Source organism: Triticum aestivum, chromosome 5A, assembly GCF_018294505.1.
Source record: "Triticum aestivum cultivar Chinese Spring chromosome 5A, IWGSC CS RefSeq v2.1, whole genome shotgun sequence".
In the NCBI taxonomy this organism is placed as follows: domain Eukaryota; kingdom Viridiplantae; phylum Streptophyta; class Magnoliopsida; order Poales; family Poaceae; genus Triticum; species Triticum aestivum.
In genome coordinates this window covers 267,134,065-267,206,153 of record NC_057806.1, presented here as the reverse complement: position 1 = coordinate 267,206,153, position 72,089 = coordinate 267,134,065, and positions in this window count along the sequence as shown.

The following is a 72,089-nucleotide window of genomic DNA, read 5'->3' as shown; positions in this document are numbered from 1 at the left end:
TATTTGTTTGAGTATCTTCACGAACCTCATCATTATCTTTTTCATTATCAGAAGGTGAGTGTTCACTACCAGATTGAGTTTCAGCATCAGAGATAGAAACTTCATTATCATTATCAGGAGGTTTTTCTACTTCAGGTTCACTAGAGGCATGCAAAGTCCTATCATTTTTCTTCTTATTTTTATTTTTAGAAGGACTATGTGCATTGGTGTTAACCCTTTGAGAGTCTTGTTCAATTCTTTTTGGGTGTCCTGAGGATAAAGTGGTTCCTGAGTCATCCTACCTCCTCTAGTCATTACTCTAACAGCATGATCATTGATATTATTATTCATCTCATCTAACCACTCTCTTTGAGATTAAGCAACTTGTTCTAACTGAGTTTGAACCATAGAAGAATTCTTCCCCACACCTCTAACATCATTTGAGATTCTAAATAACAAGTCACTCAAGCGAGCTGTCGGCCTTCTGGGAACGATGGTCCCCAGACTTGCTTGCCTGCGGCCCGTGGCGTGGCTCCACCAGTGGCCCTGTACGGCCCATCTTAACCAGTAAACATCCAGGACCCTCGCGAGGGGGCAAGCCTCACCAGGGCCTCTATATATAGGACTAGCCACCACCATAGAAGGAGAGGAGCTCATCCAGATCATCCCGAGCCACACAAGCTCTCCGAGCACAAGAACACCTCTCCTTAGGAGGCCGTTCTTCCCTTGTAACTGTTCACCCTTAGCCCAAGAGGCAATCCACCACATCTCACTGGAGTAGGGTATTACACCACAACAGTGGCCCGAACCAGTATAAATCTTGAGCCTCTCATTCTTTGGGTTCATTGAGCTAGGCCGTGAGATTGGGGAGTGTGCGAGCTGGAGAGGGGGAGAGATCTTTGTGCGCACCCCAGTGTTCGAATCTCAAGGGTTTTGTCGGAACCCAAAATCCGACATTTGGCGCGCTAGGTAGGGGTGTGTCAGAGCTTCTCTTCCTTTAGTTGGTCCGCCGACACTCCGTGGTTCCGATGTCCGGAGACCCGAGGACCAATGTCCACCGCTAGGCGGCATGGCTGGCCCGGGCAGCGCCGTTCGCCCAAGAAGACCTCAACCCTGCGCCCCAGGCGGCACGCACGCCGCCGAACGCTGCGGGGTGCGGGCGGCGCGGTCAGACGCCATCCACCCTTACTCCACGACAAGCGCGGGAGCTGCAAGGGCCTCAAGCCACGCTGCGGCCACAGCGCCGCACACCCGACCGGAACAAGCGAACATGAGGGCCGCGCTCAACATGGCTCGGGAACTGCTGAGTTGCCGGATGATGGAGAGCGGCCGGTATACCTTGTTGGAGCGCGTCGCTGAGCTACTGGACGCTGCGGCCTTAGGAGCGCCGCCCTTCTACTCCCTACTTACGCCTCAGGCCGCAGCTGGATCGCACGGTGGGCCTCACCGCCCTCGCGTGCCCCTGGTGCGCCAGGAGGCTTCATCGACACCAGCGTGATCGGCAACACCGGACGCCCAATCGCACCCCCGCCACCTCCGATGAGCGCGGGCACGAGCGTTGCCACCCGCGGCCCCAGCGGAGTATCGCACTACCATCCACAGGGCGGCGCGCTGGGCCTGGCAACGTGGAGGATGGGGCACTTCGGCAAGGTCTTCGGGGCGACACACCGGGAGGCCTACGTGCCCCGCATGATGGACCAGGAGTATGCGCTGGACGACGACCCTGGCTCGTTCCTTGAGCCAAGCTGGAAGTAGGAGGCGCTAGAAGCCGAGGCCTTCTAGGAGCCCCCCGGGAGCCTCGCTAACCAAGCTAGCGACAACAGCCACAGGGTACCACTAATCTCTCAGGAGCAAGCTTATGCTAACCATCGGTCGCGGGAGGATCAGGTCACAACGGCGGATGGCGGCCCCAGCTCAACAGCCTCCCTCCCTCCAGGTCGGGCGCATTTGGGGCTATCGGGGAGGAGTCGGGAGCAAGGCCCCTCCCCACATCGCGCGAAGCAAGGCATCCCCCGGAGGTAGGCCCTCTGCCGGGGAGGTGCCGCCGAGCCTACCCCTGGCAGAGGACTCGTGGTCGCCCAGGGCGCCGCTGGTGTCCCCTTTGCCCCTTGGCTTCGTCCTGGTTTCCGATCGCACCAACGATGGTCGAGGGCGGCGCAAGGCGGGGCCCTCGTCTAGCGATATGAAGTAAGGCTCGTGCCTGTGAAGATCTCCGCTCGTGACACTCTCACGTAATAATGAGTGGGACTGTACATGCCGCGGAGTCTCAGGAGTGCCGCCGTCGGGCCTTGAGGTCTCCCTCCCACGACTACTGGCAACACTTAGCTCCGCGCTGGTGAGAAGACAAGAAGACTAGACTAGGTGCCGCACATGGTGAGGGAGTCTTGGATTAGGGGTCCTCGGACAGCCGGACTATATACTTTGGCCGGACTATTGGACTATGAAGATACAAGATTGAAGACTTCGTCCCGTGTCCGGATGGGACTCTCCTTTGTGTGGAAGGCAAGCTTGGTGATTCAGATATGTAGATCTCCTCCCTTGTGACCGACTCTGTGTAACCCTAGCCCCTCTAGTGTCTATATAAACCGGAGGGTTTTAGTCCGTAGGACAACAACAATCATACCATAGGCTAGCTTCTAGGGTTTAGCCTCTTTGATCTCGTGGTAGATCAACTCTTGTGATACTCATATCATCAAGATCAATCAAGCAGGAAGTAGGGTATTACCTCCATCAAGAGGGCCCGAACCTTGGTAAACATTGTGTCCCCCGCCTCCTGTTACCATCCGCCTTAGATGCACAGTTTGGGACCCCCTACCCGAGATCTGCCGGTTTTGACACCGACATTGGTGCTTTCATTGAGATTTCCACTGTGCCATCACGGTAAGGCCTGATGGCTCGCCTTGTTGTCAGGGACAACGTTACCTCTGGGGGAGCCCTGGCTGTAGGCCAAACTCTCCGATTAGGCGGCTTCGTCGTGACCGCCCCATCGGCCGTCGCACCGACGATGACTTCTCGGGTCATCAAAAACAGCCTCCACGTCGGCTTGGGATTCACCGAGCAGATGGATCCAATAGAGCTCTCTTCTTTGAATGAGCTCTTGGATCACATCGCTGCCTTGGGAGTCGCTACGGACTCTGATCAGATCGGGCTTAAACCCGACGAAAGGGAGATTAACTCTCCACCGGTTACCCATCAGATAGCGGTGGTGGAGGAGCGATGCAGCGATTCGTCCTCTATTTTGAGGACAAACTATGTCCGGATTCCCGAGCTCTCCGAGCCGTCTACCCGTCTACGGGAGGACATGGCCCAAGCTTCGGACCTCGAATCAAACAGCGGGCTAGTACCGTTGGGCAACGCCCCAGAGCCCAAACTACCAATCTCGGAAACTCCTTTGGGTCTCAGACCGGGCCAGGGTTTGGACTTAAATCTACCCACCCACCCTCACATAAGTGATCTTTCCCATACTAGACAAGAGCCCCAAGAGAAAGTACATCACTATTGGGCCAGATCCCTCCTTGCAATAAGCAAGGCGAAGGACTGTCGCGAGGAAGACGCAATTTCATTCTTTTGCAAAACTTGCACGGACAAGGGGATCCTCAACGCCATAAGTCGCCATGATATAACACACTTCGGTGACTTGGCATCCATAGTACAGATGTATTGTGCGATAGAAAGCACTTGGAAATCCCAAACACAATTCTGGGATCCTCCCGCTCTAACTAAACCCTCTGTCCGAACTAAAAGGGTGTACTCTCGTAAGTCACCCAATCCAATTACAAAGAAGCGAAAACCCACTACAGGGCGCGGAACCGTATTGGAGGGATGGCTCAATGGGCCATGCAAAATTCATAGTACATCGGATACCATGCCAACACACAGCCTTAGAGCATGTTGGATACTCCGGCAGGTGGCCAGGACCGGCGAGGACCTCCTCATCAATAATACCGCAGAGCACCCTCCTGCGGAGAATAACAATACAGTACTGACAGTCTTCGAGACTTTCGCCTCAAACAATAGGCGCAAGCGGGCACTTCGCAGCCTCGCCGAAGTTTGCCACGTTGCAACGATAAATTCGTGGAACGACACAGCCATAACCTTCAATGCCAGTGACGAACCTCAATTCCGCACAGCCCGAGCTCCAGCCACTTTTGTCCTTAGTCCAATTGTGGATGGCTTCCAGCTTACTAAAGTACTCATGGACGATGACATCGGATTAAACCTCATCTATGAGGAGACTCTTCGAAAAATGGAAATAGACATGAGCCGCATTGAGCAAAGCAGCACGACCTTCAGAGGAATCATCCCTAGTCGGGAGGCACGATGTGCGGGAAAATCACACTAGATGTGGTATTCGGCACGCCGGAGAATTACAGGTCCGAAGAAATCACATTCCAAGTGGCCCCATTTAGTAGCGGATACCACGCCCTTTTAGGGCGAGAGGCATTCACGATCTTGCAAGCTATACCCCATTACGGGTACATGAAACTCAAGATGCCCAGGCCCAATGGAATCATCACTCTAGCTAGTGATCCGGACATAGCACTCCGCGCCGAAAACAAAACCGCTGCACTGGCTCTCGAAGCGTTATCCGAAGCCCTCGTGGCCGAAGAACTAACTGCGCTGCACTCTACAGTGGATAGGGACGGCCTGATACTCGACAAAAGACCCAAGTCCACCTCTTTTAAACCAGTGGACAAAGTAGTCAAATTCCAGGTCCACCCAACAGACCCTTCAAAAACAGCATCCATCGGGGCACAGCAGAACCCCACAACAGACACCGCACTGCGGGAGTTCTTACGCGAGAATTGGGACATCTTCGCCTGGCATCCTTCAGATATGCCAGGCATCCCATGGAGGCTGGCCGAGCATAGCCTAAAAGTTCTAAAGGGATACAAGCCGGTCAAGCAAACTCTTCGGCGTTTCTCCGAACCCAAGTGACAAGCCATGGGAGAAGAACTAGCCAAGTTACTCGAGGCCGAATTCATTACGGAAATAAAACATCCGGACTGGCTAGCAAACCTGGTGATGGTACCAAAGAAGGACAAATCCTGGCGCCTATGTGTCGATTTTATGGACCTTAACAAGGCTTGCCCCAAGGACCCCTTCCCCCTCCCCCGCTTCGATCAAATTATCGATGCTACCGCGGAACATGACTCATTGTGTTTCCTCGATGCATACTCCAGATACCATCAAATCAAGATGGCGGAGCCCGATCAAGCCGCAATGGCATTCATTACTCCATACGGCCCCTTCTGTTTCAACACCATGCCTTTCGGGCTCAAAAACACCGGTGCGACCTATCAACGCATGATTTAGACATGCCTAGAAGCACAAATCGGCAAAATAGTGGAGGCATACATAGACGATGTGGTAATTAAAACCAGACACGTTGAATCTTTGATAGATGACTTGAGGCTCACGTTCGACAATCTTCGAGCATATGACATTAAGCTCAATCCAGAAAAATGTGTTTTCGGCGTACCCGCCGGAAAGCTCTTGGGCTTCATCGTTTCCAACAGAGGAATTGAAGCGAATCTGGCAAAAATCCTAGCTCTGTCATAGTTGGCTATCCCAACAAACCTCAAGCAAATCCAGAAATTAACTGGATGCGTGGCTGCCTTAAGCCGCTTTATCTCTCGATTGGGAGAAAAGGCATTACCTCTTTATCACCTTCTTCGGCACACCGAACACTTTGAGTGGACGGACGCGGCTACGGCCGGATTGGAAGAAATAAAAGCTGCCTTGGCCAGTAGCCCAATCTTGGCCGCGCCAAATATCGGCGAACCAATGCTGTTATATATAGCGGCAACACACCAGGTTGTAAGCGCAGTGCTCGTCGTCGAACGAGAAACGGACGGACATAAGTTCCCGCTTCAAAAGCCGGTATACTATGTATCTACTATCCTCACTCCATGCAAATCCCGGTACCCACATTATCAAAAGATAGCATACGCGGTCTTCATGGCATCCCGAAAACTACAACACTACTTTCAAGAGTGTTCAATTACGGTGGCCTCTGAGGTTCCACTCAACGACATTATAAACAACCGCGATGCCACGGGCCGGATTGCTAAATGGGCTATTGAGCTCCTCCTGTTCGACATATCATATAAACCACGGCGAGCTATTAAGTCACAAGTACTAGCCGATTTCGTCGCTAAATGGACAGAAGTCGAACTCCCTAAAGAATACGATGCGTACTCCAAATGGATCATGCACTTCGACGGCTCTAAAATGCTGGCAGGCCTGGGGGCAGGCGGCGTCCTGACATCCCAACCAGAGATACAGTCCAATACGTACTCCAAATATTATACACGGACTCCAACAACGCAGCCGAGTATGAGGCCCTATTGCATGGTCTCCGGATGGCAGTCTCCATGGGCATTCAACGCCTAGAGGTGCGTGGGGATTCGAACCTCGCAATATCCCAGATAAATGGAGATTTTGATGCCAAGGACCCAAAAATGGCAGCTTATCGCAATGTCATCCTCAAAATGTCAGCTCGATTCGAGGGGCTCGAATTCCACCATGTGGTCCGAGAAAACAATCAAGCGGCGGATATCCTCGCCCGAATCGGCGCTAAGTGCGACCCTGTCCCACCTAATATTTTCCTGGAAAGGCTGTTTAAGCCATCCGTGGTGTGGGAAGGGGAGACCGGCAACAAAAGTATAGATCCGGCCACAACACCAGCCCCCGAACACTCTGACGTAATCGGAGGCTCCGCCACTGAGATAATACCTTCGGCCCTCGTGATTATGGCTGTCATCGCCCCGTGGACCAAAACGAGGCACGTTGTATTTTGCGGCGGTCTAAAGCCTACAAGGTCCACGAGGGAGAGCTTTATAAGAAAAGTGCTACCGGAGTACTACAAAGGTGCATCTCCGAGGAGTAAGGACGGCAACTTTTGGCAGAAATTCATGCTGGACTCGGCGGCCATCACGCCGCAGCTCGGGCCCTTGTAAGTAAGGCCTTCCGTACAGGTTTCTACGGGCTGACAGCTCGATCAGACGCACAGGACCTCGGTCAACATTGCGTCAGTTGCCAGCTCTTTGCAAACCAAAGCCATATGCTACCTACCGCTCTCCAAACAATCCCCATTACTTGACCCTTTGCGGTCTGGGGGCTTGATATGGTCGGACCCCTTAAAGGAGGAAGCCATAAGAAAAAGTACCTATTGGTCATGGTGGATAAATTCACCGAATGAATAGAGGCCAAACCAGTTAAAACGGCCGAATCCGGACCAGTGATAGATTTCATATCCGGGGTTGTACACCGCTATGGTGTCCCCCACAGTATCATTACCTATAATGGCTCGAACTTTACAGCCGATGAGGTAAAAACTTGGTGCAGCAAAATGGGCATTAAGCTCGATTATGAATCCCTCTATCACCCTCAAACTAACGGTCAAGTCAAACAAGAAAATGGTCTTATAGTGAGCGGCATTAAACCCGGACTAGTGCGGTCCTTGAAGGAATCAGATACGCACTGGGTCGAGGAACTCGACTCGGTACTATGGGGGCTGCGGACCACGCCAAATCGCACTACCGGATACACACCTTTTTTTATGGTGTACTGCGCAGAGGCGGTCCTGCCCTGCGACATCATTCATGACTCACCTCGTGTGCGCATGTATGAAGAGGAAGAAGCCGAGCTAGATCGGCAGGACAGTTTGGACGCCCTAGAGGAGGAGCGTGACGTGGCAAAAGCTCGATCCGCATTCTATCAACAATAGGCTCGACGATATCAAAGCAGAGAAGTACGGGCCAAAACTTATAATGTTGGCAAACTCGTTCTACGGCTACTAGAGAAGAAAAAGAACAAGCTCAAACCCAAATGGGAAGGTCCCTTCATCATTGACAAAGTTCTGACCGGTGGAGCGTACCGTGTGCAGGATGCGTTGGACAATCGACTCGAGCCAAACTCATGGAACGCGGCTAGACTCCGAAGGTTCTACGCCTAGCGTCGGACTCTGTGTTCGTCTCCTTACCTCCGTCATTTTTTATATATATGTTATCTATATTTTTCTGTCTTTCTTCCTTTTCTTCGCGGCCTTCAAAGGTTAAACTGTGTCTTGATTGCACAATTTGTGCGCGCTAAGCACGCTCATTATACCTAGGGGGCTTCTTATACAGAAGCTGAATATAATTATGGTCCGGACTCTATCCCTGCCGCACATGTGTTATTTTTACACATGCACCTTTTCTGTGCCATTATATGCATCGATATGACTTAAGTTTTGGCCAAGTTGGGTTGCCTGGCTCTTGTGTTTATGCCCTATATTCCCGTTAATTCGGCTAGGTCATAAGGGGAGCACCTTTGCGATTGTTACTGCCGGGTCAGTCGGACGTGTACCTCAGACTAGGTGAAGCCGAAAGCTAGAGTTCTTAAGGGAATATTCGGTTGGCGAACAAAGGATGAATTTTTTACTTATTAGAATACATACACCCAGATGTTTATATCATGCGTCTCTTGTCGCAGTTCGGACATGCACATTAATGCATGCGTACCCAGGGAAAGGAACCCTTAACAGAACTATTCTCCCTGGAAGATGCTTCTTACTATCCATGTAATATAACATAACTAGTTGGGTACTTGTCTGTTCAAGCACTTATGACCCCTACGTCTGGTTTCCACGCGTACCCCAGTTTTTTACATAACTGAGCGGGTATTCGGATATACTCCGGACTGTCGGGTCCGGAGGTCGAAGCGAAAAGGTCCGCCATGACAAATGATTTACAATCTGGCTAGGGACAATATATGTCACTCGAAGTAAAAAGTCACTTAGACTGACTAAATTCTTCTTCCATACCATCCAATAGGCTGTCTAGCCTACAATACTATTGGGAATACTTTGCGGCTAATTTCACCTGGTCATACACCAAGATGACGGGGATCTCTTTACCGTCAGGCCCTACAGGTCCGACCTCGGCCATATGGTTCAGGTCAACCTTGGTATATCGAGTCTTCACCATGGCCCAGGCTTCCCTTGCACCTTGTCAGCAGGCAGATATCTTCCATAATCGGAAGCGCCGCCGCGCTCCCTTGAGTATCTCTACAAGCTCTCACATGCCTCCTGGCAGGGAGACGGACCGCCACAAGGCCTGGGCAAAGTCCTGCATCACCTACCGAACTTGTTCGTGCAGTTGTGAGAGCTCTGGAAGAAGATCTCCTGCAGACCCAGGCCTCTCCGGGACGACCCGTCAGCATACCTACAGATATAGCTCTGTTAGCTGGTTTCTTCGCTGAACTCTATAGGAGTTCGCTCAAGCACTTACTGAAAATGCCGCATCTAAGCCTTTTATTCTCCTTTACGGAGTCAGCCAGTTGGGCCCGAACATCCTTCAGTTCAACATCCAGCCGGGTATTGGCATCTTGGAGATCGCTTTTCTCCTACCTTACTTGTGTAAGCACGCGCTCACCAGCCTTCAGCTGTCGTTGAGCATGTTGCTCCTCCGGATTCACTCCGGGATCTTCTGCAGAATCTATTGATTAGATTAGCATGCAAGCCAAATGTTAACTGGTACATCTCATTCTTTTTGATAGGAACAAGGGTTACCAGATGGGGCCTTCTGGGACTCCTCCATTTTGGCAACTGCGGCCCGTAGCTGGGCTTTGCACTCCTCCAGCTCTTGAGACAACTGGGTATTCTTCTGAGTAAGAACCTATGCAAATAATGATCCTTAAATCAGTTATTCCAACTGTTTCAAGTCTCAGGGGCTAGTGGTATATATATAATTATCAGGTTTTCTTACCCGTATATCCTTTACATACTGGTATGTGGCTCTGGCAAGACCATTTTGAGCAGCTTGGATGTACGCGTCCCCCGAGTTGAAGGCATCAAACATCTCTTCAGAAAAACCGGGGTCGCGGAGTACGGCCCGACGACGCCTGTGCTTCATGGCACTCTCCACTTTGGAATTTGTGGCCGACAGCCTATCCGCATCCTCTGTAGGAGGAATATCCGGCATTGTTCCCATGTTAGCATCTGCCTCCAAGTCCGGCTCTGGAGGCCGACTGGTCGAGGCATGGACGGCAGGCTCTCCCGATACGGTCCGGCGAGCGTTTTTCCTGGTTTTAACCACGGACGTTATTATATTTTAAAGACAATAACCACGGAGCAGGGTTCTTTTTCATACCTCTGAGACGGCATCTCAGTCCTGACCGCCTTACTTTTAAGCCTACCCGGTTTCGGTGCCCCTTGTTGAGTCACTGCGGGTTCAGCATGGCGTCCCGAGGGCCTTCCCTGCAAGGCACCATACGTGTGTGGTGGGTGAAGTGTGAAAAAGGGGATCCTTCTCGGAAGTTGGGACTCCGGTTTTACTTACATGCGATGCAAGGAGCAATCCAGGATAATCGGCGGTGATGGCCACCAAGGCACCGTCGGAGCTTAACTGATAAAACGTCCCATCGATGAGCTCCATGAATATGTCCGGATCTTCTTCGAGTCTGGGATCGAGGACCCGATCAGGGTCCTCTGGCTGTGGAGATGGGCTGTGAATCTCCCTCATAGCTTTTCATATTTCCTACTATGAAATAGCAAGGTAAATATTTATGACAAAGAAAGCGGGAAGGTTTGGAGTAAAATGCAGCAGCTCACCCAGTTTGGGGGGTTGTACATGGAGAATCCATCCCGTGGCTTAATACGGATGAACTCCTCTTCCTCTCCCTTATATAAATCGGACAATATTTTCGCCAGAGCGGAGGCGGAGTCCAGACCTTTTCGGCCGCAGCAGGTGGCATCGTCTTCTCCATTGAAGTGTCACATGCGTTGTCCTTGATATTGAAGTGGCTGCACCCCCCGCATTATACATACTGACATAACCTCGATTATTGTCAGTCCTGATTGGGCAGTGTCTTTATTCGGCTCATCAGGTAAAGGACCTCTATGTTATCTTCCTCCTGGGGGCTCCGAGGGCACCAGCTACGGCGTTTCTTTAAAGGGGTGTTGTTGAACTCAGGAAGGCTCATCCGAATAGGGTCCGGGAGGGGAACGTCCTCCACATAAAACCACTCCGAGGACCAGTCTTCGGATGTCTTCTTTGGAGTACCAGACAGGTATCCGGTCCCGGCGGTGCGCCATATTTCGGCTCCGCCCACTTGAAATATTGACCTCTTCTGTGTACGGGGCACGAGGCAGAATAGCCTCTGCCATAGCTCGAAATGAGCTTCGCAGCCCAGGAATAGCTCGCAAAGGGCAACATAGCCTGTGATGTGTAATATGGAGGCGGGAGTAAAATTATGCAGTTGGAGGCCATAGAACTGCAGGAGCCCTTGGAGGAATGGATGGATTGGAAATCCGAGTCCCCTCAATAAATAAGGGACGAGGCATACCCGCTCCCCCGTGGATGGGTTGGGGAAGCTTTCCGCTTGCTCCCCGCCATTATAAGTGGCTAGTCCGGCTCGGACGGGGACCATGTACGCAGGAGGGAGAAACCCCTGGGTCTGCAACTCCACTAGTTGGCTATGGGGAATAGGAAACTTCTCCCAACTACCTGGCTTAGGGCTACGGGGCGAGAGGAGGAGCTACAGTGGCCGACCATGATGGGATGGATTTTTCCGTGCATGCTCTGATGGATACTCGCTGTGGGAAGGTGGTGTGATCTGGATTCATATACCTGGTTAGGGTGGTAAATGTAAAAATACCCCGACCTCTCGCTTTCGCTCGACACGTGGAAGATAGCCATTATTATGGCACAGAATTCGAGGAGTGCAATACTCATGGGAGCTCGGACACAACTCGCTACGACAAGTACTCAGGACTTGGAGGAGAACCCGCCTTGCAATGCCGAAGACAATCTGCGCGCCGGACTTGTCGTGATTGAAGCCTGGTTCAGGGGCTACTGAGGGAGTCCTAGATTAGGGGGTCCTCGGACAGCCGGACTATATACTTTGGCCGGACTATTGGACTATGAAGATACAAGATTGAAGACTTTGTCCCGTGTCCGGATGGGACTCTCCTTTGCGTGGAAGGCAAGCTTGGCGATTCGGATATGTAGATCTCCTCCCTTGTAACCGACTCTGTGTAACCCTAGCCCCTTCGGTGTCTATATAAACCGAAGGGTTTTAGTCCGTAGGACAACAAGAATCATACCATAGGCTAGGTTCTAGGGTTTAGCCTCTTCGATCTCTTGGTAGATCAACTCTTGTAATACTCATATCATCAAGATCAATCAAGCAGGAAGTAGGGTATTACCTCCATCGAGAGGGCCCGAACCTGGGTAAACATTGTGTCCCCCGCCTCCTGTTACCATCAGCCTCAGACGCACAGTTCGGGACCCCCTACCCGAGATCCGTCGGTTTTGACACCGACAGCGGCCATTTGCCTTTGACCTCTTTTTCTGTAGCCCTCTTCTGGCTTTGGATTTAAGTTTGAAGTTCAATTTTCATCTATATGCGCGGGGGGGGGGGGGGGTTCCTTTTCTAATTCATTCAATTTCTTGCAATCCGTTTCTTTGCCTTGGTTCGGAGTTCGCACCCGCTGCCTCCCCCTCATGAGCCCCTCGCGAGCGGGGGCTGGGCGCGGCACACGCACACTGCGTGCACGCACTTCCATGGCTAGCGCTCGCTTCTCGCGAGGACCTCTCGGGAGTATCGGCAGGCCCCTCAGAAGCTCACGACCTCGCAAGCCGGTCGGGAACTGGCCCTGACTAAGGTAAAACTGCAACGGTAAGTTCGCCGTAGGACTCACGGGCTCGTAAAAACACATTTCAGGCTTGGCCCGAGAAATAGAGGAGATAATCTGTTTACATGAGGGGCTCCCCCTCCCAAAGTGCTCTTACAACTTTCAGGGCCATGCCCAAGTTTGCACTTACAGGGTCATCAACGAGGAAGCACGAGCTCAATCAGACATATCGCTCACCGCGTCCTCCGGGTCGCCCTCAGACGTGTCGCTGGCGTCGTCGTCATCATCGCCGGCATCAGTGCCACCATTGCCGGCATCGCCTGCACCATCGTCGACCACGTCTCCTTCATCAGCAGCGACCACCACCGCGTCATCCTCGAAGGTGAAGGCCCTGACTAGAGAGTCCACATTGTCCTCCACCCAGCGCGCCAGGCCGCCCCGAATGGCCTCGGGCACAGGGGCAATGGCGGCGTCGAAGTCGAAGTTGGGGTAGGTGTTCTGGCGGTGGCTGAAGACGCGGGAAAACGCGCGTTTGAGCAGGCCGCGGCTCCTCTCCTAAACAAGCACGTGAGCCCTCTTGGATCGGTTCTCCAGGCGTGTCACCACGTTGGTGAAGAAAAGGAGGTGACTGGCATAGTCGTTCGAGTGGGGATGAGGTGCCTCTTTGTCGTAGATGGCGCCCAGCTGTAACAGCCTGGATTTTTGCCCTTTCCTTTTTCCTTTGATTTTCTGGGATTCCCTATATTGATTTGCTTTTCCATGGCTATGAGGGTCTGAAACTTGGGAAGATCATGTCTTCCTATGTTTTCTAGTGGCTTGTCACCCTCATCATCATCTCAAGATCATCTCATTTCCATCCTTGACCTAACCCAAAATTCTTTTGTTGGTAATATTCCTTTCCTGATAAAGGAATAACCCTTTAAACCCTAGGTTGTGAAGCAACCTATATTTCTGTCACTCCTAAAATTCCCAAATAATTCTCATAAATTGTTTGGGTCATATCTTCCTCAAATATGGCAAAATATTTCATTACTCTGTTAAAAAATAATCCTCCAATGATTCGTTTCCTATTCTATCCTGAATGGCACTTTGCAAAGGAAGTGCTATTTATCTTTGCCCATTTGACCCCAAACTTCTTGGACACCTTTTCCTGTCCATCTCATTCGCTCATGCTAAAAATTCAACTCAATTTTCCTCGTAAATATTTTTCAGCAATTTTCCAAAGTTTCTGTCCAGGAAGGAACTTTGTGAAGGAGCTATATTCTAGGCATATCCAAATGAGTTGCAATTTGTTAGAGTACGTAATGGGCCTAATGGGCCAGTTAGTCTTAGGGTTAATTAGAGATAAGAGTCGCTTTCTTAGGGGTCAAGTAAGCCTTGCTTGGGAGTCAAGTAAACCTCTCTATATAAAGAGAGGAGATGTATCAATCTAATGAAGCAAGAATTAAGAAGGAAATCCCTTCCCTCTTGCCCAGCCGTGGAGCTGTAAGGTGGGGAAGCGCTTGCGGAACTCCTGGAGGCGATCAACCAGCGTCAAACACCTTCTCGACAGCTAGGGCGGCCAGGTCGGCAGTGACGGTGTCCTCCGGAATGTAGTCTGCAACCTCCAGGTAGAAGAGTCGCGGGTAGGCATGGCCAGGCATGTAGGGCTTGTCGCAGTAGAAGCATAACCCTTGGCGACGACGCTCGAGCAGTTCGGCTGATGTGAGCCAGTGGAACTGCCACGCCGCGGTCGTGACGAGGGGTGTCGTAGAAGTCTGCGCAGGCCGACCCTGCGCGGAATCCGGCCCGGGTAGCAACCCGGCGGTCCGGGATGGTGATTCCTGCTGGATGGCCACCGCGCGGCGCTCGAACGCGCGGGCGTAGTACATGGCCGTCTGAAGGTCTTGTGGCCCCTTCATCTCGACGTCCATGCGGATGTGGTCGGGAAGGCCGCCGATGAAGAGCTCCGCCCACTGTAAGGCCGTCACACCAGGCGCGTGGCATGCTAGTGCCTGGAAGCGGTCGACGAAATCTTGCACCGTGGAAGTGAACGGTAGGCGGCCCAACTCGGCCAAGCGGCTCCCGCGTACCGTTGGTCCGAATCGAAGAAGACATAGCTCGCAGAAGCGATCCCACGATGGCATGCCTCCCTCGTCCTGCTCGAGGGCGTAGTACCATGTCTAGTCGGCCCCGCGGAGATGGTAGGAAGCCAGCCAAGTGCGCTCCGACGCGGGCGTGCGCTGTCCACGGAAGAACTGGTCACACTGGTTGAGCCAGTTAAGCGGGTCGTCCGAACCGTCGTACGTGGCGAAGTCGATCTTTGCGAACCGGGGCTGCTACTGGTGTGGCGCACCCTGGCCCACTACCTCGGCGGTACGGAGGGCGGATGACGGAGCACGGTCCAGGGTGGAAGGGCCGGCGTTGTCCCTTGTGGCTCCCGATGCCTCGGGCTGCAACTGGAACCCTGACGGTGGCCGGGCCTCCGTGGAAGCTGACGGCGGCCCGTGGAGCTAGCCAAGAAGTGGCGACGATGACAAAGGGAAACGGACCTCCTGGATCGGAAGGCCGCTCGGCGCGGACCGGCCCAGGCTAGGGTTGGGCGGGGGCGGTGGTGGAACTTGCACCGTTGCCGCCGGGAGGGATGGCGCGGTGAGGGACGCCGCGGGCGGCGGGGCCCAGGTCGGCCACTGCGGTCCCTGGGTGGTGGCGGGCGGCGTGGTTGGCACCGCGAACGGCGTCGACCACTTTGGCCAAGGCGGCGTCGAAGCCGCCGGTGGGGAAAGCGCCGGGTAGCCACCGGTGGTGGCCGCCGGTACTGAGTACCATGGCAGCGCCTGCTGGCCCGCGGATGCGGCCGGATGAAGCGGTGGAGGCAGCCCGTACAGGCCCGCCAAGTAGAGGCGGATGCCCTCGACCGCGACGACCAGGTCGTTGAGCACGCCGCCATGGCCTCCAGGGTGAACTGCGGTGGCGCTGGGGAGGCGACGGCGGTGGTTGCTGGAGGGGGGTTTGTGGCTGGCCCTGGCCCGGCGTGGTGCCGGGTGCGGGGGAGATTGGCGCCGATAGGGAGGCCGTGGTGCCTGGCGACGCAGCGGCGGCGTTGGTGGAATTGGTGGCAGCGGCGGTGGGGGAGGCGTTGGGCAGCGGCGGCTGCGGTGGTGGCGGGTTTGGAGGCGGTGAAGACATGGTCGAAACCCGGGTACCTGATACCATGGTGTTAGGAGCTAGGGTTCTGCCCGGTCTTGGCCGTAGGCAGTAGGGGAAGGAGGGGACTGGGCGTGGCGATGAGCGGCCGCGCCGGCAGCTGGGCACCGTCGCGGAAGAGGAGGATGGCGGCGGCAGCGCAAGAGGCAGGGGGCGGCTAGGGTTCTGGCTCCTTTGGGAGCCGGGCAATAGAGATAATCTTCTTATTGCTTAATTCCAAAAAGAGTCTTACAGCCTATATTTATAACCTAGATAACTTGCAGAAGAATTAACCTAAGATAACTTGCATAAGAATTAACCTAAGATAACTTGTGGGCTAAGATTGCCCGGTGGGGCTAGCTAAACCGGCCATAACACTAGGTGTTAGGAGCTAGGGTTCTGCCTGGTCTTGGCCGTAGGCAGTAGGGGAAGGAGGGGGCTGGGCGTGGCGATGAGCGGCCGCGCCGGCGGCTGGTCGCCGTCGCGGAAGAGGAGGATGGCGGCGACAACGCAAGAGGCTGGGGGCGGCTAGGGTTCTGGCTGCTTTGGGAGCCGGGCAATAGAGATAATCTTCTTATTGCTTAATTCCAAAAAGAGTCTTACAGCCTATATTTATAACCTAGATAACTTGCAGAAGAATTAACCTAAGATAACTTGCATAAGAATTAACCTAAGATAACTTGTGGGCTAAGATTGCCCAGTGGGCCTAGCTAAACCGGTCATAACACTTCTCCCCGCCTGCACAAACAGCTCGTCCTCGAGCTGTAAGGTGGGGAAGCACTTGCGGAACTCCTGGAGGCGATCAACCAGCGTCAAACACCTTCTCGACAGCTGGGGCGGCCAGGTCGGCGGTGATGGTGTCCTCCGGAATGTAGTCTGCAACCTCCAGGTAGAAGAGTCGCGGGCAGGCATGGCCGGGCGTGTAGGGCTCGTCGCAGTTGAAGCATAACCCTTGGCGACGACGCTCGAGCAGTTCGGCTGATGTGAGCCGGCGGAACTGCCACGCCGCGGTCGTGACGAGGGTTGTCGTAGAAGTCTGCGCAGGCCGACCCTGCGCGGAATCCGGCCCAGGTAGCAACCCGGCGGTCCGGGACGGTGATTCCTGCTGGATGGCCACCGCGCGACGCTCGAACGCGCGGCCGTAGTACATGGCCGTCTGAAGGTCTTGTGGCCCCTTCATCTCGACGTCCACGCGGATGTGGTTGGGAAGGCCGCCGACGAAGAGCTCCGCCCGCTGTAAGGCCGTCACACCAGGCGCGTGGCATGCTAGTGCCTGGAAGCGGTCGGCGAAAATTGTTATGGCGCTGCTAGAAGGAGGGCGCGAGAGGGCCGGCCGAGGGCCTTTTGCCCACGGCCGGGCAAGATGGAAGGGATTTCCTTCTTAATTCTTGCTTCATTAGATTGATATATCTCCTCTCTTTATATAGAGAGGTTTACTTGACTCCAAAGCAAGGCTTACTTGACCCCTAAGAAAGCGACTCTTATCTCTAATTAACCCTAAGACTAACGGGCCCATTAGGCCCCTTACGTACTCTAACACAATTTTTCAGGGTCTTTCCTATGGTTAAATAATGACTCTCCACCAAATATGAGCTCATATAACTCATCTATGTGAGCGCAGCTCCAAATCTTAGTTTCTGGTCAGATTTTCAGTTTGTGAAGCAAGTATATTTTATCTTGCTCCATTATGGCTGCCAATTTTTCTAGGCCTTCTATTATCCATATAACCTACCTCCACCCATTTTGGGCATGGTTCATCAAGCCATTTTTCCTCTAATTTTTTTTGCAAGATTCTGTTCAGTGAAGATGTTTGTGAAGCAAGTACCACTTTGGCTTATCCATTTGGTATGAAACTTATACAACATCTTTATATGATCTAATCATGAAGCCTTGCCAAATTTAAGATCAAGTTGACACTCCATGTGAGTGCATCATCCAAATCTCATTTCTGACCAGATTTGGCAGTTGCAAAGCAACTCCATTTATCCTTGATCCAAATCTTCTAAAAATTACCAGGGTAAAAGTTCTTTTTACTCTAAACCTCGCAGACAAACTCTATGGCTCCAAAACCCTTCCTGTTGATCACTAGTGCTCTCACAAGTTTACTGCAGTAAACTTCAGAGACTGCTTACCGTTTAACCAGATCACTTTTAACCTAGCTACCACCGCAGTTGCAACCTACCCAGGAAGGCCAAACCCCCAGACATTGTTTGGTTTTTCTTGTGGCACTGTGTGCACCAGTGCGCGCGGTGACCACCGACTTGGCATGCAGTGGGCGCGTCCAGAATGGCTTTTTGCTTGGGCCCCTTCGCTGCTCGGCGTCTCAGCAAGCACGGGCCTGCCCAGCGGGTTCCCCGCGTCGTCGTCATCCTCCCGGAGCCACTTCCCCCTCCGTCAGCCCCTCCGTCAGCTCTCGTCGCCGCGCGCCCACGAGAGACCTGTAGCCGACCGTCTCTATTCGCACCATGGCTTCTTCCTCCTCTTGTCCCCGAGCTCTGCTAGTCCATGTGCATCGTTGTAGCTCTGCTGCACCTCTCTGTCGCCTTCCCCGAGCTCATGAGCGAGCATACGCATCCGCAGCGCCGGCCACGCGTCCGCGGCGACGCCAGCACGGCTCCTCCCTCGCCCGGCTATATATAGCCCTCCCCCGAGCTGTTTGAGCACACCACCAGCCTCACCCCTCCCCTCTAAGCCTCCCCGACCTCTCCACTAAGCTCCAGGAGCTCACCTCTCCGCGTTGGGCAGCCATGGCCGCCGTCGGGCTCTGCTCAAATCCGAGCAGCCCCGAACTCCTCCCCTCCTTCTACCACCACCAATAGAACACCACCACTCCGGCGACCATCCCCATGCCCTTTTCCCCTTGCCGGAGCCGCTATGGCCTCGAGTCCCATCTCGACCCGAAGCCCCCTCCGGCGGAGTGCTTGCTGCTCTCAACCCCGCCCTCCTCGAGGTCCATTCTGCCCTGGAGCGGGTCGGCCTCATGGCCCTGAGCATGTGGGTAGGTCGAGCGCTGCCTACGGTGGCTGGAGTCGCTGACGATCATCGTCGGGGCGGCCGGCCTCGCCTCTGCCTCGGTGCGCGCCAGGAGGAGGAAGGAGGAGCCAGGAGGAGAGAGATGGATAAGGCAGACCCCACCTGTATGCCTCTAAGCCGCCCGACCCCGCCTTGCCTCGCTGGATAAGTGGAGGCGTATTCCCCGGAATACATCTTCCCAGCTGGAAAGAGTAGTTTCGTTCTGTTTCAGCTCAAAATACGTTTCCTCCTTTCTGAAAGCGCATTTCCTCTTTGTTTCAGCCCAAAATGCGTTTTCTTAATCAAAAAGCGTATTTCTAACTTTCCGCTTCTGCCTTGTCCACTCAGGGACTTGTTGGTGATGATATTTTTGCAGAAAAGTCCCTGAACTTCAACCCTCCATATCTTTTTAACCACAACTCCAAATGAGGTGATTGCAAAGCCCACTTCTTCGTCTCGTCGAACCATTCTATTGGTTTCATTTTCACGATGGGTTGACACTGTGAAAATGACCTTTTGCCCTTGCATGTAAACAGCCCCTCCGAGAGAGAACTGTTTCCGGCAAGTCTTTCCGCGGATTCACCACACTTCTTCTCGGTGCCTTCTTCATCCCCAGGCAAGCCACAATACCCACTTGCATGATAGTCATGTAGTAGCCATGGTTTTCAACTTGAATATTTATTAAATGTTTGTTTGCTTAAAATGTGGTTATAGTTGTTTTGGTAATGCTTATGGGTTCATGCTTACTTACTTGCTATGTTGTTATGCACCTGGTTATCATGCCCTGCTAGTTGCTAGTATTACTTTCATATTGCCATGCTTGATAGTAGTACATGTTGGGTTGGTCATGTTCTTCGGTACATGACTAATGTCGGTTACAGAGTACTGTTAATATGTGTTGTTCCTTTGATGTTAGTTGGTTAAGTGTTACTCGGTAATGTTATTGATGAGTTCTTGCATGATATTTATGGTTGATGCTAGTGGTCATGCTAGGTTTCAATGAGTAGTATGTACTTATGATGTTCATGACAGTCGGTATGCCATGCTTAGTTGGATATGATTCATTGTTGATATGGTGGATAGTTATGTGGTCCTCTCATGATTATGTTGATATCATGCTCATGCATTGTAATTGCATCATGTTATTTTATCATGGCTCAACATATTGCATTCAAGTTCAACCAGATTAAATTGAACTTGAACAACTGTTGGCTGAGTCATGGTGCCACCATATTGAAACTGACTAGTGCAACCACGCTTACCTTTATGGGAAGGTCCTAACTAGGTCTATTGTCGTGCCTCTCGCTGGTGCCTCCAACGAGGGAAGGTTATGTGCGCGCGCTACCCTGATCAGGTAGGCGGACATAACCTTGTGTGCCCGTTGTTGTTGAGTATGGATCCTCGTCCCCGTTTGGGACCGTTTCGCCACGACGGTGGCCGTTGGTGCCTTTGGTAGGCACGAGGCCACCCAGGACCTAGCCCAAAGGGGAGTTGGTCGGAGTGGCCGGGAGAGTGTCATGGCAGTAGATCGGTTCTATCGGAACACCGTGTCCGCACGTATGGGAGTGCGAGACCATGGGTTCCGTGGTGTGGGTACAGTGTGGTACCTCTGCAGAGTGTATATTAAATCTATCGATAGTCGCGCCTGCGGATAAGGGCCCAGTTCATGTCAGTCCCACCGTGAGTCAACAATATTAATAATAACTTGATTAATGACAACCCCGGTTCGGTGATGAAATAAGTTGGTTGTGATCGCCGGAAGGATCACTGTTTGAAATAAGTTGGTTGTGATCACCGGAAGGATCACCATTTGATAGAAGTTGGTTGTGATCGCCAGAAGGATCACTGTTTGAGATAAGTTGGTTGTGATCGCCGGAAGGATCACAGTTTGACATGTTGGTCATGGTTGTGATCACCAGAATGATCACCATGGTATCGAGGATACCGAGTTGTTGGATATTCGTGATGTTGTGCGAGAATCGTGGGTCAAGATCAAGCTCCTTGTGGTCATTTACTGATTACTACAGTATTGTTTATACCAAGCTTGATTGGATCCTGAGATAATCGTGTGATGTCCGAGGTTGGTATGTGATGCATGTGCTGGTTACGAGGTAACCCGAGCAGAATAAATGGTGCATGTAGTGTCATCATGTTGCATGCTAATATCATCAGATTTATATGTTCTTGCCATGATCATATTATTCTAGCAGTATTATGTTCATTTTGTTCATGCCATGTTATTCTGATGATCTCATGATAATTCCTGCTTAACCTATAATTTCCATGTTGTTGTTTGTCTTGAATGCTTCTGGTTATTGTGAGCTTGCAAGTACATTCAATGTACTAACTTGGCGTGTCATGCCAGATTGTAGGTCGTGCCTGGATTGCTTGCTTGTTTGGTGTTGTTCTTGTGTTCGCGAGCTAGGATAAACGTTCCAGCCAGAGTCCCTGTGGATTGGAGTCCATCATCGCCGTTCGTTGTTCCGCTGCCAGTAGTTGTTCCGCTGCTTCGAGTTGTTATGCTGTTTGTATAGAGCAACCGTGGTTAGTGTAGTGTCGCCATGCCGATGTTATTCATTATAATATCATAACCCATGTATTCATATTCGTGTTGTAATAGAGAGCTGGTTTGTTCTATACTAAGAAGTGTCGTATTCCAGAAGTCTTCACCTTGATCTCTGGGCTAGAATATGGGGCGTTCCGGTTTTCTCTGAGCCAGGGTGCCACACCAGCATCGTGTTGGCTCTGATCCTGAGGCTTTGGAGCATGGGGGCATGTTCGCGCTCCAGCGTCCGCCGCCAGAGTGCTTCCTAATACGTCATTTTTGCATGATGCTTTTATATCGATATTTATTGCATTATGGGCTGTTATTACAGATTATGTCACAATACTTATGCCTATTCTCTCTTATTTTACAAGGTTTACATAAAGAGGGAGAATGCCGACAGCTTGGATTCTGGGCTGGAAAAGGAGCAAATATTAGAGACCTATTCTGCACAGCTCCAAAAGTCCTGAAACTTCACAGAAGTCAATTTCAGAATATATAAAAAATACTGAGTGCAAGAAGTTCACCAGGGGGGCACACCCTGCCCACGAGGGTGGGGGGCGCGCCCTACCCCCCTTGGGCGCGCCCCCTACCTCGTGGGCCCCCTGGTGGCTCTCTGATGGCCATCTTCTGCTATATGAAGTCTTTAGATGAGGAAAAAAATCATAATCCATCTCCTCGGATGAAACTCCGCCGCCACGAGGCGGAACCTTGGCGGAACCAATCTAGGGCTCTGGCGGAGCTGCTCTGCCGGGGAAACTTCCCTCCGGGATGGGGAAATCATCGCCATCGTCATCACCAACGCTCCTCTCATAGGGAGAGGGCAATCTCCACCAACATCTTCACCAGCACCATATCCTGTCAAAACCCTAGTCCATCTCTTGTATCCAATTGTTGTCTCCAAGTCCGGGATTGGTACTAGTAGGTTGATAGTAGTGTTAATTACTCCTTGTAGTTGATTCTAGTTGGTTTATTTGGTGGAAGATCATATGTTCAGATCCTATATGCATATTAATACACCTCTGATTATGAACATGATTATGCTTTGTGAGTAGTTACGTTTGTTCCTGAGGACATGGGAGAAGTCTTACTATTAGTAGTCATGTGAATTTGGTATTCGTTCGATATTTTAATGAGATGTATGTTGTCTCTCCTCTAGTGGTGTTATGTGAACGTCGACTACATAACACTTCACCATTATTTGGGCCTAGAGGAAGGCATTGGGAAGTAATAAGTAGATGATGGGTTGCTAGAGTGACAGAAGCTTAAACCCTAGTTTATGCGTTGCTTCCTAAGGGGCTGAATTGGATCCATATGTTTCATGCTATGGTTAGGTTTACCTTAATACTTTTGTTGTAGTTGCGGATGCTTGCAATAGAGGTTAAACATAAGTGGGATGCTTGTCCAAGTAAGGACAGCACCCAAGCACCGGTCCACCCACATACCAAATTATCAAAGTACCGAACACGAATCATATGAACGTGATGAAAACTAGCTTGACGATATTCCCATGTGTCCTCGGGAGCACTTTTCTCTATATAAGAGTTTGTCCAGGCTTGTCCTTTGCTACAAAAAGATTGGGCCGCCTTGCTGCACTTTATTTACTTTTGTTACTTGTTGCTTGTTACAAATTATCCTATCACAAAACTATCTGTTACCACTAATTTTAGTACCTGCAGAGAATACCTTGCTGGAAACCACTCATCATTTCCTTCTGCTCCTCGTTGGGTTCGACACTCTTACTTATCGAAAGGACTACGATAGATCCCCTATACTTGTGGGTTATCAAGACTCTTTTCTGGCGCCATTGCCGGGGAGTGAAGCGCCTTTGGTAGGTGGAATTTGGTAAGGAAAAATTTATATAGTGTGCTGAAATTTATTGTCACTTGTTACTATGGAAAGTAATCCTCTGAGGGGCTTGTTCGGGGTATGTTCACCCCGACCAGTAGAGCAAAGAGTTGCTCCTCAACCTACTGAACCTACTTAAAATGAAAATTTCTGCTTTGAAATTCCTTCGGGTATGTTAGAAAAACTGCTTGCTAATCCTTTTGCAGGAGATGGAACAAAGCATCCTGATGAGCACCTAATATATGTGGATGAAGTTTGTGGATTATTTAAGCTTGCAGGTGTACCCGGAGATGTTATTAAAAAGAAGGTCTTCCCTTTATCTTTTAAGGAAGATGCATTGACATGGTATAGGCTATGTGATGATACGGGGTCATGGAACTACAAACGATTGAAATTGGAATTTCATCAGAAGTTTTATCCTATGCATCTTGTTCATCATGATCGCAATTATATATATAATTTTTGGCCTCGCAAAGGAGAAAGCATCTCTCAAGCTTGGGGGAGCCTTAAATCAATTTTATATTCATGCCCCAATCATGAGCTCTCAAGAGAAATGAATATTCAAAATTTATATGCTCGGCTTTCTGATAACAATCGCACCATGCTCGATACTTCTTGTGCTGGCTCTTTTATGACGAAGACTATTGAATTCAAATGGGATTTATTGGAAAGAATTAAATGCAATTCTGAAGATTGGGACCTCGATGAAGGTAAGAAGTTAGGTATGACACCTAAGTTTGATTGTGTTAAATCTTTTATGGATACCGATGTTTTTCGTAAATTTAGCACTAAATATGGACTTGACTCTGAGATAGTAGATTCTTTCTGTGAATCTTTTGCTACTTACGTTGATCTACGCAAGGAGAAGTGGTTTAAATATCATCCTCCCATAGAAGTAAAAGTAGTTGCACCTATTAAAGTTGAAGAAAAGACTATCACTTATAATGATCCTATTGTTCCTACTTCTTATGTTGAGAAACCACCTTTCTCTGTTAGGATAAAGGATCATGATAAAGCTTCAACTGTGGCTCATAAAATCAATATTAAAACTTATACACCTCCTGAGCAAATTAAAGTTGAACCTGATATTGCTATTGTTAAAGATCTCTTGTCTGATAATATTGATGGGCATGTTATTCATTTCCTTGATGAGACTGCTGGAATTGCTAAACCTTGTGCAAAAGATAAAAACAGACCTGTGGTAGGCATGCCTGTTATTTTTGTTAAAATAGGAGATCATTGTTATCATGGCTTATGTGATATGGGTGCTCGTGCTAGTGCAATACCTTATGACTTATACAAAGAAATTATGCATGATATTGCACCTGCTGAGATAGAAGATATTGATGTCACAATTAAACTTGCCAATAGAGATACTATTTCACCAATGGGAATTGTTAGAGATGTTGAAGTCTTGTGTGGGAAAACTAAATATCCTGCTGATTTTCTTGTTCTTGGTTCCCCACAAGGTAGCTTTTGTCCCATTATATTTGGTAGACCCTTCTTAAACACTGTTAATGCTAAGATAGATTGCAAAAAGGATGTTGTTACTATCAGTTTAGATGATATGTCTCATGAATTTAATTTCTCTAAATTTAGTAGACAACACCGTGAAGAAGAATTACCTAATAAGGATGAAATTATTGGCCTTGCTTCTATTGCCGTACCTCCTAGTGATCCTTTAGAATAATATTTGCTAGACCATGAAAATGATATGTTTATGAATGAAAGAAGGGAAATGGATGAATTATTCTTTAAACAAGAACCTATTCTGAAACACAATTTGCCTGTTGAAATCCTAGGGGATCCTCCTCCACCCAAGGGTGATCCCGTGTTTGAGCTTAAACCGTTGCCTGATACTCTTAAATATGCTTATCTTGATGAGAAAAAGATATATCATGTTATTATTAGTGCTAACCTTTCAGAGCATGAGGAAGAGAGATTATTGAAAACTCTGAAGAAGCATCGTGCTGCTATTGGGTATACTCTTGATGATCTTAAGGGCATTAGTCCCACTCTATGTCAACATAAAATAAATTTGGAAGAAGATGCTAAACCAGTTCGTGATCATCAACGACGGCTGAATCCTAAAATGAAAGAAGTGGTAAGAAAGGAAATACTAAAGCTCCTTGAGGCAGGTATAATTTATCCTGTTGCTGATAGTCAGTGGGTAAGTCATGTCCATTGTGTCCCTAAAAAGGGAGGTATTATTGTTGTTCCTAATGATAAAGATGAATTGATTCCTCAAAGAATTATTACAGGTTATAGGATGGTAATTGATTTTCGCAAATTAAATAAGGCCACTAAAAAGGATCATTACCCCTTACCTTTTATCGATCAAATGCTAGAAAGATTATCCAAACACACACATTTTTGCTTTCTAGATGGTTATTCTGGTTTCTCTCAAATACCTGTGTCAGCCAAGGATCAATCAAAGACTACTTTTACTTGTCCTTTTGGTACTTTTGCTTATAGACGTATGCCTTTTGGTTTATGTAATGCACCTGCTACCTTTCAAATATGCATGATGGCTATATTCTCTGAATTTTGTGAAAAGATTTGTGAGGTTTTGATGGATGATTTCTCCGTCTATGGATCTTCTTTTGATGATTGCTTGAGCTACCTTGATCGAGTTTTGCAGAGATGTGAAGAAATTAATCTTGTCTTGAATTGGGAAAAGTGCCACTTTATGGTTAATGAAGGTATTGTCTTGGGGCATAAAGTTTCTGAAAGAGGTATTGAAGTTGATAAAGCCAAGGTTGATGCTATTGAAAAGATGCCATGCCCCAAGGACACCAAAGGTATAAGAAGTTTCCTTAGCCACGCCGGATTTTATAGGAGGTTCATTAAGGACTTCTCAAAAATTTCTCGGCCTCTGACTAATTTATTACAAAAAGATATACCATTTTGTCTTTGATGATGATTGCGTAGAAGCATTTGAAATACTTAAGAAAGCATTGATCTCTGCACCTATTATTCAGCCACCTGATTGGAATTTACCCTTTGAAATTATGTGTGATGCTAGTGATTATGCTGTAGGTGCTATTCTAGGGCAAAGAGTTGATAAGAAATTAAACGTTACTCAATATGCTAGTAAAACCCTAGACAATGCTCAAAGAAATTATGCTACTACTGAAAAAGAATTCTTAGGAGTTGTATTTGCTTGTGATAAGTTCAGACCTTATATTGTTGATTCTAAAATAACTATTCACACTGATCATGCTGCTATTAAATATCTTATGGAAAACAAAGATGCTAAACCTAGACTTATTAGATGGGTTCTCTTGCTACAATAATTTGACTTACATATTGTTGATAGAAAGGGAGCTGAGAACCCCGTTGCAGACAACTTGTCTAGGTTAGAAAATGTGCTTGATGACCCACTACCTATTGATGATAGCTTTCCTGATGAGCAATTAAATGTCATAAATGCTTCTCATACTGCTCCATGGTATGCTGATTATGCTAATTACATTGTTGCCAAATTCATAGCACCTAGTTTCACATACCAACAAAAGAAAAAGTTCTTCTATGATTTGAGACATTACTTTTGGGATGACCCACATCTTTATAAAGGAGTAGATGGTGTTATTAGACGTTGTGTACCTGAGCATGAACAGGAATAGATCTTACGCAAGTGTCACTCTGAAGCTTATGGAGGACACTATGCTGGAGATAGAACTGCACATAAGGTATTGCAATCTGGTTTTTATTGGCCTACTCTCTTCAAGGATGCCCGTAAGTTTGTCTTATCTTGTGATGAATGTCAAAGAATTGGTAATATTAGTAGTCGTCAAGAAATTCCTATGAACTATTCACTCGTTATTGAACCATTTGATGTTTGGGGCTTTGACTATATGGGACCTTTTCCTGCCTCTAATGGATATACACATATTTTAGTTGTTGTTGATTATGTTACTAAGTGGGTAGAAGCTATTCCAACTAGTAGTGCTGATCATAACACTTCTATTAAAATGCTTAAAGAAGTTACTTTTCCAAGATTTGGAGTCCCTAGATATTTAATGACTGATGGTGGTTCACATTTTATTCATGGTGCTTTCTGTAAAATGCTTGCTAAGTATGATGTTAATCATAGAATTGCATCCCCTTATCACCCTCAGTCTAGTGGTCAAGTAGAATTGAGTAATAGAGAGCTCAAATTAATTTTGCAAAAGACTGTCAATAGGTCTAGAAAGAATTGGTCCAAGAAACTTGATGATGCATTATGGGCCTATAGAACTGCATATAAAAACCCTATGGGTATGTCTCCGTATAAAATGGTTTATGGAAAAGTATGTCACTTACCTCTCGAACTAGAACACAAGGCATATTGGGCTATTAAAGAGCTCAAATATGATTTTAAACTTGCCGGTGAGAAGAGGTTATTTGACATTAGCTCACTTGATGAATGGAGAACCCAAGCCTATGAGAATGCCAAATTATTTAAAGAAAAAGTTAAAAGATGGAATGAAAAGGATACAGAAGCGTGAGTTTAATGTAGGTGATTATGTATTATTATACAACTCTTGGTTAAGATTTTTTTGCAGGAAAACTTCTCTCTAAATGGGAAGGTCCTTACATTATCGAGGAGGTCTATCGTTCCGGTGCCATAAAAATCAACAACTTCGAAGGCACAAATCCGAAGGTGGTGAACGGTCAAAGAATTAAACATTATATCTCACGTAATCCTATAAATGTCGAAACCAATGTTATTGAAACCGTAACCCCGGAGGAATACATAAGGGACACTTTCTGGAACATTTTAGACTCCGAAAAGGAATAGGTATGTGGTATGGTAAGTAAACCGACTCCAAAATAGTTCTAATGGCAATTTTCTTCCGTTTTGGAATATTTAGGAAAATAGAAAAATAAGAAGCAGTCTGGGAAGGACACGAGGGCTCCACGAGGGTAGGGGGCGTGCCCTACCCCCCTAGGCGCACGCCCTACCTCGTGGGCACCTCGTGTGCTCTTCGGACTCCGTTTTCTTACATGACATGTATTTTGGTTGGTCAAAATTCATTATATAATCTCCCGAAGGTTTTGACTCTCATATCACGCAAAAATCCCCTGTCTTTGTTTCGAGCTGTTTTTCTGACAGATCCAGGACGTCATGTCGTCTTCAAGTGCCCCCAAGGACTAGTTCTTCGAGAAGGTCATCAACCCCTACCTCGTGGAGGTGCTGCAACACCCCCAAACAATTGAGATGCGTGAGGGGTTGTTGCACATCCGCGATGTTGAGGGACCAAGGAAGACCGGAAGCATGGAGGCAAGGCTCGAGGCATTGGAGCAAGAAGTTTTAAAGTGTCAGGAGATGGTGGAGCGTGGACTCGATTCCAATCACATTATGATCATGGAGTTCACCAACAACCACAAGCTGGACGTCAAGGACATTGGGGAGGCCATCTTCAAGCTTCATGAGAAAATTGAGCACCTCCAAGCCCAGATCTATGACTTGCAAAATCAAAACTGTGAGTATGAATATAGATTCTAGAGGATGAGTTTGGCTCCAGATTTGAGGTTTCAGGAGACTCGATCATCCTTCTATGATGGTGAGCCTATGCCTTGGAAGAAGGACGACAAGCCTACGCCATCAACAAAACCATCACCTTCTCCACCAACAAAGAAGATTGCGTATCTGGTATGGGCACTCCCTTTGGCAACTGCCAAGCTTGGGGGAGTGCCCTGGTATCGTATCACCATCACTTTTATCTTTACCGTTTTTCTTAGTTCAATCCTTTTGGTAATATTTTAATATAGTAGAATAAAGTTTATGACATGATCTAGTTTTGAGTTTTGCTTTATGATCCCTCTATGTAATCGAGTCCCTGAGCTATATATAATAAAGATTAGTGTTGAGTCAAGGGCTTGATTATTTTGCCATGATCCTAAGTGAATAAAAGAAAAGAGAAATAAATAAAAAAGGGAAACAAAGAGATCATATGGATCTTATGGAGAGTAATGAGCTCACATAGAAAAAGTATGATGAATAAAAGTTGTTGAGAGTTGACAAACATAGTTTTGGTCATCATTGCAATTAATAGGAAGTAATAAAGAAAGAGAGGTCTTCACATATAAATATACTATCTTGGACATCTTTTATGATTGTGAGCACTCATTAAAATATGACATGCTAAAGAGTTTATGTTGGACAAGGAAGACAACGTAATATGTTATGTTTTCTTACATCTGAGATAAATTGTATTGTCATGGATCATCCAACATGGTTGAGCTTGCCTTTCCCTCTCATGCTAGCCAAATTCATCGCACCAAGTAGAGATACTACTTGTGCTTCCAAATACCCTTAAACCAGTTTTTCCATGAGAGTCCACCATACCTACCTATGGATTGAGTAAGATCCTCCAAGTAAGTTGTCATCGGTGCAAGCAATAAAAATTGCTCTCTAAATATGTATGACTTATTAGTGTGGGAGAAAATAAGCTTTATATGATCGTGTGATATGGAAGAAATAAAAGCGACAGACTGCATAATAAAGGTCCATATCATAAGTGGCAATATAAAGTGACGTTCTTTCACATTAAGATTTTGTGCATCCAACCATAAAAGCGCATGACAACATCTACTTCCCTCTGCGAAGGACCTATCTTTTACTTTTATCTCCTACCTTGCATAAGAGTCATGGTGATCTTCACCCTTCCTTTTTACATTTTATCCTTTGGCAAGCACAGTATATTGGAAAGATCCTGGTATATATGGCTAACTGGATGTGAGTTTTCATGAACTATTGTTGTTGACATTACCCTTGAGGTAAAACGTTGGGAGGAAAAACTATAAGCCCCTATCTTTCTCTGTGTCCGATTAAAACTCCATACCCATAAGTACTGCGTGAGTGTCAGCAATTGTGAAAGACTATATGATAGTTGAGTATGCGGACTTGCTGAAAAGCTCCTATATATTGACTCTTTCCTTTGTTATGATAAATTGCAATTGCTCCAATGACTGAGATTATAGTTTGTTAGTTTTCAATGAAGTTTACGATTCATACTTAAAATTGTGATTGAATTATTACTCTAGCATAAGAAATCATATGAAAAGAATTATGTAAGTTGTTGTTCTAAGAATGATCATGATGCCCTCATGTCCGTATTTTACTTTTATCGACACCTCTATCTCTAAACATGTGGACATATTTTTCGATTTCGGCTTTCGCTTGAGGACAAGCGCGGTCTAAGCTTGGGGGAGTTGATATGTCCATTTTGCATCATGATTTTATATCGATATTTATTGCATTATGGGCTGTTATTACACATTATGTCACAATATTTATGCCTATTCTCTCTTATTCTACAAGGTTTACATAAAGAGGGAGAATGCCGGCAGCTGGGATTCTGGGCTGGAAAAGGAGCAAATATTAGAGACCTATTCTGCACAGCTCCAAAAGTCTTGAAACTTCACGGAAGTCAATTTCAGAATATATAAAAAATACCGAGCGCAAGAAGTTCACCAGGGGGGCCACACCCTGCCCACGAGGGTGGGGGCGCGCCCTACCCCCCTGGGCGCCCCCCTACATCGTGGGCCCCCTGGTGGCCCTCCGATGGCCATATTCTGCTATATGAAGTCTTTAGATGAGGAAAAAATCATAATCCATCTCCTCGGACGAAACTCCGCCGCCACGAGGTGGAACCTTGGCGGAACCAATCTAGGGCCCTGGCGGAGCTGTTCTGCCGGGGAAACTTCCCTCCGGGATGGGGAAATCATCGCCATCGTCATCACCAACGCTCCTCTCATTGGGAGAGGGCAATCTTCATCAACATCTTCACCAGCACCATCTCCTCTCAAAACCCTAGTTCTTCTCTTGTATCCAATTGTTGTCTCCAAGTCCGGGATTGGTACTAGTAGGTTGCTAGTAGTGTTAATTACTCCTTGTAGTTGATGCTAGTTGGTTTATTTGGTGGAAGATCATATGTTCAGATCCTATATGCATATTAATACCCCTCTAATTATGAACATGATTATGCTTTATGAGTAGTTACGTTTGTTCCCGAGGACATGGGAGAAGTCTTGCTATTAGTAGTCATGTGAATTTGGTATTAGTTCGATATTTTGATGAGATGTATGTTGTCTCTCCTCTAGTGGTGTTATGTGAATGTCGACTACATAACACTTCACCATTATTTGGACCTAGAGGAAGGCATTGGGAACTAATAAGTAGATGATGGGTTGCTAGAGTGACAGAAGCTTAAACCCTAGTTTACATGTTGCTTCGTAAGGGGCTGATTTGGATCCATATGTTTCATGCTATGGTTAGGTTTACCTTAATACTTTTGTTGTAGTTGCGGATGCTTGCAATAGAGGTTAATCATAAGTGGGATGCTTGTCCAAGTAAGGACAGCACCCAAGCACCGGTCCACCCACATACCAACTTATCAAAGTACCGAATGTGAATCATATGAACATGATGAAAACTAGCTTGACGATATTCCCATGTGTCCTCGGGAGCGCTTTTCTCTATATAAGAGTTTGTCCAGGCTTGTCCTTTGCTACAAAAAGGATTGGGCCACCTTGCTGCACTTTATTTACTTTTGTTACTTGTTGCTCGTTACAAATTATCCTATCACAAAACTATATGTTACCACTTATTTCAGTACTTGTAGAGAATACCTTGCTGGAAACCACTCATCATTTCCTTCTGCTCCTTGTTGGGTTCGACACTCTTATTTATAGAAAGGACCATGATAGATCCCCTATACTTGTGGGTTATCACTTCCTCCCAGCTCTGCTGTGTGGAGGACTCGGCGCTGGCTACCCGCTGCTGAAGGGAAAGCAGCCCGGCACGAGTGGAAGCCAGCTCAGCTTGGACTGAGGTTATGGTGGCTGTGATTGCTTTCTCGCGATGCTCTGCCTCAGTCAACCCTGACCTGTGGGCAATAGTCCTACCCACCGCTACGGCCTCCACGAGCTCCAACTTCAGGTCGTACCTACCTTCAAGATCAGCGCGAGCCTCGGCCACCCGGCGGTCGACCTCCTCCTGAGCCCTGGCCTCGCATGCACCGACAACCTCCTCTGCTTGGGCGACTTGGCGCTCCCTCGTCTCCAACCGCTCAAGATCAAGGCTGCGCTCCTTAGCTTCCAGTGCCAGCGCTTCCTCGTGCTTCAGGATCTCTTCCTCCTCGGCAGGCGTCCCTGTCGGTGTCAAAACCGGCGGATCTCGGGTAGGGGGTCCCGAACTGTGCGTCTAAGGCGGATGGTAATGGGAGGCAGGGGACACAATGTTTTACCCAGGTTCGGGCCCTCTTGATGGAGGTAGAACCCTACGTCCTGCTTGATTTATTATTGATGATATGAGTATTACAAGAGTTGATCTACCACGAGATCGGAGAGGCTAAACCCTAAAAGCTAGCCTATGGTATGATTGTCTGTTGTCCTACGGACTAAAACCCTTTGGTTTATATAGACACCGAAGGGGGCTAGGGTTACACAAGGTCGGTTAAAAAGGAGGAGATACCCATATCCGTACTGCCTAGCTTGCCTTCAACGCCAAGTAGAGTCCTATCCGGACACGGGACGAAGTCTTCAATCTTGTATCTTCATAGTCCAACAGTTCAGCCAAAAGATATAGTCTAGCTGTCCGGAGACCCCATAATCCAGGACTCCCTCAGTAGCCCCTGAACCAGGCTTTAATGACGATGAGTCCGGCGCACAGTGTTGTCTTTGGCATTGCAAGGCGGGTTCCTCCTCCGGATACACCACAGAAGAGTTTGAATAAAAGGATAGTGCCCGACCCTGCAAAATAAGTTCCATATACCACCGTAGAGAGAATAATATTTCCACAAATCTAATCTGCTAACACGTTTTGGCAACATGACATCATGCCATGGCTCGGTGATTATTCAAATTGTTTTTCTTTAACTAGCCCCGCACATAATGCGAGGCAGTTTCTTGACACGTCTTATCAAAGCTGAGATCATGTCCCCCTTATTACGGGATTCTCATCAATACGGGCGTGGGTAAACCAACCGCGCCATCAATTATGGCGCTTGGGGGATAAGCGAGTTTTACCAGGCTAGTGGGGGCGCATAGTTTTGGCCGTCCTTATAAGGGGATAAAGTTTAACCTTTTTCTACCCACGCCTTCTTCCTCCTTGCTCATCCATTCTTGCGCACTCGAGCTCCAATGCCCAAGTCCACATCCTTTTCCTCAACCTTCTCCAAACAGGTCCGGGGCGGGAGGCAAGTGGATGGCTTCCTCCGTTACGGAGGGACACATCAAAAAGCTGCATGGAGCCGGATACTTAGCCGCGAATATCGCGCATCGGCTGCCCGCTGCGGGGCAGATCGTTCCTACCCCGGAACCTCACGAGAGGGTAGTTTTCCTCCATCACTTCCTCCGTGGACTGGGGTTTCCCCTCCACCCATTCGTCCGCGGCCTTATGTTCTACTACGGGCTGGACTTTCATGATCTAGCCCCGAATTTCATCCTCAACATCTCGGCGTCCATCATCGTGTGCGAGGCTTTCCTCCGCATCCGGCCTCACTTCGGTCTGTGGCTGAAGACCTTCAATATCAAGCCGAAGGTGGTGGGAGGCCAACAAGCGGAATGCAGCGGAGCCATGGTGGGCAAGATGCCCAATGTTATATGGCTCGAAGGCTCCTTCGTGGAGACCATAAAGGGGTGGCAATCGGCATGGTTCTACATCACCGAGTCGCGCGACACCAACTGGGTGGCGGCCCCCGAGTTTCGATCCAGAATCCCCACGCGGCTCACCTCCTGGAAAGAGAAGGGCCTGTCCTGGGGTTCATCGGTGGAGCTGGACGGACTCCAGAAATGTATCCGGAATATGGCAAGCAAGAAGCTCAAGCTTGTTAACATAGTCCAGGTCATGCTCTTCCGCCGGATCCTCCCGTGTCAATAACGGGATTTAGACTTGTGGGAGTTCAACCCAGCCCAGCACCAGACTCTGAGCGAGCTCTTCGACATGACGCACAAGGATGTCTGGAGGGTGCTGTTCAAGGGCGCCGAGGTCCCTCCTTCTCTTACCGAGGACCGCGGGCTAAGCACGAAGCGCCCTGCGAATCCGGTAAGTTCTGTACATCTGGTAGGATGTTTACGTCCCATAGCTTAACCACAAGCGGGGTCTGAGCTCCCATGCCTTTGACAGGACTGGGTGAAGGCATCGGAGTAGATCGACTGCCCGGCCCCTCTGCCCGAAGACACTGCGGACGCTCTCCTGACGGAGATGCTGACTCCGGCTCCTTACAAGGTGCCGGACAAGACCAAGGGAACCCGAAAGAGTTCCCGACGCCAGGTGATGTCGGACTCATCATCCGATGACTCCGTGACGCACTCCACCCCCGAAGACGAGGAGGAAGATGAAGATGCTCCCCCTCCAGTCGGGGGAGACAAGAAAAGGAAGGCTGCCCCAACCGGGGGGGGGGGGCAAAGGGTCCAAGAAGGGGAGGACTCTCCTTCCAGACTACTCCACCACCGCCGCCGAAGGCGAAGACGAGTGGCTGCTCAGGGCCAAGCGCCTGGCGAAGTCATAAGTATTCGGATACCAGAGTAACTCATAGCATACCTTTGTCGCACTACTTCTCCTAACGCCGAATTATGATTATGCAGACCGCCCCGAGCCTGTATCGACGTATCCTCATCGAACGGCTCCCTGGACTCGTCGGATATGGATAGCGATCCACTTCCAACCACCACCTCCCCTTGCCCTACAGACAATGCCGAGGTATTGTCTCAAGAGGCACCGGGTCGAGGGGAGACAGTCCCGGAGGCGCCTCACGGTGACCTTCCGGACTCCGGGAGCAGAGGGATTAAGGCTCCCGAGGGCTCCGAGTTCGGCCCTCAGGCGAACACCGCGCCGGAACCTCCAGTGGTTCCGGACTCGGGCAGGCGGCCTCCTTCCAAAAGGGGCAAGACGCCTGTGCCGGTGACCTCTGTCCATCCAGAGGCACCGAACAACCTGCTGGGAGCGCTTCGCGGCGCTTCCATCGACGAAGAGCACTGCACTATTATGAGTGCGGTGATCAAGAAGGTTTAGTCCGCCAAGAGCAGACTGACTGAAGCCTGTGCCAGCCTTCTAACAGGCTTTGAGGTAAGTGTTCAAAATATAGGAAAAATATTACTGCATAGATAGTAGCCCCTGATGCTCTGTTTGGTGTTCACAAAGAAAAGCCGAATAGAGGATCAAATAATATCTGCAGGAGTCTAATACTAGTATGTCTGTATGCGTATGCAGGCTTCGCTGCTGACCTCTGCCGCACTGACTGCGAAGGTCGCCGCACTGAAGCAGGACCTCGAGGGGTCCGAGAAAGAGCTCGACCTTGCTAAGAGGCAGCTCAAGGAGAACAAGGGTAAGTAGTACCTAGTCTATATATATATATATATATATATATATATATATATATATATATATATATATATAAGATGTGATTGCAAAATGACAGGATCATCTTCAATTTGCCAGGGCCACGACCGAGGTGGCGACCCAGAAGCAAGAGCTATCCGAGGCCGAAAACAAAGCGGCCCAGGAGCGCACCGAGCGGGAAAGGCAGGAGGCACGGGTGGGCGAGGTGCATCAAGAGCTCCAGGCTCTTGTGACGAAGCATGAGGCGTTGGATCTTGACTCGAAGACACGAGAGTCCAAGCTTGCTGCGGCCCTCGAGAGTGCGAAGAATGCCAAGGCCGAAGCCCAAAAGGCCCTCCAGGAGATTGATGCGATGAGGAAGATAGCGGCGGATAAGGCATTCAATATGTAGAGCAAGCATGTGAAAGTAAATTACTTGTTACTTACCCGAGTTCGGAGCTCTCCAGGAGCATTCACAGATTTGCCCCGCAATGTGTCCGATGCCACGAAATTTTACTGGGCTGAGGAGGGAAGCTCGACGGAGAAGTTGTTCTGGGCCCAGTATACTGGGACCGAACACCCGGTGCCTATGAGCGACCAGCTGCGGCCGAACAGGCCATGAAGGGCTTTATAGTCTGGATGTGGCCTGGCGACGCCCTTCCCAACAACTACTTCGGCCTGGTGAGGCGGCTTGTGGATGCCTGCCCACGGCTGGAAGTCATCAAGCGGTCCGTCTGCATCGAAGGTGCTCGCCGGGCTTTCGCCCATGCGAAGGTGCACTGGGCCAAGATGGACGCCTAAAGCTGGTGAAGAAGGGGCCGTCGCAGGGCAAGGAGCATCGCCACCCCGAGATGTACTATGAGGGTGTCCTAAAGGGTTCCCGTCTTGTAGCGGACGAGTGCGCAAAAGACGTAATATTTGAATGAACTTGCTCGTGTGATCCTGTATGATGAAAACTTGTTCACATGCGCTATGCAACGCTTGTTTGAATTTAAAATATTACCTTCTGTTCGGCTGTTTATCAAATCTGAGAGATGGCTACTCATCGGCTTCTGCCCCCACGCCACAAGTGCTGGGGTGTTCAGGATAAACCTGAGCACTCTTGTTCCCATTTTAGGGTCCTTCGAGGGAGGTGCTCAGCACAACGAACAAGGCAGTCGGACTATAATGCGTTATCACTCTCACTTAGCCATAGAATTCTATAATTTTAAATTTCGGTGAAGCCCCTAGTATTCGGAAGGCCGAATTCGGGGTGCTATACACGCCTTAAGCCGGACAGGGCCGACTCCTCGCTCTAAGCGGCATAAGTCTTTAGGGACTTGAAACCTCTCGAATAGCGACCAGTCTCTCGCCTTATCATGACAGTCAGTTTTAGGTTTCTCTACTGAGGTGCTTAGCCCAGCAGAACCGGGGCACAATCGCAGTAGTTCTCCCAGTGCTACCTTAGCCAATATAGCGGAACGTAAGGTACCAAAACATGGGAGCCGGGCAAACCCAACTATTGACCCAAGACATGATTCGGAGCTGATGCATATAATGCTATAAGTTAGGGGTGCCGCACTGTCGAAAGTGTTCGGACTTCTCATGTCGTATTATGGGGTATGCTTAAGCCCCTAGCGCATTGGCCGTGCCAGAGTGTACGGGTGCTAGATGTCATGAATGAACATATATACATAAAAAGGAAGAATTCAATAATAGTCTTAGTGCTATGCATTGTTTATTCAAAAAGGTGCGTTAAAGCAGAATGATACAAGTAGTGCGATAAGCAAAAAGTAGGACTATTTGACATGTCCCCTCCAAGGGCAAGCTGAGGAATAGTATTAAAGCAAGTATTTCACTCGTTATCGTAATCCACCTGGGAGTTCCGTGGTGTGATGTGGCTTTCTGCCTCCTTGGTTGCTACATCATGTGTTCGGCAATCATGCTGCCGGACAGGGTTTCCACAGATTAAAGTCCTGAAAGAGAAAAATAACAAAGCGGGAAGCCCCTGGTGCGGTTTAAGCCGCGTCTTGGAGCGTGACGTAGTCGTGCCCCCCTCCCCACCTGTGCCCATGGTATTTTTAATGCGTAATTCTGTATGCGTGGCATGGATTTCACCGTCTGGCTGGGACCGGGGTGGGGGCCACATTGCTATGCGAGCTCGGAACGTGCCAGGCGGTCCTATTGCCGATTACTCCGGGCACGCTTGAAGGTGTCCGGGTCCTTAATCGCCGAACTAGTGGATTGCCTTAAGAGGCTGCTTTGCACTTCTGCTGTGAGGGCCGCAGTGTGCTCCTCCGTGCGGAGAGAGCGCTCTGTGTTTCCATTGACTGTGATGACCCCCCGAGGTCCTGGCATCTTGAGCTTGAGATATGCATAATGCGGTACCGCATTGAATCTCGCAAATGCGGTTCGCCCGAGCAGTGCATGGTAGCCACTACGGAACGGGACTATATCGAAGATTAACTCTTCACTTCGGAAGTTATCCGGGGATCTGAAGACCACTCCTAGTGTGACTGAGCCTGTGCAATGGGCCTCTACACCTGGTATGATGCCTTTAAAGGTCGTTTTTGTGGGTTTGATCCTTGAGGGGTCTATACCCATTTTGCGCAATGTCTCCTTATAAAGCAGGTTCAGGCTGCTGCCGCCATCCATAAGGACTCGAGTGAGGTGAAATTCGTCAATGATTGGGTCTAGGACCAGTGTGGCGAATCTGCCATGATGGATACTAGTGGGGTGGTCCCTGCGATCAAAGGTGATCGGACAGGAGGACCATGGGTTGAACTTTTGGGCGACTGGCTCCAACGCATATACGTCCCTGAGCGCACGCTTTCGCTCCCTCTTGGGGATGTGGGTTGCGTATATCATGTTCACCATCCGCACTTGTGGGGGGAATCTCTTCTGTCCTCCGGTGTTCGGCTACCGGGGCTCCTCCTCATCATCGCTATGTGACCCCTTATCTTTGTTTTCGGCATTTAACTTGCAGGCCTGCTTGAACACCCAAAAATCCCTGTTGGTGTGGTGGCTGGCTTGTCGGGGGTGCTATGTATTTGACACATGCGATTGAGTATACGGTCCAAACTGGACGGGCCCGGAGTGCTTCTTTTGAATGGCTTTTTCCGCTGACCGGGTTTAGAGCCTTTGAATCCGGCATTGACTGTCGTATCCTCGGTATTGTCACTGTTAATGCGGCACTTATGTTTGTTGCGACGTGACTTGCCGTTGTCGTCCTTGGTATCCGAAGTACCATGGTTCTTTGATATGTTATTGCTGCGAGCCAACCAGCTGTCCTCTCCCGCACAAAAGTGGGTCATGAGTGTCGTGAGGGCTGCCATAGATTTCGGCTTTTCCTGGCCAAGGTGCCGGGTGAGCCATTCGTCACGGATGTTGTGCTTAAAAGCTGCTAGGGCCTCTGCATTCGGACAGTCGACAATTTGATTTTTCTTTGTTAGGAACCATGTCCAAAATTTCCTGGCCGATTCCTCTGGCTGCTGAATTATGTGGCTCAAGTCATCGGCATCTGGTGGTCGCACATAAGTGCCCTGAAAGATGTCGACGAATGCGGCTTCCAGATCTTCCCAACAGCCAATGGACTCTGGTGGCAAGCTGTTGAGCCAATGCCGAGCTGGTCCTTTGAGTTTGAGTGGGAGGTATTTGATGGCGTGTAGGTCATCACCGCGGGCCATGTGGATGTGCAGGAGGAAATCCTCGATCCATACCGCAGGATCTATTGTGCCGTCGTATGATTCTATATTTACGGGTTTGAAACCCTCTGGGATTTGATGATCCATTACTTCGTCTGTGAAGCATAAGGGGTGTGCGGCGCCTCTGTACTGGGCTATATCGCGACACAGCTCAAATGAGTCTTGCCCACTGTGTTCGGCCCGGCCGGACTTACTTTTACTATATCCGGCGTGACGATTATCGTCTCGCATAGTGACGCACCCTCGTGATCCATAGATCGATGTTGCATGTTTTTCTTTGTCCTCCGATACGTCTCGCAGTTCTGGCGTATTTCCCCATGCCTTTTTATTTGAATGGCGTCGGGGTGTGGGCTGAGCTTTTGGTTGGAATGCCTCTCTGTCTCGGCCACGAGGTGGCCGATCAGCCGCGTCATACGCGGGGATGTAGGTTTTGGTGCTTCCTCCTCCAGTCGGGGTAGCAACCTGCACTTTGGGTAACTCTTGGAGGGGCGTTCGAGTTTATATTCCTCGGCCGCCAGGACTTCAGTCCATCTGTCAGCTAGCAAATCTTGATCAGCTTGAAGTTGCTGCTGCTTTTTCTTAAGGCTATTTGCCGTGGCTATAAGGCAGTGCTTGAAGCACTCTTGTTCGACAGGATCCTCAGGCACGACAAATTCGTCATCGTCGAGGCTTGCCTCGTCTTCGGAGGGATGCATGTAATTATCATCCTCCGCCTCTCCATCTGCCGCTCTCTCGGGAGGGCTGGATTCTCCATCCTCCTGCTCTAAATCTTGCTGGAGGGGATTGTTGTTGTCTTCGGCACTGTCCAGAGTGCTATTATCTCTGGTGCCGGTATCACCGCTTTTTCCTTGGTGGGACTTAGAGCAGCGCCTTTGACGTCGGCGCTTGGGTTGCTTCTTGGAGGGGTCATCCTCCGCTGTCCCGTCGCCATTGCCTTCTTTGGGTGTGTCCACCATGTATATGTCATATGATGAGGTGGCTGTCCAGTGCCCTATGGGCAGTGGTTCCTCTTCACCTCCCGCATCGTCGTCCATACCGTCGATGTTTTCGGAGTCTAAGTCGAGCATGTCGGTTAAGTCATCGACAGTGGCTACTAAGTGGGTGGTGGGTGGGCGGCGAATTTCTTTGTCATCCACATCCCAATCCTGCCAGGACTCTCCTGACAAGGAGAGAGACCTTAATTAGTTCAGTATGTTGCCAAAGGGCGAGTGCTGAAAAATATCCGCGGAGGTAAACTCCATGATCGGCGCCTAGCCGTATTCGACAGGCACGGGCACAGGCGGTTCGAAGTCCGTGGCCGGAGAAGGATCCGGCAGTTTGGAAACACAGCTCTCGTGAAAGGTAAGGTTGATATTCGGCTCGATCGCCGCTGAGGATACGGCTTCCGTGGCGGGGTCTATCCACCTGTCCATGGATGGCGTGACTGGTTCCGAATTGAGGGTCGGAGTGGTTGCCGGTGCGATCTTCTGAACACTGTCCGATGGTAGAGCTAAATCGTACTCATCGTGGCCGTGTGGAGCACAAGGCAGGGGCTCAGATCCGTCGAAGATCAAGTCTCCGCGGAAATCGGCCGTGTCGTTTAAGCTTCCAAACCTGACCTGGTGGCCAGAGGCGTAACTTTCGATCTGCTCCAGATGGCCAAGTGAGTTGGCCCGTAGTGCGAAGCCGCCGAATACGAAGATCTATCCGGGGAGAAAAGTCTCACCCTGGACTGCATCGCTATCGATGATTGAAGGAGCCATCAAGCCTAATGGCGACGACACAGAGGAACTCTCAATGAAAGCACCAATGTCGGTGTCAAAATCGGCGGATCTCGTGTAGGGGGTCCCGAACTGTGCATCTGAGGCGGATGGTAACAGGAGGCAGGGGACACGATGTTTTACCCAGGTTCGGGCCCTCTTGATGGACGTAAAACCCTACGTCCTGCTTGATTTATTCTTGATGATATGAGTATTACAAGAGTTGATCTACCACGAGATCGGAGAGGCTAAACCCTAAAAGCTAGCCTATGGTATGATTGTCTGTTGTCCTACGGACTAAAACCCTCCGGTTTATATAGACACCGAAGGGGGCTAAGGTTACACAAGGTCGGTTACAAAGGAGGAGATATCCATATCCGTACTACCTAGCTTGCCTTCGACGCCAAGTAGAGTCCTATCCGGACACGGGACAAAGTCTTCAATCTTGTATCTTCATAGTCCAACAGTCCGGCCAAAAGATATAGTCCGGCTGTCCGGAGACCCCCTAATCCAGGACTCCCTTAGTCCCCTTCATTGACGCTAGGGCGGCCTTGCACGCCTCGACATGCTGCTCCAAGGAGGCGCTCCAGGCTTGGAGCTCCCACGCGCGTTTCTATGCGATCTTGCGGCAGCGATCTGCTTCCCTGGCTTCTTCCAAGGCTTGAGCGCAGGCGTCACGCGAGGCCGCAAGAGACGCCTCGGCCTTCGCATTGTCAAGATCGTGTTGGTGGCGCCCGAGCTTGATGGCCACCTGCATCTGTCGAAGACCCTCGGCCTTGAGGTGCGCATCTACATCCACGAGTTCTACGCTGAGCTGGCTCATCGCACCCATCGCCTCCCAGAAGAGCTCGTGGCGGACCACACCCTGCTCGCGCGCAAACTCGAGCGCACGGCCGATTTCGTCCTCCGCAGCGGGGGTCGCTGGGGCTGGGGGCTGGCACTTCCCCAATCATTAGCTGGGCCATGGCGGAGGCCTGGACGGGGGAGGGTCCCATGCTCGAAGAAGGAACCAGGACCGAAGCCATCCAACCGCTGCCCACGACCAGAGGAGGAGCCCTTGGCACGCTTGTCGCAACCCCAACAAGGCCACGAAGAAGAGACGGCAGGAGCGCGGGCTCGAGGTGCCAGGCTTGCGCGTCTGCCCCTCCGGTCGACCTTGTGCCGGAGGCAGAATGCTATCTTGGGGCGCTCAAGGCCAGTGGGAGACTCGATGCAGGAGGGGGTCGCTCCCCCGGAGGCTTCACGGCCTTAGCAGATGGGGTCAGGAAGGGAAGCAGCAGCCGAGGAATTACAAAGATAAGGTACTTACTCATCTATGGCGATGTACTTCCTCTGCTTCAATGGCCGGAAGACGCTACTGATGCAACTTGGGGACCCCTTCCTTTTGCGTAGCGCATCGAAGTTCAAGCGGAGTCGACCGAAGCGTTGGACATGGCGACCAGCGCAAGGCGCGGCTGGTGAAGCGTCTGAGGAGGTGACCTCAGGAGCGCCAAGCTGGGGAGAAGCATCGAGTTCCGCCTCACGGTGGCCTCCACAGGCCTCGGGAGCTTCGACCTCAGGAGCAGCAAATTGCGTCGCCCCCTCAACTGCCACCCCGGAGCAAGAGTTACGGGCTCCCGAAGATGATGCCTCGGGAACTGTGGGCGGCTTCGACACCCCGGCACCCGCGTCTCCGGCCTTTGGTGGTGCTTGCCTCCCTGCGTCTGCTCTTGGGGCAAGTTCGGCGCCAACGACAAGGAGGGTAACCACGGTGACGGGGTTCTCGCGGGGCACATCAAGGCCGACTGGACGCAGTCCCCATTCATCAAAGGGGGCATCTGCCCTGCAAACTCCACCCTGTTCGAGCAGCAGTACAAGAGACAGCCCACCAGTGGCATACCGTTCTTCGTGCCTCGAGCGGAAGCTCTGATTCCTGAAGCCTCATGCAATCCGGGCTAACAAACAGGGCCCACATCGGCAAGGAATGGCATTGTAGTGGGGCAACGCAGCGTCGGAGGAACTCCTTCATCACCATGGGTGTGGTCAAGCCAAGGTCTTTCAACCTCCTCAGCCGGTACCAGACGAAGGCGAGGCGGGGGCTCGTAAGCTTTTCGTGAGCCCAGCCAGAGCTGAGGACGGCGGGCGCGAACCGAGGCAAGAGCAAAGGGCTGAGCACTCCAACATCCACGTACACCCACCGCGTCCGGAACCCGCTTGCGGATGGCGGGGTTTAAAGTCAATCCCCAAGCCGGCCATCGTTGCCACAGCCTGGAAGCTCAGGCACCCTGCGCATTGACGGGGGTCGGTCAGGTGCAGCGAGAATAAATGGCGTAGAAGGTCCATGGAGGGGGCGATGCCCACCATGGCCTCCCAGACATAGGCAAAGAAGGCGAGAAGAGCGACAGATTGGGGATCTAGGTGCAGCAGATGAATCTGGTAACGGGAAAGCACGACGTTGAAGAAGGTGGAGAAGGGGGGACCAGACCGGCCCACAGGGCGTCGACAAAGAACTGGACCTCAGTGGCTGTTCTATCGACAGAAGCTCAGGACATAGGCCAAGCCACCGTCCCTCCCCATTCGTTGAAGCTGGTGGTGAGCGCAAGGCGGACCTTGTCCATGGCCTCCTCATTGAGCACCTGTGACTAGCCGACGGTGGGCTCGACGGCCAAAGGCGGGCTGGATGAGGACAGGGGCGTCTTCCCTTTCTCCGTCAAGTTCGGCACCATGGCGATGGAGAGGACTACGCTTAGGTCGGATGGGGAGGAGGTTGAGGTTCGAAGAAGCAGAGGAGTCGGGGAGTGCATTGCCAGCAAGGGGGAAATAACTGTGTAGGACCCCGTGGCCGCCTAGCCAGGCGGATATCAAGGCTGCGTGGGCAAGCGGGGCCTCCCACATCCAATCAATCGCCACGCGTCAGTGGGGCCACAGGCTATTGGGGCCCGCGGCACTCCGCGCTTGCCCCTTGGCTTCGCCTTGAAGCCAAGCACGAGCGCGCCTTGGGCCCGGGGGCTGCTGTTGGCGTTCTAGGAACGGGGGTCCCTAGACTTTCCTGCCTGCGACCCGTGTCGCGGCTCCACCAGCGGCCCTGTATGGCCCATCTTCACCAATAAACATCCAAGACCCTCACGAGGGGCCAAGCCTCACGAGGGAGATGACGCAATACCTCCTTAGGGGCGGCCCCACCAGGCTGGCTCGCGAGGGGCGGAGAGATCAAGGCTAGGGACACCTCATGAGGTTTACGTGACGCAAGCCATGACGACTAAGCCAGGCAGGCGCCAGCGCATAGTGTCCTCATTTCCTCTTTGGTGCTAAAGAGGCAAGTGCAGGCAAGGAGTCCCAAGGCATCAGGTAAAGGTTTCCATATCGGTGCAACAAGACTGAGACCAGCAGGACAGCAGGACGGAGGTCACTGTGGAGCCCAAGACGGTGTCACCACCAGAGCCTTTGGTAGGCTAAGACTACTTTTGTCAGGATAACTTGTACTATTTGATTCCCTTCGAATTTGGCCGTTGTGGGATCCCTTCTCCCTCAATATTTGGGAAGAGAACTAGGGCCTCTATATATAGGACTAGCCACCACCATAGAAGGAGAGGAGCTCATCCAGATCATCCCGAGCCACACAAGCTCTCCGAGCAAAAGAACACCTCTCCTCAGGAGGCTGTTCTTCCCTTGTAACTGTTCACCCTCAGCCCAAGAGGCAATCCACCACATCACACTGGAGTAGGGTATTACACCACAACGGTGGCCCGAACCAGTATAAATCTTGAGTCTCTCGTTCTTTGGGTTTGTCGATCTAGGCCGTGGGATTGTGGAGTGTGCGAGCTAGAGAGGGGGAGAGATCTTTGTGCGCACCCCAGTGTTCGAACCTCAAGGGTTTTGCCGAAACCCGAAATCCAACACGAGCAATCATACCAGAATTGTATTTCAACTGTTTCATAACATTTGCATTGAAGTGATCTTGCTTTCTAATGTAATTTTCAAACTCATAAAGGCATTGTCTAGGGTGCATATTGTGAGGATAATCATTATCATTGAATTTCATTAGAGAAATTACATGTACCACCTTAGGTGGTGGTGGTCTATCAAGCCCATGTATTTCTTCAATAGGAGGTAAATTTTTGACATCCTCAGCTTTAATACCTTTTTCTCTCATAGATTTCTTTGCCTCTTTTCATATATTCAGGACTGAGATATAAGATACCCCTCTTCTTCGGAGTGGGTTTAAGCGGTGGTTCAGGAAGAGTCCAATCATCATGATTTTTCAATACGTTATTCAATAATTCTTCAGCTTGCCCAATAGTTTGTTCCCTGAAAACACAACCAGCACAACTATCTACGAAATCCCTAGAAGCATCGATTAGTCCATTATAGAAGATATCGAGTATTTCATTTTTCTTAAGAGGATGATCCAGCAAAGCATTAAGCAACTGGAGAAGCCTCCTCCAAGCTTATGGGAGACTCTTCTTCAACTTGCACAAAGTTAAATATTTCCTGTAAGGCAGCTTGTTTCTTATGAGCTGGGAAATATTTTCCAGAGAAGTAATAAATCATGTCCTGGGGACTACGCACACAACCAGGAGCAAGAGTATTGTACCAAGCTTTAGCATCACCTTTTAATGAGATCGGAAATAATTTGAGAATATAATAATAGCAAATTTTCTCATCATGAGCAAAAAGGGTGGCTATGTCATTCAACTTAGTAAGATGTGCCACAACAGTTTCAGTTTCATAACCATGGAAAGGAATAGATTCAACCAAAGTAATCAACTCTGGGTCGACAGAGAATTCATGATCCTTATCGTCAACAAAGATAGGTGAAGTAGCAAACTGAGGATCACATTTCATTTTAGCATTCGAAGTCTTTTCTTTATACTTGCATAATATTTTTTTCTAGATCATCTCTATCCTTACAAGCAAGAATATCCCCAGTTTCCTCCTCATCCATAACATAACCTTCTGGTACCTTTGGCAATTCATATCTAGGAGGGCTAGTTCTAATAGGTGTTTCAAGATTTTCAGTTCCAAGCTCTTCATCAGTTTCAACATTCTCAAAAGCTTTAGTTCTAGGAAGTTTTTCATCAAGAAATTCACCTAATGGCACATTATCATCAAGCAAGGTACTAGCATCATCGTAAATATCATTCATAGCAGAACTAGAATCATCAATAACTTGCAACATATCAGGATTAATAGCATGTGGTGGTGTTGCAAGTCTACTTATAATAGAAGGTGAATCAAGTGTAGAGCTCAATGGCAGTTCCTTACCCCTCCCCCCTCATCTTGGAGGAAAAAATATTAGTCTTAGCATCCTTCAGATTCTTCATAGTAATAACTTGATAAAATCTCAACTGACACAACAAATATAGCTATGCTCCCCGACAACGGCGCTAGAAAAAGGTCTTCATAGCCCACAAGTATAGGGGGTCGCAACAGTTTTCGAGGGTAGAGTATTCAACCCAAATTTATAGATTCGACACAAGGGGAGCCAAAGAATATTTGCAAGTATTAAACTGAGTTGTCAATTCAATCACACCCGGAGATTAATTATCTGCAGCAAAGTGATCAGTAGCACAATAATATGATAGCTTTGATAGTAGTGGTAGCAGCAACAGTAACGGTAACAGCGATAGTAATAGTTTTGTAGTAGTGACAATAGTAATGGCAGAAGTAGTAACTTAGTGAGATCAATATGTAGGAAAATCGTAGGCATTGGATCGGCGATTTGTTGGATGATATTCATCATGTGACAGTTACAACCTAGGGCGATACATCACTAGCTCCAGTTCATAAATATAATGTAGGCATGCATTCCGTAAATAGCCATACGTGCTTATGAAAAGAACTTGTATGACATCTTTTGTCCTACCCTCCTATGGCAGCGGGGTCCATAAGGAAACTAAGGGATATTCAGGCCTCCTTTTAATAGAGTACCGGAACAAAGCATTAGCACATAGTTAAAACATGAACTCCTTAAATTACGGTCATCACTAGAAAGTATCCCGCATATTGTCACTACAGGGTTTACGGATCATAACACGTAATAGGTGACTATGACTTGCAAGATCGGATCTAGAACATAGATATAATGGTGATTATATAAACGGTTCAGATCTGAATTCATGGCACCTGGGCCCAAAGTGTCATGCATTAAGCATAGCAAGGTCATAACAACATCAATCTCAGAACATAGTGGATACTAGGGATCAAGCCCTAACAAAACTAACTCAATTACATGATGAATCTCATCCAACTCCTCACCGACCAGCGAGCCTACGAAGGAATTACTCACTCCCGGTGGAGAGCATCATGGAACTGGTGATGGAGGAGGGTTGGTGATGATGAAGACCGAAGATTCCCCTCTGCGGAGCCCCAAATGGACTCGAGATCTGGCATCCAGATGAAGAACTGGAGGTGACGACGGCTCCGTATCACGAAACAAAATAATTCTTCCTCCCTTATTTTTTTTCTGGAAATACGTGATTTTATAGCATCAGCTTCATGGTCTACGGGGCCACCAGGTGGGCATAACTCACCTAGGCACGCCTGGAGGGGGGCGCGCCCTGGTGGGTTGTGCTCGCCTAGGGGGCCTCCTCCGGTGGTTCTTGGCTCTAGTATTTTTCTTTATTTATATAAAAAATCCTCACAAAGTTTCGTTCCAATCCGAGAAATTTTATTTCTGCACAAAAAGAACACCATGTTAGTTCTGCTGAAAACAACGTCAGTCTGGGTTAGTTTCATTCGAATCATGCAAATTAGAGTCCAAAACAAGAGGAAAAGCATTAGGAAAAGTAGATACGACAGAGACGTATCAACCGTCGCATGTCGTTCAACCAAAGCTCGAGCTCATGCATTGTCAGGATTCCCTCCCACATGCTCAGATTGTTGGGTTTGACCGACACCGTACCCTACGTATCTCGTCCTTAACTACCTAGCTTTCATGGTTGTTGTCTATATCGAGAGGCAGGCGCCACATCTAAATTGTACATTATTTGATTTTGAAAACACACATCACCCCTTCCAACATACATCATTTTGGGCCGCTTGCAGGCGGTGCTGGTTTTGTGGTCCCTCTGGTCGATGCAACAAACTTTCATGTTTGTTGCCCGGACTTATACACATGCGTGTTGACATCACATGTCCGGCACCAAACTACTAAACAAGGCCAAGCTAGAGGAACCGCTCTTTGTGAGATCAAAGAGCAGATCAAGAAGACTAAATCAAATAAGACAACAAAGCATCACACTAGGAAAGCCTCCCTTGCTGGGTAGGAGAGCTTGGCCGGTTCGAGGCCGCCCCAAGGACAAGTCCAGGATTTCCTCGGCAGGCATGTCAGGTCCGCCAAGGGAAGAACCCCCGCCAAAGCACCACCGCTCCACCGCACCACCAGAAAAATCACTTATCAATGTAGTGTCAAGCCTCAAGGTGATTAAGTGGCTTCTACCAAGCACATGGCAGCCCATTGGAACACTGATTACTGTCATGTGACACCCGTCCAGAGGCATGTCATGAAGATAAGTAGAAGATGATTAAGAGGCACAGCAGGCTTGTCAGGCTTCTCCCTCAGCATGACACCTAGCAGTGCATTTAATGCACTTTGTCCTGACTGCCAGAGTTAGGTATGAAAGCACTGTTAGCTATCTAATCACTAGATAAAGACTGTTTTGCCACTGTGTTTACCCCTTAAGCTATAAAAGGAGGTCCAAGGAAACCTAGAAAAGAATTAGGGCCCCTCCACACTTGTACTCGCGTAGCTGCTCTCCCTGAGTCCACCTTGCCAGGCTTGAGCGATGCGTGTTCATTGTGTTCTTCCATCCAATCCACCAAAGCAGGAGTAGGGTTTTACACTTCTCAGCGACCCAAACCTGGGTAGAAATCACCAGTGTCACCGCCGTCGCACTGTCTCATGACCTCCGCTCTTTGTGCAATGTGATCTCCCCCTTGCTGAACCACAAAGGGGATCATGGCCCCATAGGTGATCGTGTTCTCCCACGACATCTCTGGCACGCCAGGTAGGGGGCGTCGCCTACGCGAAGTTGAAGTTGTGAACAACGCGTCGATCATCATCATCGTCTTCATCCATGGCGCCCAAGAAGAAACCCGGCACAACAGCTCATCCTTCCACTTCGAAGGCCCCCTCGCACGCAGCCGTGGACACCATAGGTGCCACGGTGGTGTTGGGGGAGGTGTGTGCTGCAGGTGACACGACTAGCGCAGGCGGCACCATCGTTGTGTCCCCTTTGGTTGAAGCTGGAGTAGGAGACACTGGGGAAGGGCAACATCAACAACATCCTGATGGACATAACCTGCAAGCTGTGGGTGGAGGGAACGTTCAGTCTCAACCTCCCCGCCGCACTAGAGGGCTCAACCGAAACAAAGATGCCCTCTTTGGCGCAAGTCATGATCCTCCAGTCACGCCTACCACAGGTGCGGCTACTGGGACACGCGTTGCTCGGAGCAAGGCCAGCAAGACAGAGCACCGAACAGGGTTGCTAATCCCCGAGCGCGCCCTACTCATCACCAAACTACCTTGGTGACCAGTTCACGATGGCAACAACACAGCGACACCCCTGCCGGTGCTACCAGGAGTCGAGTGATGTCATGGTCTGCCTCATCAGCCATGCCAAGCACAACTAATGAAGCCATGACACGGGCCCAACTCCTGTTAAGATTCCCACTGGTAGCTGATCAGATGGATGAGTGGAGGGCCACCATCCAGAGTTTGATCGGCTGCACTAAAGTTGAAAAATCTCAGCAGACAGAGCCATCGCGGTACCCGTGGACAACAACGGCAGCTCGGACTGCTAGTCGTGTTAAGTGGGGCACACTGACGGTGCAGTCCCCTCCGCGGTAGAAAACCTAGAGGTAGCAGCAAGAGCAGCATGTGCACTTACCTGACAAAGCATCGATGGCCTCGTCTGATCCACGAGCCCACCGGGGTCAGCGGTAGGTCCTGGAGGACCGACGGAGGGATGATGTGTGCATCACTGTAGAACGGCGCCGAGAGACCCATCGTCAATCTGATAGGCGCAATAGCCTAGACGTCAATGAACCCACGCCCAGTGATGGCAGGTACCTACCTTTCGAGGTTGGGTGCCCTGCCTTCACTCGTGAGCTGCGGCATGTCCGCTGTCCATCTGCCCATGTCTTCAAGCCTGAACTACCAGAAAAATATGATGGAAAGTTAAACCCGGCAGAGTTCTTTTTGCATTTACACAATTGTTCTTCAAGCCGCCGGAGACAGGGATGAGAAGGTGTTCGCCAACTACTTCCCTTTGGCACTCAAGCCAAACGTGAGGTCATGGTTGATGCACCTGCCAGAGAATTCCATTTCATCATCGGCTGACTTGTGAAATGAATTTGTTGGCGCCTTCATGGGCGGCCACCAAAAGCCCGGGCGGCCCAGTGACTTGCAAGTCCTGCCGCAGAAGGAAGTGGACAACTTGCGAAAGTATATGCAGAGGTTCAGTTGAATGCACAGGAACATTCCAGAGATACATCCAGCAGTTGTGATTATCGTGTTCCACTCGAACGTGCACAACAGAAGGATATGGTGTAAAATGAACGTCCGGCTGCCCAAAACCATCAATGAGTTGTACACCTTGGCGGATAAATGTGCTCGGGCTAAGGAAGGAAGGAGACTCCCCGCGGAGGAGGATGGCATCGAGGATTCAGATGACGACGATAGTACCGCCAACCCAAAGGGTAAGGGCCGGAGGCGCAATAGTAAGTGCAAGGAAAAGGTAGTGTTGGTTGTTGAGAGCTCTGGCGATCCTGGTACCAGTAAGAAAACCAAGACTGAGGCCCCCAACAAGGGAGCTGTCGCGTGCGCTGATTGCCGGGAAGCCACAACAACAGAGAAAGCCAGACAGTCCGATGATAGACCTCCGACGTATCTATAATTTTTGATTGTTCCATGTTGTTATATTATCATTCTTGGATGTTTTACAATCATTTTATAGCAACTTTATATCAGTTTTTGTCACTAACCTATTGACATGGTGCCCAGTGCTAGTTGCAATTTTTTGCTTGTTTTTTACTTCACAGAAAATCAATATCAAATGGAGTCCAAACATAGTGAAACTTTTTGGAGAATTTCTCTGGGCCAGAAGACACAGGATGGGAGAAAGAAGTACCAAAGGTGTGCCCCGAGGCGGGCACAACCCACCTAGGCACGCGTGGGCCTCTGGTGGGTTGTGCCCACCTCAGTGGCCTCCCACATCGCCTCTTTGCTCTATAAATACCCCAATATTCCAGAAACCGTAGGAGAGTCGACGTAAAACAATTCCAGCAGCCGCAAGTTCCAGAAACCACAGATCCAATCTAGACACCATCACAGAGGGCTTCATCATCCTCATTGGTGTCTCTCTTATGATGTGTGAGTAGTTCATTGTAGACCTATGGGTCCGTAGTTAGTAGCTAGATGGCTTCCTCTCTCTCTTTTGATTCTCCATACAATGGTCTCTTGGAGATCTATTTGATGTAACTGTGGTATGTTTGTTGGGATCCGATGAACTTTGAGTTTATGATCAGATCTATGTTTTTATCCATGAAAGTTATTTGAGTCTTTTGATCTCTTATATGCATGATTACCTATAGCCTCGTATTTCTTCTTCGAATCTTTGGTTTTGTTAGGCCGACTAGATCGATTTTTCTTGCCATGGGAAGAGGTGCTTTGTGATGGGTTCGATCTTACGGTGCTCAATCCCAGTGACAAAAGGGGAAATGACACATATGTATCATTGCTATTAAGGATAACAAGATGGGGTCTATTCCTACATAAATAGATCTTGTCTACATCATGTCATCGTTCTTATTGCATTGCTCCGTTTCTCCATGAACTTAATACACTAGATGCATGCTGGATAGCGGGCGATGTGTGGAGTAATAGTAGTAGATGCAGGCAGGAGTCGGTCTACTAATCTTGGACGTGATGCCGATATAATGATCATTGCCTGGATATCGTCATAACTATTTGAAGTTCTATCAATTTCCCAACAGTAATTTGTTTACCCACCGTATGCTATTTTACTCGAGAGAAGCCACTAGTGAAACCTACGGCCCCGGGGTCTCTTCTTTATCATATTTGCCTTCGAGATCTATTTTAATTCTCTTTTATTTTCAGATATATTAATCCAAAAACCCAAAGATACCTTGCTGCAATTTATTGTTATTTATTTTATCTAACGTTCCCGTGAGATCTATTTATCCAATCTACTACAATTTTATCCGGGAGGGATTGACAACCCCTCTTTTACGTCGAGTTGCAAGTATTTGTTCTTTGTGTGCAGGTACCATTTACGTAGTGTTGCATGGTTCTCCTACTGATTCGATAACCTTGATCTCATCACTGAGGAAAATACCTACTGCAGCTGTGCTTCATATCATCCCTTCCTCTTTGGGGAAATACCGACATAGTTCAAGCCACATCATCTGGCAGACCGTACTGCAAGATCCACCGCACCAAGGGCCATGATCTCTAACAATGCCATCAAGTTGAGCAACTTGTCAAAAAGCAGAAAGCTAATTACGAGAATCGTGATAGGGAGAAGATCCAAGAGGGTGCTGGCGGGAAGGGTCGTGGTGATAGAGGGGCAGCCGTGGCAAGGCCCCATAGCAGAGGGAAAATCCTGCTAGGGGCGTGAGAAGATAGAAGGAGATGATGTGAGTGATGAAGAAGATGAAGAAGAAACCAGCGAGCAAGAATTCCAGAAAGTGATTGAAGCCATGTGCATTGACGGAGGTGCATCTTTGCAGTCCTCTCACCGCCAACTCAAGCAGTGGGCACGTGAGGTCAATGTCGTGGAGCCAGCTACAGACACCCGTAAGCCACTCAAATGTTCCCGCACGCCTATTATCTTCGATGTAGAGGATCACCCTGCCCGCACTACCGCGGTTGGGTGTTTGCCGTTGTTGGTTTCACCAAAAATCTGCAACCTTAAAGTCACAAAGATGTTAGTTGACAACGGGGCTAGGCTAAATCTGATCTCCCCCAAAGTGGTCAGCAAACTACAGATCCTTGATGAAGAACTCAAGGTTACTGGCACGTTCCAAGGAATCAACTCTGATGGGAGCCGTCCTAAGGGAAATATTAACCTACCGGTAACGTTTGGTGGAGAATTGAACTACCGGACCAAGAGGGTTGTGTTTGACATTGAACTTCCCTTATCGTACAATGGGATTCTTCGTCGTCCAGCTCTGGCGAAGTTCATGGAAACATCCCATTATGCCTACAATACTTTGAAGATGCCAGGGCTGATGGGCGTCATTTCCATCCCACCGGACAAGAAAGGTGCAATCATATGTGTGGAAAAGATCTACCGAGATGCGGTAGCAACTGAGGCTACAGAAGTTGCAGCTCCCGCCAAGGAAACAAAGAAGGGAAATAAAGCTAGCAGAAACACCGGCAAGGAATCCGGGAAGCACGCCTCTCCAGAGTGCGCTGCACCTGTTGATGACCTGCCGGAGAGTTCCACTAGTAAGAGATCCAAGGTTGCTTCACCTGCTGTGAAGAAGGTCCTGGCAAGGCAGGATGGCGTTGATGGTACATTCACCATCAGTGCCACCCTTGATGACAAATAGGAAAGCGCGCTCGTTGCCTTCCTGCGGGAGAATGTCGATGTGTTTGCTTGGCAACCATCTGACATCCCCGGCGTTCCCAGGGAGGTAATCGAGTTGTCTGTCCTCATGCTCGGCCCATCAAGAAAAAGGTCAGAAAGAAAGCTTTGGAGCGGCAGTAGTTCATTGCCGAGGAAATCAAGAAACTTGAAGCAGCTCGGTTTGGTCAGAGGAGTGCTGCATCCAACATGGTTAGCAAACCTAGTGGTAGTGCCCAAGGCAAATGGGAAATGGAGGCTCTGCATAGACTTCACAAACTTGAACAAGGCAAGCCCGAAGGACCCTTCCCCCTGCCGTGCATTGATCGGATTGTAGACTCCACTTCCGGGTGTGATCTGCTTACCTTTTTGGATGCATACTCCAGATACCATCAGATATTCATGTCTAAGGAAGATGAAGAGAAGACTGTGTTCATAACTCCATGTGGCACGCAATGCTTTGTAGGGATGCCTTTCGGGTTAAAGAGTGCTGGATCCACTTTTGCAAGGGCAGTACAAATTGGTTATGAGCCTCAACCGCATATGAATGTAGAAACTTACATGGATGATATAGTGGTCAAGACCAAGGACAGATCAACACTCATCCAAGATTTGGAAGAGACCTTTGCAAACTTGCGCAAGATCAATTTGAAGCTAAACCCTGAGGAGTGTGTGTTTGGCGTCCCCTCCAGCAAGCTACTTGGTTTCTTTGTGTCTCACCGAGGGATAGAATCCAACCCTGACAAGATCAGGGCAATCGAGCAGATTCAAGCACCCAGGACTATTAAAGATGTGAGGCATTTGACTGGATGTGTTGCCGCGTTGAGCAGGTTCATTTCCAAATCTGCCGAGCATGCCTTGCCTTTCTTAAAAATCTTGAAGAAGGCAGCCCCGGTAAGATGGACCCCGAAAGTAGAAGCAGCGCTACAAGAGCTAAAAACATACCTTTCCTCCGCTCCCACCTTAGTCGCTCCTAAACCACAAGAGTCGTTACTACTATATTTAGCGACAACGAACCAAGTGGTTAGTGCAGCACTGGTGGCGCAGCGAGAAATGGATGAGGAACCAGCTACAACAACTGTCCCCTCCGGAGATGAAATGAACCAGTCGTGGCAGGATTGGATATAGATCAAGGAAAAGCAGAGCAAGTTAGCGAAGGCAGTCCCAAAACCACGACAAAGAAGAAAGTGGTGCAACGGCCAGTGTACTTTGTCAGCTCCCTGTTATAGGGGGCTAGGTCAAGGTATTCTGGAGTGCAAAAGCTGATCTTTGGCCTTATCATGGCCTCGAGGAAACTATGCAACTACTTCCGAGCCCATGAGATCATAGTTGACACCTGTTTCCCACTGCAGCGCATACTGAGGAACCCCGAAGCTACTAGTAGGATAGTTGAATGGTCATGGAGCTGTCAAGCTTTGGCCTAAAGTATGAAAGTACCTCAGCTATTCATAGCAGAGCATTGGCGGAGTCCATTGCAGAATGGATGCCCACTCAAGATGAAGAAATACCAGAAACAGTTATCCCCGGTAAGGAGGCGCCTCAGGTATGGATCATGTATTTCGATGGTGCTTTCTCGTTAGATGGTGTTGGAGCTGGCGTGCTTCTTGTTGCACCTACCGGATAGCATCTCAAGTATGTGTTTCAAATGCACTTTCCCCAAAAGAAGGCCACCAATAACACCGCTGAGTATGAGGGACTCTTTGCCGGGCTTAGAATTGCGGTGGAGTTAGGAATCAAGAAATTGATCATCCGTGGAGACTCGCAACTCGTGGTGAGACAAGTCAATAAGGATTAGCAAAGTCCGTTGATGGAGGCATATGTAGAGGAAGTGAGAAAGTTAGAGGAGTACTTTGATGGATTACAAACAGAGCACGTGCCACGTGCGGAGAATGACATTGCTGATCATTTGTCAAAGTGCACTGCTGAAAAGCTCCCTGTGGAACCAGGAACTTTTGTCCTCCACCTAACTCAACCATCAGTGCCCCCCTCAACAATGGACAAAGGAGGAAGTTGGACTCCGACAAGTATCTCCTGGCAGGGCTTCCCAAAGTCGCTGGTAGAGAGGCTATCGGGAACAACTCTACTTCAGTTGGTGAGTAGCACTCTCCCGCAGAACCACAAGTTCTTGCGCTTGAGGTGAGTGCTCGCACGAACAAGGAGGTTCCACTAGTCCTTATTATTGAGCCTCAGGCTCCAACTTGGGCACAACACATAGTCCACTACCTCCAAATAGGAGAACTTCTCGAAGAGCAAGAAGAAGCAGAAAGAGTAGCCCGACGGTCTAGTATGTATCAGTTTGTCGATGACACCCTATATAGAAAAGGGCCAAATGGTGTGAAATTGAAGTGCATCTGCCAGGGAAGATGGGCAGAAGCTGCTGGCAGAGATACACAAGGGCGTGTACGGCTCCCACATTGGATCAAGAGCCATGGTTGGAAAAGCTTTCCGACAGGGTTTCTACTGGCCCACAGCCATCCAGGATGCAACTAAGCTAGTCACCATATGTGAAGACTACCAGTTCCACTCCAAGAACATCCATCAACCTGCTCAAGCTCTCCAGACGACCCCTTTATCCTAGCCATTTTTGGTCTGGGGGCTCGATATCTTGGGCCCCTTCCCCCGTGGTACCGGGGGCTTTGAATTCTTGTACGTTGCAATCGACAAGTTTATAAAGTGTCCAGAAGTGGAGCCAGTGAGGAAGGTAACCGCAATGTCAGCTACCAAGTTCTTGAAAGGATTGGTGTGCCATTTTGGAGTACCCGCTGTCGGATTCAGGACTTTGCTGACCCAAAAGAGGTTCGAACTCTAGGGCGTCTGCAAAGAACTCAACCTCTCCAGCCAACCGGTTCACCACCCCCACGGCCTAGATCGATGAACAAGAAAGGAAAGGGACTCAGCAGTTTACCCAGGTTCAGGCAACCTTACGGTGTATGACCCTACTCCTGCTTTTGGGTGGATTAGCCTCGCGAGGGGCTGAGGATGAACTAGTACAGAGGAAGAACAACCTTAGGAGGTCTGTTCTTGTGCGGGTGTGAGCCAACGAGGATTCTAGGGACCTGATCCCTTCCTACGGTGGTGGCTAAGCTATATTTATAGTGGCCTTGGTCCTCATCCTCCCGAACGAAGGCGGGAAGGGATCCAATATTGGCCAATTTTTAACGGGGACAATATGTACATCCTATCCCGACAAAAGGTGGTCTTCGCCTACAAAGCTTCTGCTCGTGATGCCGCGGTGGGCTCGGTGATGACATCTGTCCTGCCGTCCTGGCGGTCTTGGTCTTGTTGCAGGAGAATGGAAACCTTTGGGTGATTCCTTGGGACCCCGCGCCTGTGCTTGCCTCCATAGCACCAAAGAGGAAAACTATTGCTCTACGCCCGCTGGCACCCGCCTGGCCTTGGTCGCCATGGCTTGTGTCACCTCAACCTCTTGAGGTGGGAACTTGCATAGGAATTCCGCTCCTCGGGAGACAGCCTGGGAGGCCGCTCCCTCTGAAGGTCTTGGCGTTGTCCGCCTCGCGAGGCTTGGCCCCTCGCGAGGGTCTTGTCTTGCTAGTGCTGGAGATGGGCCATACCAAGCCATCGATGGAGCCATGTCGTGGGCCATAGGCATGCAAGTCTATTTACCCTGATTCCCAGAACACCGACAGTAGCCCCCGGTCCCAAGGCGTGCTCAGGCTTGGCTTCGAGGCAAAGCCAAAGGGGAAGGGCAAAGGACCGCGTGCCCCAATCGCCTGTGGACCGGGTCGATGCGTGGCACTTGATGGGATGTGGGCATATCCACTTCCCCACGCTGCCTCCGCAACTGCTCGACTTGACAAAAAGACTGGCCCCTGCCGCCGAGCCTTCATTGTCTTCTCTTCGTTTTGCTCCAGATCCCCTTTCTCCCCGCCGAGAGCATCTCCAGATCTGTCGAGTCTCTCCTGCCAAGTCCTCCGCTGATGATGTTCGGGAAGGCGAAGCCGACTGCAGAAGCGCGAGCTCTTCTTCCTCTCCTACATTGGCCCTCAGCATGTCCTCCATCACCGAGGAGCGACACCTTGCCGCCGTGCTCCCATTGACGGCGAGCAACGACAACGAGGAGAGGGAGACGATGCTCCTGCCGGGCCGCACCAAGCAAAATGATCTGGCAGGGGCTTTGTATCCCTTCTTCCTTCACAGCATCTTCGCGGGGGTTGTCCCGCCTTTCTCCAAGTTCTTCACCGTCGTCCTCAACCACTACCAGGTTCAGGCTCTGCATTTGCAGCCCAACTCCGTCCTCCTCTTGTCCATCTTCGCCTTCTATTGTGAAGCGTTCGTGGGCGTGATCCCCTCCGTCGCGCTCCTCCGTCACTTATTCTACCTCCGGATGCACGACCCGAACTAGCACTCCGCCTGTGTGTCCTTCGCTGTGGTCCACCCCGGCAACTTGCTCATGAGGGCCTAGAAGAAGGTGGAGAACTTCCAGCGCAAGTGGCTCTTCGTGGACGCCAAGGGCTCCTACGCGTGGCTAGAACTGCCGATCGAGATGCCGGAGAAGTTGGACCGATGGGCTCATGAGAAGCTTACTGACCCCCAGGCGGCGCCAGTCCTGTGGAAGATGACGACGGACATGGAGTCCACAGTGCTGACGGGGGCCAAGCTTGTTAAGGAGATCCTGACTCAGTGCCTGGCTCCGCTCCAGGCACACTCACGCCCCATGTGGGATTTCAAGGGCGCGAGGGACGACATGCGACTACGCTCAGGGAGCTTGACAAGCAAAGAGTTGAGTAAGGTCGTGCTCACCCTGCTCAAGAAGGATTCAAGCGGCCTCCCGGCGGCCTGCATCCCGCTGTACTACCGTGGCGATGGGGCGGAGCTAGCTGCCGCCATGCCAGTCTTCAATGAGCTAGGGCTCTTGCCGCCCTATCTCCCCCACTCTCCAGTGATGGTGTCTTCCAGCGATGACATCGAGGAGAAGGGGGAGGAGGACTCGGAGGCGACCGTGGACGACATGGTGGAGACTTATCCACCATCGCAGAGCGAGCTTCTCCGCGATCTCTGTGAGGACGATGATGCCGCCAAGCCCCCGGTCGAGGGACCCGCGCGCTCGACCCAAGTCGTCACGAGGTCTGGGGCCACCACCTCGCAGAGGCTAGGTCGAGCGGCCCTGAAGAAGGTTGAGGTGGCAGGCCTCCCTCGAGGCGACGACTCCGCCTTGCCGCCCGTGGCTGCCGCACCAAGACCAGCCATCGTACGCCCCACCGATCCCCAGGGCGCGACGAAGCTCGTGCTCCAGAAGATTGGGGGTGGCCCAACCCTGGCCATGAAAAGGGCGTACATCACCACTGATGAGTAAGCTTCTTACCTTGTTCTCATTTTCCATCCTTAACGTTGTGCCCACGACATACCCTTCCTGGTGACCAGGCTGAAGCCCATGGTGAAGAAGAGGAAGGAAGGAGTCCTGAAGCCACGCCACCTGCCATGGCTGCGGAGACCCCAAGACAGTCAGAGGAGATCGCCTCGCGCTCCCCTATCACCCGTGCCGCTGTGGTGGCACTGGCCCAGGTGCCAGTGCCGCCTCCTTCCCATGCCCTCACGTTGCTGGACCGCGACTCCCTCGCCAGGCTCGGTGCTCAGGAGGAGGCCTACACCGCACTGGATCAGCTCTGGACCGATCTCTAGGGCGCCAACAGGTGCAAGGTGACGGGGCGCATCGGGCTCATCTCGGGGCGGCTCTAGGCCGACGCATCTGTCAGGATGGCCCGGGGCCAGGCTGAGGCTACCGTTGCGGAGGGCAGGAAGGAGGCCAGTGAAGCCGCGACAACTCGTGACATGGCAATGGCCGACTCAACTTCCACCAAGGAGCATTGCAACACGGCGGAGGACGAGTTGAAGGCCCTCCGCGAGGGGCAGGCTGCTGACGCCTATCGGTTCTAGAAGCGAGAGGAGGAGCTCAAAGCCCGGGAGGTGGCGCTCGCCAATCGTGACGTCGAGCTGGCCCTGGCGGCCAAGGACCATGCCTCGGAACAGGACCGCCTGGGCAGGCTGCAGGAGGAGGTGGACAAGGCCCAGGCATCCCACGCCCAGTATATTTCTAAGGAGACGATCCGGCTGGAGGCCAGGGAGAAGACCCTCACTGCTGCCGAGTAGGCAGCGATCGCGGGGCTTGAAGCCTTCGCCTCCCTTGAGTTGAGGTCCCGCACGGTGCTGCGTTCCCTTTATGGAGAAGGATATGAGAAGCCGCTGGAGACTCCGGAGGATGCCCTTGTTGGGCTTCTCCCCAAGATCACCGCGGCGGTTGAGGGCACCACCACCGATGTGGGTGTCATGGTGGAGGGGGAGTGACGCGCGCTCTTCACCACGGCCGCGACGCATGTCTTCAGCCACCTCCATCTCCAGGACCCAAGCTTCAATCTTGGTGCACTGATTGAACTGATGGCTCCTGACTCCCACGACGCTGCAGCTGGGGTTGTGAAGGAGCCGGTGGAGGCCCTGGTGAAGAAGTTCCTCTGCGTCGACCCTGTGGTTGCGACAACCGGGGCCGGTGGGGAAGATGACGGTGGTGTTGTCGACGACGGGCTCCCCAAGGCGGGCAACATCCGTAACCAAGGTGGAAGGTGGTGCTTCCCCCCGGTTTAATCCTGTGACATTTACCGTGACCCGCAGAGGCATGAGAACTTCTGCTTTGAACCTATGAGACATTATGTTTTGTAATAATTTGCTAGGGCTCCGCGATTTCCTTTCCATGCTCGAATTCCTCTCTATTTGCCTTACTGTTCTCCATCGGCAGGGCCCGACCCTGGGCATACCACGACCGCCATTGGGGCATCCGGGTCAACAGGATGAGACCAAGTGGTGAGGGGCTATGTGACCGGTGAGGCCCATGAGTCGCGATTGTCGGCGTCCTGGGAACGGGCGTCCCCAGACTTGCCTGCCCGCGGCCCACGGCGTGGCTCCGCTAGCGCCCCTGCACGGCCCATCTTCACCAACAAACACTCAAGACCCTCACGAGGGGCCAAGCCTCGCGAGGCGGACGATAAAAGACCTCCTCAGGGGCAGCCTCACTAGGCTGGCTCGCGAGGGGTGGAGAGATCAAGGCAAGGGGCGCCTCGCGAGGTTCCTGTGATGCAAGCCATGACGACCAGGGCCAGGTGGGCGCCTTAGCGCCTTGTGTCCTTGTTTCCTCTTTGGTGCTAAAGAGGCAAGCACAGGCGCGGAGTCCTGAGGCGTCAAGCAAAGGTTTCCATATCAGTGCAACAAGATCAAGACCATCAGGACGGCAGGACGAAGCTCACCATGGAGCCCAAGACGACGTCATCACCAGAGCCTTTGGCAAGCGAAGACCATCTTTTGTCAGGATAGCTTGTACTAGTTGCCCCCCTTCAAATTGGCCGTTGTGGGATCCCTTCCCGCCTAATATTTGGGAAGAGGACCCGGGCCTCTATATATAGGACTAGCCACCACCGTACAGGGGGATCTCATCTTGGACCGGATCCATTCCACCAAGGCCACTAAACAAACTCACTAAGCACAAGAGCACCTCTCCTCAGGAGGTTGTTCTTCCCTTGTAACTATTCATCCCCAGCCCAAGAGGCAATCCACCACACCACACTGGAGTAGGGTATTACACCACATCGGTGGCCCGAACCAGTATAAATCTTGCGTCCCTTTGTTCTGCGAGTTCGACGCGCTAAGCCTTGAGATTGCGGTGAGGGCGTGAGCTAGACGGAGGAGAGATCTTTGTGCGCACCCCAGTGTTCGAACCTCAAGGGTTTTGCCGGAACCCAAAATACGACATTTGGCGCGCCAGGTAGGGGTGCACCGAAGCCTCTCTTCTATCAATAGACCCGCCAGCACTCTGCAGCGCTGATGTCAGGTGACCCGAGGGCCGACACCGACCACTGGGCGGCTTGCCCAGCCTGGGCGGTGTCGTCCGCCCAAGAAGACCTCAACCCCGTGCTCCAGGTGGCACGCACGCCATCAAACGCCGCATGCTGCGGGCGGCGCGGTGCGACGCCGTCCACCCTTACTCCGCGGCGCATGCAGGTCACTGCAAGGGCCTCAAGCTATGTTGTGGCAACGGCACCACACACTCGACGAGAACAAGCGAACATGAGGGCCACCCTCACAGTGGCGCGGGAGCTGCTACGATGCCGACTGATGGAGGGTGGCCGAGATGCATTGTTGGAGCGCGTTGTCGAGTTGTTGGACGCTGCAGCCAGGGGTACGCCGCCCTTCCGCTCCTTGCATACGCCTTAGGATGCGTCCGGATTGCACGGTGGGCCTCGTCGCGCCTGCGTGCTCCTGGGCGCACCAGGAGGTTTCGTCGGCATCGACATGACCAGCCGCCCTGGACACCCTACCGCACCTGTGCCTCCCCCGATGGGCGCAGGCATGAGAATTGCGACCCACGGTCTCGGCAGGATGATGTCCTACCATTCTTCGAGTAGCGCGCCGGGCCGGGCGGCGTGGAGCGCGGGGCCCTTCAGCGAGGTTTCCGGGGCGACGGTCCCAGAGGCCTATGTTCCCCGCATGATGGATCAAGAGTACACGCCGGAAGATGACCCTGGCACGTTCCTCGAGCCGGGTTGGGAAGAAGAGACGCTGGAAGTTGAGGCCTTCCAGGAGCCACCGGGGAACCTCACCGACCGTGCCGGCGACAATAGCTACACGGTACCACTAATCTCTCAGGAGCAGGCTTACACTAACCATGAGTCGCAAGTGAATCAGGTCACAACAGTGGACGGCGGCCTCAGCAAGGCAGCCCCCCTTCCACCAGGGGAAGCGCACTGGGGGCTGCGTGGGAGGAGCCGGGAGCAAGGCCCCTGCCTACATCGCATGGAGCAAGACGTTGCCCGGAGGTAGGTCCTCCGCCGGGGAGGCACTGGCGAGCCTTCCCCCCGGTAGAGGGACAGTGGTCTTCGAGGTCACCGCTAGTGTCCCTTTGCCCCTTGCCATCGTCCTGGTTTCCGGACGCCCCAACGGTGGTCGACGGTGGCGCAAGGCAGGGCCCTCGTCTGGCGATATGAAGCAAGGCTCACGCCTGTGAAGGTCTCCGCTCATGACACTCTCACGTAATAATGAGTGGGGTTGTAGACGCCCTGGAGTCTCTGGAGTGCCACCCTCGGGCCTCGAGGGCTCCCGCACACGTCCTAGTGGAGGCACCATGATCCGCGCTGGCCGTCGACACTGTCCCCCAATGACTATGCTCACGGCTAGTGAAAGCACTTAGCTCCGCGCTGGTGAGAAGACTCGAAGACTCAATGACAAGAAGACTAGCTAGGTGTCGGACGCGGCAATTTGCTTTTGACCACTTTTCTGTAGGTCAAGCTCGCAGCTTTTGATCTTGAATTTGAAGTTGCATTTCCATTGGCAATTGCAGGGGGCATCCTTTCTTGTTCACGTTGATTTCATGAGTTTCTAGATTCGTGTTTTGATTGATATTTACGTCTGCTATCTTCCCGCCTTTGGAAAACCTCACGAGCGGGGGCTGGCAGCAGCGCACACGCACTACGCGCGCATCTTGCCATTACTGGCACTCGCTTCTCGCGAGGCCCTATCAGGTGGACCAGCGGGCCCCTCAGGAAACCAAAACGTCGCAAGCTCATGAGGGGCCCCTCTTAGGAGGAATGCACATCCACAGCCACCAAATCAGTTTGAAGCTTGACTAAACCAAAGTAAGTTACGACAGCAAGCCCGCAAGGGGTGTCGCGAGCACCTAGAAGCGCGTCTTAAGCATAAGCCTAAGGGATAAAGTGGTAATCTATTTACATGAGGGGCTTCCCCTCCCCAAAATGCTCTTACATAGTGAGGGGTCGTACCCAAGCTTTTTGCGCGCAGGTTCAAAATAAAGGAGCGAGGGCTCAGCTGGACATATCGCTCGCCTCATCCCCCGAATCACTCCCGGACAGGCTGATGGCACCGTCGCTGTCGCTGTCTCCATCGCCATCAGCCACACCGCCATCGGCCACACCGCCATCAGCCGCGCCGCCATTGCCACGGCGCCCTCATCTGTTGCAACCACCACCGCGTCCTCATCAGAAGAATGGCCCTAACTAGAGCGTCCACATTGTCTTCCACCCAGTGTGCGAGGTTGCCCCAGACGACCGCGGGACTGGGGCAATGACGGCGGCAAAATCAAAGTCAGGATTGGTGTTCAGGAGATGGCTGAACAAGTGGGAGAATGCGTGCCCGAGAAGGCCTCGGCTCTTTTCGTCCACAAGCTCGGGAGCCCTCTCAGCATGGCTCTCCAGGCGTGTCACAACATTAGTGAGGAAGCGAACATGGCTGGTGTAATCCTCGGCGTGGGGACAAGGGGCATGCTCATCACAGATGGTACTAAGCGCCTGGTTGGTCTTCGTCCTGAGGTCCCGAAGCATGGGAGTGTGCTCGCGCAGCAGCGTCTGCCGGCGGTGTGCCTCTTCCCTGCTTTGTTGCACGAGGGACTCGATGCAATAACCCGCTGTTGGAGAGAGAGCAGCTCGGCATGGGTGGAGGCCCACTCGGCCTGCACCGAGATTAGGGTAGTTGTTGTGGCTTTCTCGTGCTGTTTCGCCTCAGTCAGCCCTGACCTGAGGGCAGCGGTCCTGCCCACACCTTCGGCTTTCACGAGCTTCAGCTTCAGGTCGTACCTGCCGGCAAGATCCGCGCGAGCCTCGGCCACCCTGCGGTCGACCTCCTCCTGGGCCCTAGCCTCGCGCGCGCTGACAACATCCTCTACTTGGGCGACTTGGCGCTCCCTCGTCTCCAACCGCTCAAGCTCAAGGCGGCGCTCCGTGGCCTCCAGCAACGGTGCTTCCTCACGACTCAAGATCTCCTCCTCGTCAGACGGGGCACCCTTCATCGACGCCAGGGTAACTCTGTGCGCCTCCACCTGCTGCTGCAGGGAGGCGTTCAAGGCCTGGAGCTCCCGCCTGCGCTCCTCGGCGTCCACGCGGCAATTGTCCGCATTCCTGACCTCCTCCAAAGCCCGGGCGCTGGCCTCCGGAGAGGTTGCTAGGGATGCCTCGGCCTTCACATCAGCGTGCTCGTGCTGGAGGCGCCCGAGGTTGATAGCCACCTTCAGGCGATGCCACTCCTCCACCAGCCGGAGGCCTTGGGCTTCAAGGCGAGCGTCGACATCCGCGAGTTCTCCGTCGGGTCAGCTCATCGCACCCATTGCCTCCTGAAAGAGCTCGTGGTGGATGGCACTCCGCTCATGCGCAAGCTTAAGCATGCAACCGGGTCCATCCCCCACAGCGGGGGTGGCCGACATGATCCGAAGTGGCTCGCCCCCCTTCGGTAGGGGGCTGGGGGCTGGCGCCTCCCGGTCGCCGACCGGGCTTCAGCAGGGGCCCGGATGGCTTGAGGCCCGTTGTTCGAAGAAGGAGCCAGGATCGAGGTCATCCAGCCGTCGTCCACAACTAGAGGAGGAGCCTTTGGCACACTTGTCGCACCCCAGGCGAGGCCATGAAGGAAAGACAGCAAAGGTGCGGGCTCCAGGCGCCAAGCTAGCGTTATTGCCTCTCCGACCGACCTCATGCCGGGGCGGCATGCTGGCTTGGGGCGCTCAAGCCCAGCAGGGGATTCGAGGCAGGAGGAGGTTGCTTCCCCGAAGACTTCACGGCCTTAGCAGAAGGGACCCTGAGGAGCCACTGTCAGGAGGGGAAGCAGCACTCGAGGAATCACAAAGATAAGGTACTCACTTGTCTATGGCGATATACATCCTCTGCTTCAATGGTCGGAAGGCATCACTGCTGCATCTTGGGGACCCTTTCCTCTTGCGGAGTGCATCAAAGTTCAGGCGAAGCTGGCCAAAGCATTGGACGCGGCAACTAGCGCGGGGCACAGTTGGTGAGGCTCCCGAGGAGGCGACCTCGGGAGTGCTGGGCTGAGGAGAGCCCTCGGGCACCGCCTCATGATGGCCCATTGAGGCCTCGGAAGCTTCGGCCTCAGGAGCAGCGGATCGCGTCGCCCCCTCAGCTATCACCCAAAGGCAAGAGTCAAGGGCTCCCGGGGATGGCACCTCGGGAGCCTCGAGCAGTGTCAACACCTCAGCACCCGCGCCTCTGGCCTCACGACTATGTCGCGGCGGTGGGCTAGCCTGTTCTTCGGCGGAAGTGGCCCAGGCTTGTCAAGGGGGGTTTTCCCCTTCTCTGCGGTCGAGAACCTCCGTATCAGCGCCATGATTGTCGCTGCTAGTGATGGAGCAAGGAAGAAGAATAAGAAGTAGGAGGAGCAAAGAAAGAGATGGGTGACGGGGGCTCCGCTCCCCCTTCCCATTTATAGCCAAGAGGAGGCCAACCGCCGGTCTCCATGATCTAAGGTAATAATGACCTTTTTTCTGCATGCAGCGGGGACTCGTCAAGTCGGGCAGTTGCCAAGTGTAGGATTGAAAGTATATCTAGAGGGGGGGTGATTAGAATACTTGACCAAGTAAAAATCTAGCCTTTTCCCAATTTACGTCTTGGCAGATTTTAGCAATTTAGCACTAGTCAAGTAAACAACCTACAAATGCAAGTCTAAGAGTATAATAGGGGAATGTAAAACATTGCACATGAAGGTAAAGGGAGGAGTTTGGATGGAGCAAACGCAATGTAGACACGGACATTTTTGGCGTGGTTCCGATAGGTGGTGCTATCGTACATCCACGTTGATGGAGACTTCAACCCACGAATGGTAACAGTTGCGCGAGTCCACGGAGGGCTCCACCCACGAAGGGTCCACGAAGAAGCAACCTTGTCTATCCCACCATGGCCATCGCCCACGAAGGACTTGCCTCACTAGGGTAGATCTTCATGAAGTAGGCGATCTCCTTGCCCGTACAAACTCCCTGGTTCAACTCCATGCTACCTCTTTTAGCACTGCGTTGGTTTTCCCCGAAGAGGAAGGGATGATGCAGCAAAGTAGCGTAAGTATTTCCCTCAGTTTTTGAGAACCAAGGTATCAATCCAGTAGGAGGCTACGCGCGAGTCCCTCGTAGCTGCACAAAACAAATAAATCCTCGCAACCAACGCAAATAGGGGTTGTCAATCCCTATAGGGCCACTTACGAGAGTGAGATCTGATAGATATGATAAGATAATATTTTTGGTATTTTTATGATAAAGATGCAAAGTAAAATAAAGGCAAAGTAAATAACTAAGTAGTAGGAGATTAATATGATAAAGATTGACCCAGGGGCCATATGTTTCACTAGTGGCTTCTCTTGAGAGCATAAGTATTCTACGTTGGGTGAACAAATTACTGTTGAGCAATTGACTGCATTGAGCATAGTTATGAGAATATCTAGGTATTATCATGTATATAGGCATCACGTCCGAGAAAAGTAGACCGACTCCTGCCTGCATCTACTACTATTACTCCACTCATCGACCGCTATCCAGCATGCATCTAGAGTATTAAGTTAAAAACAGAGTAACGCCTTAAGCAAGATGACATGATGTAGAGGGATAGACTCATGCAATATGAAGAAAACCCCATCTTGTTATCCTTGATGGCAACAATACAATACGTGCCTTGGTGCCCTTACTGTCACCGGGAAAGGACACCGCAGGATTGAACCCAAAGCTAAGCACTTCTCCCATTGCAAGAAAGATCAATCTAGTAGGCCAAACCAAACTGATAATTCGAAGAGACTTGCAAAGATAATCAATCATACATAAAAGAATTTAGAGACGATTCAGATATTATTCATAGATAGACTTGATCATAAACCCACAATTCATCGATCTCAACAAACACACTGCAAAAAAAGATTACATCGAGTAGATCTCCACAAGAGAGGGGGAGAACATTGTATTGAGATCCAAAAAGAGAGAAGAAGCCATCTAGCTACTAACTATGGACCCGTAGATCTGAACTAAACTACTCACACTTCATCTTTGGGCCTGTTCCGGTGGAGCTCCAGAACAGGCCCAAAGATGGGATCTCGTGGATACAGAAAGTTACGGCGGTGGAATTAGGGTTTTGGCTCCGTATCTGATCGTTTGGGGGTACGTGGGTATATATAGGAGGAAGAAGTAAGTCGGTGGAGCAACAGGGGGCCCACGAGGGTGGAGGGCGCGCCTAGGGGGGCAGGCGCACCCCCCTACCTCGTGGCCTCCTGTTAGCTGGCTTGACGTAGGGTCCAAGTCTCCTGAGTTGTATTCGGTGAGAAAATTACGTTCCCGAAGGTTTCATTCCGTTTGGACTCCGTTTGATATTCCTTCTCTTCAAAACCCTAAAACAGGCAAAAAACAACAATTTTGGGTTGGGCCTCCGGTTAATAGGTTAGTCCCAAAAATAATATAAAAGTGGATAATAAAGCCCAATAATGTCCAAAACAGTAGATAATATAGCATGGAGCAATCAAAAATTATAGATACGTTGGAGACGTATCAAGCATCCCCTAGCTTAATTCCTGCTCGTCCTCGAGTAGGTAAATGATAAAAACAGATTTTTTTGATGCGGAGTGCTACTTGGCATAATTTTAATGTAATTCTTCTTAATTGTGGTATGAATATTCAGATCCAAAAGATTCAAGACAAAAGTTCATATTGACATAGAAAATAATAATACTTCAAGCATACTAACAAAGCAATTATGTCTTCTCAAAATAACATGGCTAAAGAAAGTTATCCCTACAAAATCATATAGTCCGGCTATGCTCTATCTTCACCACACAAAATATTTAAATCATGCACAACCCCGATGACAAGCCAAGCAATTGTTTCATACTTTTGACATTCTCAAAAAAAATTCAATCTTCACGCAATACATGAGCGTGAGCCATGGATATAGCACTATAGGTGGAATAGAGTGGTGGTTGTGGAGAAGACAAAAAGGGGAAGATAGTCTCACATCAACTAGGAGTATCAACGGGCTATGGAGATTCCCATCAAACGAGTGAGTAGGGATTGCCATGCAACGGATGCACTAGAGCTATAAGTATATGAAAGCTCAAAAAGAAACTAAGTGGGTGTGCATCCAACTTGCTTGCTCATGAAGACCTAGGGCATTTTTTAGGAAGCCCATCATTGGAATATACAATCCAAGTTCTATAATGAAAGATTCCCACTAGTATGAAAGTGATAACATGAGAGACTCTCTACTATGAAGATCATGGTGCTACTTTGAAGCACAAGTGTGGTAAAAGGATAGTAACATTGTCCCTTCTCTCTTTTTCTCTCATTTTTTAATTATTTGGTCTCCTTTGGCCTCTTTTATTTTTCGTCCGGAGTCTCATCCCGACTTGTGGGGGAATCATAGTATCCATCATCCTTTCCTCACTGGGACAATGCTCTAATAATTATGATCATCACACTTTTATTTTTCTTACAACTCAACAATTACAACTCGATACTTAAAACAAAATATGACTCTATATGAATGCCTACAGCGGTGTACCGGGATATGCAATGATGCATGAGTGACAAGTATGAAAGAATTATGAACGGTGGCTTTGCCACAAATACCATGTCAAATACATGATCATGCTAAGAAATATGACAATGATGGAGTGTGTCATAAACGGAACGGTGGAAAGTTGCATGGCAATATATCTCGGAATGGCTATGGAAATGCCATAATAGGTAGGTATGGTGACTGTTTTGAGGAAGGTATATGGTAGGTGTATGATACCGGCAAAAGGTGTGCGGTATTAGAGAGGTTAGCACGGGTGGAAGGGTGAGAGTGCGTATAATCCATGGACTCAACATTAGTCATAAAGAACTCATATACTTATTGCAAATCTACAAGTTATCAAAGCAAAGTATTACGCACGTGCTCCTAGGGGGATAGATTGGTAGGAAAATACCATCGCTCGTCCCCGACCACCACTCATAAGGAAGACAATCAATAAATAAATCATGCTCCGACTTCATCACATAACGGTTCACCATACGTGCATGCTATGGGAATCACAAACTTCAACACAAGTATTTCTCAAATTCACAACTACTCAACTAGCATGACTTTAATATCACCATCCCCATATCTCAAAACAATTATCAAGTATCAAACTTCTCATAGTATTCAACACACTCATAAGAGAGTTTTATTATTAATATTGCATACCAAGCATATTAGGATATTAAGAAAATTACCATGTTATTAAGACTCCCAAAATAATATAAGTGAAGCATGAGAGATCAATAGTTTCTATAAAAAAAATCCACCACCATGTTCTAAAATATATAAGTGAAGCACTAGAGCAAAATTATATAACTCAAAAGATATAAGCGAATCACATAGAGTATTCTAACAAATTCCAAATCATGTATGGCTCTCTAAAAAGGTTTGTACATCAAGGATGATTGTGGTAAACCAATAAGCAAATACTCAAATCATACAAGATGCTCCAAGAAAAACACATATCATGTGGTAAATAAAAATATAGCTCCAAGTAAAGTTACCGATAGAAGTAGACGAAAGAGGGGAGGCCTTCCGGGGCATCCCCAAGCTTTAGCTTTTAGGTGTCCTTAGATTATCTTGGGGGTTCCATGGGCATCCCCAATCTTAGGCTCTTGCCATGTTCCATAATCCATCAAATCTTTACCCAAAACTTGAAAACTTCACAACACAAAACTTAAAGTAGAAAATGTCGTGAGCTCCGTTAGCGAAAGAAAACAAAAGACCACTTCAAGGTACTGTAATGAACTAATTCTTTATTTATATGGGTGTTATACCTAATTTTTTACAACTTCTATATTGTTTATAAACTATTTTACTAGCCATAGATTCATCAAAATAAGCAAACAACACACACAAAACAGAATCTGTCAAAAACAGAACAGTCTGTAGTAATCTGTAGCTAGCGCAAGATCTGGAACCCCAAAAATTCTAAAATAAATTTCTGGAAGTGAGGAATTTATCTATTAATCATCTGCAAAAATAATTAACTAATAGAAATTTCCAAATAAAAATGACAGAAGTTCTCGTGAGCGCTACAGTTTCTGTTTTTTACAGCAAGTTCAACAAGACTTTCCCCAAGTCTTCCCAACAGTTCTACTTGGCACAAACACTTATTAAACACAAAAAACATAACCAAAACAGAGGCTAGATAATTTATTTATTACTAAGCAGGAGCAAAAAGCAAGGAATAAAAATAAAATTGGGTTGCCTCCCAACAAGCGCTATCGTTTAACGCCCCTAGCTAGGCAAAATAAGCAAGAATAGATCTAGGTATTGCCATCTTTGGTAGGCAATCCATAAGTGGCTCTCATAATAGATTCATAAGATAATTTATTTTTCTTTCTAGGAAAGTGTTCTATGCCTTTCCTTTAACGGAAATTGGAATCTAATATTTCCTTCCTTCATATCAATAATTGCACCAATCGTTCTAAGGAAAGGTCTACCAAGAATAATAGGACATGAAGGATTGCAATCTATGTCAAGAACAATAAAATCTACGGGAACATAATTCCTATTTGCAACAATAAGAACATCATTAATTCTTCCCATAGGTTTCTTAATAGTGGAATCCGCAAGTTGCAAGTTTAGAGAGCAATCATCAAAATCACGGAAACCTAACAAATCTCACAAAGTCTTTGGAATCGTGGAAACACTAGCACCCAAATCACATAAAGCATAGCATTCATGATCTTTAATTTTAATTTTAATAGTTGTTTCCCACTCATCATAAAGTTTTCTAGGGATATAAACTTCCAATTCAAGTTTTTCTTCATAAGATTGCATCAAGGCATCAACGATATGTTTAGTAAACGCTTTATTTTGACTATAAGCGTGAGGAGAATTTAGCATGGATTGCAACAAGGAAATACAATCAATCAAAGAGCAATTTTCATAGTTAAATTCCTTGAAATCCATAATAGTGGGTTTAGCAACATCTAGGGTTTTAATTTCTTCAATCCCACTTTTATGAATTTTAGCATCAAGATCAAAAGATTCAGAATTCTTGGAACGCCTTCTAGGTAAAGGTGGATCATATTCAGTCCCATCATTATCAAGATTAATATTGCAAAACAAAGATTTAATAGGGGACACATCAATAACTTTTAGATCTTCATCATTATTTTCATAGGAACTAGAAGAAAACACTTTTATAAAGGCATCTTTCTTAGCACGCATCCTAGCGGTTCTTTCTTTGCACTCATCAATGGAAATTCTCATGGCTTTGAGAGACTCATTGATATAATTCTTAGGTGGAATAGATCTAAGTTTCAAAGAATCAACATCAAGAGCAATTCTATCAACGTTCCTAGCCAAATCATCAATCTTAAGCAATTTTTCTTCAATCATAGCATTAAAATTCTTTTGCGAAGTAATAAATTCTTTAATATTAGAATCAAAATCAGAGGGCATCTTATTATAATTTCCATAAGAGTTGTTGTAGGAATTACCGTAATTATTAGAGGGATTACTAGGATAAGGCCTAGGATTGAAATTTCCTCTATACGCTTGTTACCAAAATTGTTCCTACCAACAAAATTCACATCCATAGAATCATTATTATTCTCAATCAAAGTAGACAAGGGCATATCATTAGGATCAGAAGAAACACTCTTATTAGCAAATAATTTCATAACTTCATCCATCTTCCCACTCAAAACATTAATTTCCTCTATCACATGCACCTTTTTATTAGTAGATCTTTCAGTACGCCATTGAGAATAATTAAACATAATATTATCTAGGAGTTTAGTAGCTTATCCTAAGGTGATTCCCATAAAAGTGCCT